The sequence below is a fragment of the Notamacropus eugenii genome, chromosome X (assembly GCF_028372415.1).
Source record: "Notamacropus eugenii isolate mMacEug1 chromosome X, mMacEug1.pri_v2, whole genome shotgun sequence".
Classification (NCBI taxonomy): domain Eukaryota; kingdom Metazoa; phylum Chordata; class Mammalia; order Diprotodontia; family Macropodidae; genus Notamacropus; species Notamacropus eugenii.
This window is the reverse complement of record NC_092879.1, coordinates 51599938-51671770: the sequence shown is the minus strand read 5'-3', so window position 1 is coordinate 51671770 and position 71833 is coordinate 51599938. Positions and strand designations below refer to the sequence as shown.

The 71833-nt window shown below is 43.7% G+C and overlaps 1 protein-coding gene across 3 annotated transcripts; it reads right to left on the bottom strand.

Moving 5' to 3' along the window:
- Positions 1-40603: 40603 nt before the first annotated feature.
- Positions 40604-60408, bottom strand: UTP14A (UTP14A small subunit processome component). 3 transcript variants are annotated; one of them, XM_072626754.1, is made up of 15 exons: positions 60083-60408; positions 58531-58609; positions 57265-57335; positions 56646-56710; positions 55318-55460; positions 54170-54325; positions 49980-50099; positions 49742-49836; positions 48666-48789; positions 48505-48582; positions 47451-47817; positions 45069-45481; positions 43009-43202; positions 42637-42736; positions 40604-40974 (listed from the first exon to the last, which is right to left on the bottom strand). In XM_072626754.1, the coding sequence occupies exons 1-15, from the start codon at positions 60106-60108 to the stop codon at positions 40708-40710; spliced, it is 2298 nt and encodes a 765-aa protein (XP_072482855.1). In that variant the 5' UTR covers positions 60109-60408; the 3' UTR covers positions 40604-40707. The 3 variants fall into 3 exon arrangements, with proteins under 3 accessions (XP_072482855.1, XP_072482856.1, XP_072482857.1); XM_072626755.1 differs by having other exon boundaries at positions 58531-58606; positions 60083-60399; XM_072626756.1 differs by lacking the exon at positions 42637-42736 and having other exon boundaries at positions 60083-60402.
- Positions 60409-71833: the final 11425 nt, after the last annotated feature.

The window sequence follows — 71833 nt, the reverse complement described above, 5'->3', positions numbered from 1 at the left end:
CCACCTTGGTGTCATCATTGACTTAGTACTCTCCCTCACTCTAAATATCTACTCTATTGCCAAATTTTATTTTGACCTTCACATCATCTCTGTAATCTGTGTCCTTTTCTCCATGTACACAGTAACCACCTTTGTTCCGGCTCCCGTCTTGCTTAGATTATTGTAATGGCTTCCTAATTGGTATCTGCCTCAAACCTTTCTTTGTTCCACTCCATCTTCCACTTAGTTGCCAAAATGATTTTCTTAGAACCTAGCTTTGCCCATGTCCCCTCTTGCTTACTAAACTCCACTGACTCACTGTTATCTCTGGGATCAAACTGAAATTCCTCTGTTCGGCTCTTCAGAAGCCGGCTCCTAGTTTCTACTTTTCCCATCTGACAAAATGGAGCTCAAGTCCTCCCTTCTGCAGAAGACATCCCCTTCTAAAGTTACCTTGTATGTTTTCCATATATATCTTGTATGTGCCTATATATATATGTTATCTCCCCGTTAAAATGTAAACTCCTGAGGGCAAGGATTGTTTTTTATTTTTGTCTTTTTATCCTTAGCATAGTACATAGCACATAGTAAGTCATTTATAAATGCCTTCAGTTGATGGATTTTTTTTAAAGATATCGATCAAAAGATTAATTTTAAGAATCAAGTGCTCGGATATATCTGATCTTAGATAAATTCAGAGTTAGAAGCCATCTTAAGATTCACTGAGATCAACCTCCAAATTTTCCACATGAAGAAACTGAAGGCCAGAGAAAGAAAGGGACCTGGTCAAGGTCACAGAGATAGTTAGCAGGGTCAGAACACCATGGTTTGGAGGGCCGTTAGAACATAGAACAGATAATGTCAGCAGGCAGATCTTGTTTCTTTTTTAGTCCAGTTATGTGATTTGATCTTTGTAGGGAACTCCAACTCAGGTAATTCCCTTACCAGTGAGCTGGAACTAGTCTCAAAGACTTGCCTGTGACCTTGAATGGTTATGTGACTTGCCCAGAGTCACATAGTTTATGTTGGGGGTGGGGGATAGGCCTTTGTGATTGTGGGGCTGTCTCTTAATCCTCTATCTCAGGGGGCCCTTTAGGACTGATTAGAACGGAGGATGTCAGAGATGGAAGGGCCCTTACAACACTGGCTTTCAGAGCTGGGAGGGACCTTAGCACCCAGCAAAGGGAACGTCAGAGCTGGAAAGGCCCACAATAATAGCTGACCTGTATGTATGCAGCATCTTACATATATGATCTCATTTGATTTTTCAACCATCCTATGACTGCAGGCTATGGCCATTTTACAAATAAGGAAACAGATCTAAAGAGAGTCAGTGGTAGAAGTGACAACGGGAGCCCGTGGTCTTGACCCCTCACCCCCACCCCCTTTGCTTTACACAATGCTGTCCCAGGTCCTACCTCCCTGGTCTTTGGAAAGAATGGCACATGGTGAGGGGCCGTGGGGGGGCAGAGAGGAACGGAATGTACCTGAGCCGGGTCTGGGCTCCTTTCCAAATCTGATATTATTTGTGAGATTGTCGCAAGTCCCTTCCCCTCCTCGGACCTCGGTTTCCCTATATCTAGAAAATTAGGTGCCTCTGAGGTCCTTTCCAGCTTTAGCTCTAGGATCTTATATGGGTCCCTGGACTAGCCACTTTTCCACCCTGAGTCTCAGTTTCCTCCGCGGTAAAACGAGGGGTTGGATGAGATGGCCTCGGCCAGCTCTAAATAGTTGATTGTGTGAGGTTCTTGTGGGGCTGCGGCTCCCAGTCTCCAAAGGCATGCTGGGGGCATAGGAGGAAGGAGACAGCTGCGGCCCCCCAGAGGCTAGGACAGAGTCACCAAAAAGCTCCCGGGAGGGGGGGGGATCAGAGCAGGGGAAGGAAGGAAAAACAAACCCATCCTGTCCCCATCAGCGAGGAGCTCCAGTTACCAACTGAAGGTGCCGCCTCAGGAAGAGGCGAACGAACAGAACGGAGCCGTTGAAGGCTGGCGATCACGTGGACCGGGGAGAGCAGGCGAGAGAGAGGACAGGCTGGAGGGCGAACGAGACTGAGCTGGAGTCGGGCGGGGGACAGGGGAGGGAAGGAGAAGGGAGGGGAGGCCTAGCTCCGCCCCCTCCCCACCCCCCACATCGGTTCCTCTCTCTCCATTCCGCGCTTTCTCTCGGCGCAGGTGCCACATAGGATCGTGGCATATCAGGCTGGGAGAGAGCTCCGAGACTATCTGGCCCAGTCGCTTCATTCATTGTCTGGCTACAGGGGGGACGCCGAGACTCCCGGAGGAGAAGGGACTTGGCCAAGGTCACCCAGCTGGCGGAGCTGCCATCGGAACCCACAGTTTCCGACTCCGAATCCAATGCTCCCTGGACTCACTAGGCCAGAGCTCGGGGATATGAAGGGGGTCGGGGTGGGTGGCTAACAAACTTTCACCAGCCAGAAAATGTGAGCCCTGGCCGACACTACTCAGGTACCTTACCCTTGATTTTAGCCCCTGCTGATGCCAGCACGCAGCCTGAGGCACCCTTCTCCCCAAACTGTCAAAGCTGAGCAGCCGAGGAAAGGCAGAAGCCCAGCTGTTCATTCGCTGGCCAAAGGAGATAGGCATAGCGTTCCTCATTTGAGCTTTCCACCTTCTAAAGGTCCAATGGACTCACAAATATTATCTCACTTGGTTCTTGAAACCAGTTGCCACACATTTTGCCCACTTTACAAATGAGGAAACTGAGACCCAGAGACCGATATGTCTGTTCAGAGCTAAAAGGGGCCCTAGAGGCCATCCAGTTCAAACCCCTTATTTTACAGATAAGGAAACTGAGGCAAACAGAGGTGAAATGACTTGCATAGGGTTACATAGCTACCAGCTATGAGGTGAAATTCAAACCCAGGTATTACTGATTCTATCTCTGGGTACTATCCACTACACCACACTGACTTGCCCAAGATAACAGAGACAGTAAGCCAGGTGTTCTGGCCCTAAGTCCAGCATCTTTGGCCCTACACAATCCTTCCTCACCAAAATTCCACTCTCCTAGCCTTTGGGTCCCTAGCTTTTCTCTTCAAGGTTACTTCCTGTTACTCCCAACTCAGTGGAAAGTTCCTTGAGGGCAAGGATGTTCTTTCTTCACTGTCCTCACACAGCCAGCCCCTTTTCAGGCAGCTCTAGGTGGTGCAGTGGATAGAGCACCGGTGCAGGGAGTTCAAATCTCACCTCAGACACTTGACTTGACACTCAGTAGCTGTGTGACCTTGGGCAAGTCACTTAAACCCAATTGCCTCATCCTGGGTCATCTCCAGTCATCCTGATGAATATCTGGTCACTGGATTCAGATGGTTCTGGAGGAGAAGTGAGGCTGGTGACCTGCACAGCCCTCCCTCACTTAAAACAAGGTCAAGTGCAACTCATGTCATCATTTCTCTGATGGCATGGTCTTCTTCGACAACGAAGGACGAATACACATGCACACACAGCCCCTTTTATAAGTCTGGGGACACACCAAGAATGTTAGTTCCCATTTCTTTGACCCTTTGAGGTTTACCACACATTTTCTCACAACTCCATAAAGGAGACAGTGAAAAATATTATCCTCTCCTTTCTAGAGAAGGAAGAAACTGAGGCTCTGAGAGGAAAGTGACTTGTCCAAGGTCTCACAACTCAGAAACAGCCGCAGAGTCCCACCCAGTGCTCTTTCAATCTGATTGAAAGAATAGACTAATTAATCTTACCTTAGATCCTCAATCATCATATAATGTCAGAGGGAGTGGAGCATTCAGAGGCCATGAAGCCAACCCCTGCCTGAACAAGTCACATTCCTAATAAGTGGTCAATTAGCTATTGCATGACTGGTGATGGGGAACTCACTACTTCCACAGACAACCAGTCCCACTAGTCTCACTTTTGGACAGCTCTCGCTGACATGGACTAAGCACTAATTCTACTATCTCAGGCCCCAGAGAACAAAGCTGATCCCTTTTGCCCATGACAACCTTTCAAATCTTTGAAGACAGTTATCATGCACCCCTGAATCTTCTTTTCAGGCTAACTGTCTCCAATTCCTCTGATTGTCATAGGCAATGGATACAAATATCCTTCCTAAAATATGGTGCCTAGAATGGAACCTATTGTTCTTCATGCAACCTCTCTAGGACACCTTTGCTAAAGTGGTCACCTTTGCTGGTCCTCTATACTCAAATACTCAAATGAGGCTGTGATCACACAAGGCAAACATTCACATAGTGTTCAGTTCGCAAGGTCTCTCAAGAACTTTGGAATTGATTTTGTGACATGGGACACACTGGCACAGGACCACCCATCAGGGTGTGTCCTCCTCATTAGAGAACGTGCTGTGTTTTAGAAGCAAAGCAGAATTGAAGTAGCTCAAAAGAAACACAAGATGTGCTAATTTAGAGAATCCACTCCAAATGTTCACGTGGACTATTTGTGCCTGACCTGTGGTAGGGCTTTGTGAGTTTGGGTCAGCCACAGTCGGAGGCATTGTAACTTGACTCTAACATAGTGATATCATTTTAGTTCTCTGAGATTGAAGAACAACAACCAACCAACCAACTTAAATGAATCTATGTTGGCAATTTTGATGACTGTCAGCCCACCCTTCCCTGCTCATCACGTGTGACTCCTGCCAATGTCTTCCCCTTCCTTCACTGTAGGGTGTCCACTGTGGGGCATACTAGTGGCCTTCCCTTCTTTCTCCTGATACCTCAAGAATTCCACAGAGCAAGCAGGCCATCTATCTGGGACCCCTTGATGCTATATCTTCCTCAGGTCACCAGAACTTATTTACGGTCATATGGACTTTGCAGTTCACTAAGAATGACCCAGCAACTTGATCTAGTGATGCTAGAGCAAAAGATTTCCCCTTCTGAGGCTGACCAAAACCCACAGGATTGCTGTGAAGAGGGCATCCCACATGTGCTCGGAGCACTCATTTCCCTTCCTAAGGTACCATTCCCTCACCTCTGTATCCCTTACTGGGCTCCCTATTATCCTCACTGAGTTCCCATTGACTGAAACCCCATTTCTCTCTCTGAGGTTCTCATCGAGCCTCTGTTCCCCTAACTCCTCTCACTGAGGCCTTTTCATTGAACTCCCATCCTCTTGCTAAGTCCCCATGCCTTTCCTGAGGCCCTTGTCCCTCTCACTGAGCCTCTTGTCCCTCTATCCATACCCCCATCCCTTTGCTGAGACTCCTTCCATCCCTCCCATTGAGCCCATGTTCTGTCACGGAACCCACCCTCATGACCCATCTTCCTCACTGAGTTCTAGACTAGGCATATCTTCAACTGCCTTCTAGTGACTGTTGGAGAATATAGAAGCAACTTAATTTCCTCTTACTATTTCTTTTAAATTACTTAATTTTTTGCTACATTTTAAATTCTGAACTGTCTCCTTTCCCACTGTACACTAGAGAAGGCCACCTTCTCACACACACATATACATACATACATATATATGTGAAACCACACTAGGCATCCTTTTATTTATCAGTTCTTTCTCTGGATGTGGATAGCACCTTTTTTCCTAGGTCCCTTGTAGTTGGTTTGAATATTTATAATACCCAGAATAGTTTAGTTGTTCAGTTATTCTTTGAATAATATTGCTGTTACGGTATACAACATTCTCTTGGTTCTGCCCATTTCACTTTTTATTATTTCATGCAAGTCTTTCCATGTTTCTCTAAAATCTGCTGGCTCATCATTTCTTCCATTGCAATAGTATTCCATCATGATCATATACTACAACTTGTTTAGCCATTCCTTAATTGATGGGCATCCCATCTTCTTCTTACTCTTTAACAGGGGCAGCTGGGTGGTGCAGTGGATAGAGCACCAGTGCAGGAGTCAGGAGGACCTGAGTTCTAATCTCACCTCAGACACTTGACACTCACTAGCTGTGTGACCTTGGGCAAGTCACAACCCCAGTTGCCTCATCCTGGGTCATCTCCAGTCATCCTGATGAATATTTGGTCACTGGATTCAGGTGGTTCTGGAGGAGAAGTGAGGCTGGTGACCTGCACAGAACCTCCCTCACTCAAAACAAAGTCAAGTGCAAGTCATGTCATCAATTCCCTGATGACATGGTCTTCTTTGGCAACAAAGGACGAACACACACTCTTTAACAATTCCAGATGTGGCCTCACCAGGGCCAAGTTCATCAGACCCCTTTAGTCTCTGACTGAAATATTCACATGGATCTGTGACCATCTCCATTTGGATGATTCTTCCAACAATTCAAATCAAAGCCATCCGTGCCTGCTCAAGAATAGTCCCTTTCCCTTCCTTCCACCTTTTCTATTCATGGCCTAAGATACCACACCTTTTAGAAGGGCTGAGATGCAGATTCTTCTCACAAAACTAATCTTCCATTGCTTTGAATATGGTGGGACTCCAGAAACCACCCTGCCACCTTGCCCACATGGTCTATAGAGCCTGTAACTCTTCTCCAGGCACTGTGCTATCAGGAAAAGCAGCAGGATATTTTGGAGAATGGGTGGGATTAACCCAGGAGACCTGGGTTCAAATCCTAGCTGTCTCACTTGCTAGCTGTATGACCTGGGACAATTCATAGCTCTATTTAGAGCCCTAAGGTCTTCATGTGCAAATGAGGTTAATAACATTTAATTTCAAAAGGGCGTTATAAGGAAAGTAGTATTTGGCATTTAATGTAAGTGTGACTGGCTGGAAGATCCAGTCCCATTAGGATTCAGCACTATAGAAATATGAATGAGAACATAATTCCCTGCCTGAACTCTTTCAGGAGGGCAGCTCAGAATTGACTTTATTCTGTCTCTTCTGCACACTTTAGTGAACAGCAGACTTTCCTAGACCTAGAGCTCCTAAACTTTCAAGGCTATGGAGTTCAACCCACTTATCCATGAGGAAAATGAGGTCAAGCAAAGTTAAGGACTTGACCAGGATCACACAATTAGTAAGCAGAATTTGAAACTTGATGCCTCCATGACCCTCTAAATAATGCTTTGCAAACGTGTATAGACATCTTAGCCAATATATATATCCTGTTATTTGCTACCTGTGTGACCTTGGGTAAGTCCTGTTCGCTCTCTTGGTCTCAGTTTTCTTCTTTAGAACTGAGCAGGTTGGGCTCCGCGATCTCTGGGGAATGTCTGGCTCTCTTTTTCTCAAACTTCTCACAGCTTCTGGGATATCTGCACCCCTCCCCCACTGCCTCCCCCAGGGAATGTGCAGGGGTCCCTAGCCTTCTCCCCTTGTAGCCAGGGATAGGGCCTCTTCCACTCTGCAAACCCAGTTTTACTGTGGCCAGGAAAGTAGGCCAGGAAGCAGCCAGTTGCCGGCCCCAGGAGGGCTGCGTGCGCCCGTATGTCTGGAGGAAGGCGGGTGCATTAATAGATCTTTTTCTCTCTGGAGTATTGCCACATGTGAGTTGAGAATTACATAATCAGGAGGACCGGTGCTGGCGGCCGGGGCAGGAGTCCGCTTTCCTGGGGCTATTTTGCCTGAACAAACGAAAGTCCTTTAGCCCGGGTGAACAGCGGCTCCTGAGCTCGGATGCAGGTTATCTGGCCAGCTAACAGAATGGGCTTCTGCCCTGCCAATGTCAATGTGGGAGCTTTGAGGCACCTACAGGAGGGAACCGAGGCGTCATCCACTGTGGGATTTGGGGAGTGGGGGCGGGGGCATGGAGAGTGGAGAATGAAACGATCCATGATCCAGACTCGGGGAAGAAGACGCTTGGCCCGGGGAACGGGATTCCAGACTGGACAGGATTCCCCAGAGAGCAAAGCAGAATGCGCTCTCTCAATACAGATATAATAATGCCAACGTGTTTGGGGGCTCCCCTTTCCCTTACATAAGCTCATTTTTAACCCTCTGTGGTGAAGTCCCATGAACTTACCCACCCACAAAGGCAGCTCGATGTAGTGAAAAGTGCGTTACTTTTAAAATCCAGGCACCTGGGTGGAAATCCTGCTTCGGAGACCCTTCATTTCTCTCTCTTAGTTTTCTCCTTTGTAAGATGGGGATGGTAAACCTTGCACTACTGACCTCACCGACCAAGCAAGGAACTAAACATTTATTTATTAGCTGCTTACAAAGTGTCAGCTCCTGTGTTAAGCTATTGGGAAGAAAATGCTCCCTCAATAAAATGCTTTCCCTGCATTATTTTTTTAAATAGTACTTTTTTTCCCAATTACATGTAAAGATAGTTTTCAACATTTATTTTTTATAAGATTTTGAATTTCAGTTTTTTCTCCCTCCTTCCCTCCCCCACCCCACCCCCAAGATAGAAAGTAATCTAATATGGGTCATATATGTGAATTATTTAATTTGAAACTTACAACAGGCCTGGGGTTATTATTATCATCCCCATTTTACAGATGAGCAAAGTGAGGCTCAGGGAGAGGAAGTGACTTATCCAGGGTCTTGCAGCAAGAAAAGGTCCAAGGCAGGATTTGAATATTATACTACCTTGCCTCTCAACCTTAAAGCCTTAGAGGAACCTGAGTCCCTATTACAAGCCATAGATGATTAGAATTAGAAGGGGCCTTAGAACATAAACTATCCAAGCTGGAACAGGCCTGAGCAATCATCTCTTCTGAGCCCATTGTTTTAGAGAAGAGAATGAGGGAGCTCCAGGAAGCAGGACCTCTTGTCCAGTCAGTGGCAGAACAAGTATTATGCTTGAATACTCAAATGGATTTGGAATCTGGTCCGTGGGGTCACTCTTATGGTGCAGAGCATGATCTGGCCATGCTTTCCCATCCTGTGTGTCTCTTGTGCATGGCCTTTCACCAGTCGCCAATGCTCTGGAGGCCTTCTGAGTCTTTGTACTTTATTCCTTTCTCTTTATGACTGGCTCACCTCCATTTTTGGTCCTATGTTGTACATTTTCTGGATGGCATCTTTTCTACCATTTCTTGTCTACATGCTGTTTAGTTGAAACTTCCTTCTGTCTTCTGGTTTCATTTACAGTGAAAATGTCACTATAATATGGATGCAGCTCTGTTTTTTTTAGGGTAGAGTACATCAGATAAGTTGGTCATTGGACAAGGATCTCACATGGGTTGTGGTAGCCAAAAATGCTCATTGCCCAGAAGCTGGGTAACTGATGATGAGCCTTTCCATCCTTCAAAGGTCTGGGCCTCTGAGAGCAGGCCAGATCTGTTGTTGAGATGGCTCTCAAAGTCTTTTCAGCTTGGACTCCATAAAGCAGATCCTTTGGGACTCAGAGGCATCTCCATGCTATTACAAGGGATTTTGTGGACTGAACCCCATTTTACAGATGGGGAAACCAAGATCCAGAGCGCCTCATTGTATAGAGGAGAAAGATCTTAGATCCACAACTGGAAGGCACCTTAGAGGCCATCTAAACTACTTTCATTTGTTTGGTTTAGTTTAATTAGTTAAATTACTTGCCTAAAGTCAGAGTAAAAGCAAAACTAGAACCTCTAACTCCTGACACGCAATTCAATTCACTTCGATTCATCAGACATTTTTTTAGGTTCCTTCCATGTGCAAGGCACTATGCTAGGTTCTAGGGATTTTTTTGGGGGGGGGGGGCGGGGAACAAATCCAGACCTCTAATTTAGTTGATGTAGACACCGGGCATACAAAAACAAACCACTGCCTATCCTGAAGAGGCTTGTAAGCATTCTACTCATGGTCTTTCAAACAGACCAGAATATTTTAAAAATATTTTATAAATGTTCTTTTTTTCTTTTCACATCAATGTGGCTTCCCAAGGATACCTCTCTCCCTCAACAGAGCCCTCCATTGTAACAATAAAGTACAGTTAAGAAAAAAAAAATGAACATATTGGCCAGCTCTGAAAATGTGCGCCCTGTTCTACATCTCCAAGTAGTTCATAGATCGAGAACTAGAAGGGACCTCAGAGGTCTAACTCCTTTATTTTACAGAGGAGGAAACTGAGGCCCCCAGAGGGAGTATAACTTGCTTCATTGTCAGTTTTTTGAATTCATGACCCAACAGAAACCTCTTTCAATACTGTTTTCCTTCACACTATTAGTCATCCTGTAAATTGCTCTTCTGGTTCTGTTCTTGTGGACAGGATACTTTTTTTTTGAGGCAGTGGGGTTATGTGATTTGCCCAGGGGTCACACAGCTAATAGTGTCTGAGTTTGGATTGGAACTCAGATCCTCCAGACTCAAGGGTCATTGCTCTATCCACTGTCACCTAGCTGCCCGCAGGCTACTTCTTAAAAGGAGGGATCCCTCTCAAACCTGTTGTAGAGCAGAGACCCCCAGCTCTTTACTCCTCCTCCAGATCCAGCAAGAGAAACCAACCGTATCCGCAATTAGCTGGATTCTCTTCCTTAGTCCAGCCAAAGGCTTTTCTGATGGTGAGTGAGGTGCTTCAGGAGACAAGTCCAGCTCTAGGGCTTAGGTTCCGATGACTTCCAGCTGAGGAGAAGAGTAACTGACTTCTAACTGTCCCTCCTCCCCAAGCCACATGGAGCCCCCGAGCAGACAGACTTCTCACAAGTTCACGCCATGGTTCACAAGGAATTCAGGTGAGAGAGTGTGGATGAGTCAGTGCAAACCCATTTCCACCTTAGTGTATTCCAAGATCCTAGGCTCTGTGCTCTTAAGCTGGAAGGAGCTTCAAAAGCCATCTGGTTCAACTTTCTCATTGTTTAGAAGAGAAACTGAGGGGCCCCAGAAGGGAAGTGATTTGACTAAGATCATGGAGTAGTAGGTGGGATTTGAACCCAGGCCCTCTTGAGTACAAATTACAAAGCACCAGTTTTTTCTATTGTCTCAAGTTGATCGAATCAGATTAGGTCTGTAAAGCACTTTGCAATCCTTAAAGTGCTAACAAATGCTCTCCCCCATTATTCTCATAAAAGGCTATTCTAGTTTTTAGGGAGATGCTGGCAACTAAATGAGAGAGGTTTGGAAGAGGCGAGAGAGCCGTTAAGGATCATGGAATCCAACCCCTTCATTTGACAAGGGAGGAGAATCAGACTCAGAGAAGGGAGGGGTCTTGCTCAGAGTCTCTCAGGTCTTCTTACTGGAAATCCAAGGAGTGTGCCACCACAGCACAACTGGGACTCCATTTGCTTTCTAGCCTCCTAGAATGAAATGTCGATCCCCTGCCCTGAACTTTCAGCAGAGCCCCCAAGTCAGTGCTGTGAGCCAAAGAGCTCACAGAAAAAAAATGAACATATTGGCCAGCTCTGAAAATGTGTGCCCTATTCTACATTTCCATGTAGTTCATAGATAGAGAACTAGAAGGGACTTCAGAATTCTAACTCCTTTATTTTACAGAGGAGGAAACTGAGGCCCACAGAGGAAATATAACTTGCTTCATTGTCATTTGAGCATTTGAGACTCAGGCTGGAATTTCAGGACCCCCAGGAAACAGGACTTGGGACTGAAGGGCAGTGGGGGAGAGGCAGAGGAGAGAGAGAGGAGAGGAAGATAAAGTTTTGTAGCTGTGGAGTTCCATTTAAAGGAGGGGAGAGGGAGGTGGTACCTTGCTGTGCACCTTTGTGATCACGAGGTCTCAGTGTCTCCCCTGCCCCAGACCAGAGGTTTGCTGAGCCTCTCAGAGCTTCTCCCCTTCAAACCTAAGATACCCTGAAGGTTGGGACCCATGTCTCCCCTCTGACACAAAGAATTTCCTTGGGATTCCTAAAGGACAGGAACTGTATCTACCCTTGATCTCCTGACAATTTTTTAGGGTCAATTCTAACCCTAAAAGACATTGATGTTCTTGTGTGAAATTTGGATGAGTGATATCAGTTCTTTGCTCCTTAGTTTCCCCATCTGTAAAAGGGGAAAGCAATAATCTTCTGTGACTCTCCCTCCCTGGGAGATGTGTGACAGTGCTTAAGACCATATCGTATGTACCAAGTGCTTAAAGCTCCCCATACCAGGAGTCTCTAGGTTCTGCCTCATTAGAGGGAAAAGGTCTGTAGCCCGCCATTACTAATCATAATCATAGTAAAGACAATGAGCACAGCTCCCATCTCTGCAGCATTTTAAGACTCACTACACCCTGCTTTCCATGCAACTATTCTCATACCCATCTTCCAGCTGGGGTAACTGAGGTCCATGGAAGCTTAAACAACTTGACCAAGGTCACAGGTAGTAAATTATCCTATTTCAACCCAGGATGTAAACCCCAGCCCCAAACCCATGAACTCATTCCTTCCTCTCCAGCGGCCTCAGAAAATAATCACAGTTTCCCAGAGAACAAATAATAAAACATGGTATGCTTCCTCCTCTGGCCCGGAGCAGCATGGGTGATGGAGAGCAGAATGTTGCACATTGTGGTGACTTTGGGCTTTTCTTTGTCACCAGAGCGTCTGGTTTCAAGGTAGGATAGGGAAGGGCTATTTCCAAAAATGACCAAACCCCCGCCACTTTGTTGGCTCTCTGTGTTATCCTACTCTATGAGGATGTAAGCTCCCTGGGGGCAAGGACTGTCTTTATTTATTTATTTGTTTGTTTGTTTGCCAGTTAATTTTAAGCCTCTTCATTTTTCTTTTTTAATTAATTTGTGTCAGTTTTCTGCAATCACTTCCATAAATCTTAGATTTTTCTCCCCCTCCCTTTCCTCTCCCTCCCCGAGATGGTGTGCAATCTTACATGGGTTCTACACATACATTTTTACTAAATACATCTTCACCTTAGTCATGTTGCATAAAAGAATTAAAGTGAATGGGAGAAACCATGAAAAAAACAAACCAAAACAAAACGGAACACAAGAGAAAATAGTCTGCTTCATTCTGCGATCAAATTCCATAGTTCCTTCTCTGGATGTGGAAGGCATTTTGCCTCAAGAATCCATTGGGAATGTTTTAGGTCCTTGCATTGCTGTGAAGGGTAAGTCTACCAGAAAAATTCCTCTTGCACTGTGGTTGTTACTGTGTACAAAGTTCTCCTGGTTCTGCTCCTTTCACTCAGCGTCAGTTCATATAAGTCTTTCCGGGCCTCTCTGAAGTCTTCCTGTTCATCATTTCTTATAGCACAATAGTATTCCATTACATTCATATACCACAACTTGTTCAACCATTCCCCACTGGATGGGCATCCCCTTGATTTCCAGTTCTTGGCCACCACAAAGAGAGCTGCTATAAATAAAAGAGAGCTGCTATAAATAAAGAGAGCTGTGAGATTCTTTCCCATTTTTATGATCTCTTTGGGATACAGTCCTAGAAGTGATATTGCTAGGTCAAAGGGTACGCAGATTTTTGTAGCCCTTTGGGCATAGTTCCAAATGGCTCTCCAGAATGGTTGGATCAGCTCACAGCTCCACCAACAATGAATTAGTGTTCCAACTCTCCCACATCTTCTCCAACATTTATCATCTTCCTGTTTTGTCATGTCAGCCAATCTGAGAGGTGTGATATGGTACCTCAGAGTTGTTTTGATTTGCATCTCTCTAATCAATAGTGATTTAGAGCATTTTTTCACATGATGATAGCTTTAATTTCTTCCTCTGGAAACTGCCTGTTCATATCCTTTGACCATTTATTAATTGGGGAATGACTTGTATTCTTGTACATTTGACTCAGTTCTCTATATATTTTAGAAATGAGGCCTTTATCACAGACACCAGTTGCAAAAATTCTTTCCCAGTTTTCTGCTTCCCTCCTAATCTTGGTTGCATTGGTTTTGTTTGTGCAAAAACTTTTCAATTTAATATAATCAAAATTATCCATTTTGCACTTCCTAATGTTCTCTACCTCTTGTTTGGTCAAAAATTTCACCATTCTCCATAAATCTGACAAATACACTATTCTCTGCTCCCTATTTGAACTTTATTCTTGTGTATGGTGTCAGGTATGGGTCTATGCCCAGTTTCCGCCACACTGTTATCCTATTTTCCCAGCAGTTTTTGTCAAACGGTGAGTCCTTATCCCAGAACCTTGGGTTTATCAAATGATAGATTGCTATATTCATTGACTACTGTGTCTTGAGTATCTAACCTATTCCATTGATCTACCCCTCTATTTCTTAGCCAGTACCAAGTGGTTTTGATGATTGCTCCTTTGTAATACAATCTGAGATCTGGTAGAGTTGGGCCACCTTCCCTAGCATTTCTTTTCATTAGTTTCCTTGATATTCTTCTGGACTTTTTGTTCTTCCAGATTAATTTTGATATTATTTTTTCTAGCTCTAGAAAATAATTATCTGGTAGTTTGATTGGTATGGCAATGAATAAGTAAATTAATTTAGGTAGAATTTTCATTTTTATTACATTAGCTTGGCCTACCCACGAAAACCGGTGTTTTTCCACTTACTTAGATTTGACTTTATTTGTGTGAAAAGTGTTTTGTAATTGTATTCATATAGTCCCTGGGTTTGTTTCGGCAGGTACAATAATTACAATTATTTTTACCTTATTTAAAATATTTAAAATTGCTGCTTCTATATTTATTAGAGAAATTGGTCTGTGATTTTCTTTCTTTGTTTTGGCTCTTCCTGGTTTACGTATCAGAATCATATTTGTATCATAAAAAGAATTTGGTAGGACTTCTTCTTCACCAATTTTCCCAAGTAGTCTATACAGTATTAGAATTAACTGTTCTTTAAATGTTTAATAGATTCACTTGTAAATCCATCTGGCCTCAGAGATTTTTTCAAGGACAGTCTTGCTCTTGTATTTTTAGGAACCCCACCCCAGACCCATAGTAAGGTGGCGCAGTGGACAGAGGGCCTGGCCCCGAGTCAGGAAGACTCATCTTCCTGAGTTCAAATCCAGCCTCAGACGCTAGCTATGTGACCCTGGGCAAATCACTTCATCCTGTTTGCCTCAGTTTCCTCATCTGTCAAATGAGTTGGAGAAGGAAATAGCAAATTTGCCACTCTGGTATCTCTGCCAAGAAAATCTCAAATGGGGTGAGGAATCATATCCTACTGTACAATAACAAGAGTTTAACAGTTGCTTTTTTATCCATCCATTCGGTCAGGTTAAAACAGATGTGTTAATCTCATTTATTTACATTTTAAAGATAGTAACTCATATTTATATATTGCCTTTTAAAGGGAAAGGCATTGCTTTAGAGTGAGGTACAAGGTTAGCGAGGGAAACTTGGGTTCAAATCCTGTTTGAGACACAAACTGGCTGAGCATCCTCAGACAAGTGATTATTTGCATTGGTAAAGGGAGTTTCCTGTACCTCCCCTCAAATCACCCCAAATCGCAGATCCAGCCCCTACCATTATAAGACAGGAATTCTCAACTTTTTTCTGTGTCCTGGACCCCTTTGGCCTTCTGGCTGGTGAAGCCTCTGGCTGTCTTCTCAGAATAAAGTTTTTAAATGCATAAAATACAATTTATAGGGTTACAAAGAAAATCAATTATGTTGAAATATAATGATCAAATATTTTTTAAAAGTCCAAGCATGGACTCCATGTTAAGAACCCCTGTTTAAGGTTTACAAAGTGCTTTCCCCCAAGGTAGTTCCATGAGGTAGGAAGTTCAAATATTAGGCGATGAAGGTGTCCAGGTTGAGTAAAGGAAGTAAAGTTGTTTACAGTCACACCGTCAGTGGCAGAGCAAAGACCCAAACCCACCTGTCTCCCACTCTTTCCCCTACCCATAATTCCCTGTGAAAAATCCTTTAGTACCTTCCTAATTGGCAATTCCATTGTTGAAAAGACCATGGAGGGATCCTTTAGAGATCATTTAGTCCAAGATGCTTACTTTAAGGATGGGGAAACCGAGGCCCAGTAAGGGAAAGGAGCTCGACCAGAGCTTGTCACCAGGGAACAGGGCACCAGATTCTGCCCTTGATACTAACTCTGTAGTAAGACCCTCTTCTCCTCCTAATGCTTCCCAAATTGGGGTGGTTCTCCAAGGCTCAGCCTTTTTTGACAAATAGGAAGAATTTCTCTGGTGGCTTAAGGTGGCTGATCCCATTTTAGGCTGGGAGGAAGGAACATTGACTTCCTGGCTTCTCTCCAAGGGAGCCTGTTTCCTTCTTTTTTAATGGAGTAGGGGGCTAGAGAAGAAGGTCAGGAAGAACTTGGCTGTCCAGAAGGGCCTAGATGTGTCTGTCCAATGGCTTTCTTTTCCTTCTATGAACTCTTGGTTCAGGTCCCCAGAAGAGAAAGCCACAGAGCCAAAGAGAAATTGTTTAGAGATTAGTTGCTGTTTGGGTTAATCCAAGCCTCTAACAGCTTGGCTAAGTAATTGGGGCAGTTCCCATTTTTGTAGAATGGTACAGTTTACAGAGCACTTTTCTCCTAAACTTGAGGTAGGGGCAGAGAGACAGAGACAGAGAGAAACAAAGACAGAAACAGAAAGACACAGACAGAGACAGAATCAGAGACAGAGAAACAGAGACAGACTGATAGAGAGACAGAGACAGAGAAACAGAGAGACAGAATGACAGAAACAGACACAGAGAGACAGAAACAGAAACAGAGACACAAAGAGAAAGAGACAGAGACAGAGAATGACTCTGTGTGTGTGTGTGTGTGTGTGTGTGTGTGTGTGTGTGTGTGTGTGAGAGAGAGAGAGAGAGAGAGAGAGAGAGAGAGAGAGAGAGAGAGAGAGAGAGAGAGAGAGAAACTAGCATTATTACTCTTTTTTTTACAAAGGAGAAAGAAGACCTGTGAGTACTCAGTGATACCCAATGGATCACTGCCCAAGTCAGAATGAGAACCAAGGGTCTCTGCCTCCCTTCAATGCTCCTTTCACTCACTATTCCTCACAACCTCAGTTTTAGACCCCAAAAGGGCCTAAGAGATTCCCCAGTCTGATCTCCTATTAAAAAGAGGGAAACTGGGCCCTGTGGGAGAAAGTGCCTTACCCTCTATCACCCAGTAGCAGAGCCTTGGCTCAGCCATTCAGTAAACATTTTTTACTAAGTGTCTCCATAAGATCCTAGACCTAAAGCTGGAAGGAACCACAGAGGTGACCTAGTGCAACCTGCTCATTTTACAGATGAGAAAACTGAGGCCCAGAGAGGTTAAGTACTTTGTCCCAGACCACATATAGGACCACAGATCTGAAGCTAGCAGGAACTTCAGAAGCCATCTAACCTGACCTCTTAAAAATATCAATATTATTTTATTTCCACTTCCTAATTTTCTCCATCCCACCTTCATCTCTTCCCATTGAGAAAAACAAAACTAGTTGCAATCATTGCAAATTTCCACATTGGCTATGTCCTCTCTGTCCTCCCCTGAAAAGCCTCAGTCTTCTCCCTGAGTCCATCAGCTCTCTATTCCAAGGTGGATGGCATGTTTCATCATGAGTCCTCTAGAATTTCCCAAATCCCAATTTTTAAAATAGTATTTTATGTTTTCCAATTATACGTAAAGATAATTTTTAACATGCACTTTAAAAAACTTTTGAGTTCCAAATTTTTCTCCCTCCCTCCATTTCTTCCCCCTCCCTAAAACAGCAAGCAATTTGATATACCAACCCCAAATTTTAAACAGGAGTAAACTGAGGTCCAGAGAGGGGCAGCTGACTTGCCTAAGGTCCTGGAAGTATCAGGAAGTATACAAGGCTTTGTGCTTAAAGATACTTATCTCTGCCCTAGTAAGATTTTTTCAAAGTGCTTTTGATGACCACAATCCTGCAAAGTAGGTAACACAAGTATTATTACCCTCATTGTTCAGATGATGAAATTGGACAATTTCATCAGAGGACAAGTGACTTGACTAAGGGTCACACAGTTAGAAAAGGGCAGAGCCAGGATTTGAATCAGGGCTCCAAACACCAAAACCAGTACGTCTTCTGCTCTGCCATGCTGCCTCAGAGAGAAGAGGAACATTGCACAGTGCTTTAAGATAACTAGACCCTGACAAATGGCGTAGGGTGGAGAGTGGGGAGCAATGGAGAGAGACCAAAGACACCAACAAGATCTTTCAAGAAATGATAACAAAGGCAAACAGCTACTACTACTACCACCACCACCACCACTACTACTACTACTACTTCCATTTCTATAGTTATGTAAAATTCATAGGATCTGAGATCTAGAGCTGGAGGGATCTTCAGACCATTTAGTTCAACCTTTTCATTTTATAGATGAGGCATTGAGAAGAGTGTATAGAGAAGACAGTGAGGTCCAAAGTGATCCAGTGACTAGGATCACAGGATCAGAGATTTCAAGGTGGAGAGGTCCTCAGAGGTCATCTAGTCCAATTACCTCATTTTCCAGAAAGCGAAACATAAAAAATGGTGGTTAAGTGACTCATTCAAGGGCAGACAGGTATTTTGCAAAGCATTTTGCACACATTATTTCATTGAGCCTCAAAACAACCCTATGAGGCAGTTATTATGAATACTATTATCTCCACTTTACAGATGAGGAAACTGAGACTCAGAGAAGTGACATGACTTATCTATAGTTATATAGCCCTCTCAGAGGTGAGATTCAAACCCAGCACCACTTGTCTTGAGGAGATAACAAAACCAATTAGGGAAGGAGCCTCTCCATCAGCCCATCAGTCCATCGATCTCTCTGAGCCTCCCCAGCTCCCAGAGGCCCACTGAGGACAACAGGCTCTGCTCCTAGGATGCTTGCTTACTGGCTAAATTCATGTGCTTGGGTCCATCCGGATTGTTGTAAGGGGAGAGAGAAAGACTTGTTCTGCTTGGCCCTAGAGGGCAGAACTGAGAAGAAGGAGTGGAAGGTTCTGAGAGACAAATTTAGGCTTGAGGTCAGGAAAAGAAAAAAAAACCTCAACTTTTCACCAATGAGAACTCTCCCAAGCTAGATTGGTCTGCCTTAGAATGAGCAAGTTTCCTCTCACTGGAGATCTTCCAGAAAGGCTGATTCTGTTGAGAAGATTCTTAGTCAGGTATGATGGCCCCGAGGTACTGTCTAATTTGGAATTTGGACATTCTGTGATCCTGTGAGTGATACAAAAGACACAGGAACCTTCAAAGAATTTACCATGGTGGGGGGGGGGGCGGGAGAGACTGATTCACAAGATTTAGAGATGGAAGGGCCCTTAGGGAGGACCTACTCCAAACCCCTCATTTTGCCAAGGAAGATACTGAAGCCCAGAAAGGGAAAGATAGATACTTGTCTAAGGTCACATGGACAGCACCACCAACATCTCCCACTACATTCTGTGTCCTTGTCCCAAGACCTACAAATATGAAAGATACTATATAAAAACTATATGGAATCAAGTGTTAGATTGTAGGGGACAGACTGTTCATGCCATGGGTGATCAGAGAAGGCTTGGGTAAAGTTTCTTATGGGAGATAGGACTTATTTAAAAGGTGGAAGGAACAATTAGAGTTGAACTCCCCAAGAAAAGTAGGGATCAGAAAGAGGAGGGGATTTGCCCAAGATGATACAAGGAGTTAATGGCAAATACAGTTTCTTTCTTCCTTCCTTTCTTCCTTCCTTCCTTTCTTTCTTTCTTTTAAAATAAATACTTAAAGGTCAATTGGGGAAAAAAAATCTTTGTGTCAAATTTCTCTGATAAGGTTTTGCTATCCAAGAGATATAGACAGTAAAAATATATAACACTAAAAACCATCCCTCAATAGATATACCAAAGGATATGAACAAAGAGTTCTCAAAAGAAAACAAACTATTAACAACCATATGAAAGAACATTCTAAGTCACGGATGTTAAGATATATGAAAATTAAAACAACGTTGAGTTTTACACCCAGCAAATTGACAAGATAACACAAGATAGGGATAGTCAATGTTGGAGGCACTGTGGAAAGATAGGCACACTATTATATTGTTGGTGGAGCTATGCATTAGTTAAAACCATTCTGGAAAGCAAATTACAACTATTGTAGGTAAAATGGCTAGAATGTCCATACCCTTTGATCCAGAGATTCCCCTGCTACATACCCCCAAAGTGGTCATTGATGAGAGAAAGCCTTCCTATAGACCAAAATATTTATAGCTGCACTTTCTCATGGTAGCAAAGAACTGGAAACCAAATAGATGCCCACTGATTAGAAAATGGTTGAATAAGTTGCAATAAGAAATGACAAATATGGATACAGAAAAACATGGAGAGACTTACATGAAATGATGCAAAGTGAAGTAAGCAGAGCCAATAAAAGAATGTATACAATGACTACAATGGTGTAAATGGAAAGATAAAAACTACAAAATAATCAAAAAAGAACATAAAATTGCCAAAAACAAGCATGGCCACCAAGAAGAGATGAGAAGACACCTCCTTTTATTCCTTTACAGAGGTGGAAGATTCATGGGCATGGAACATGTGTTGCTAAATTATGTTGTTAGATTTTTTTTTTGATATATTGATCAGTTTTGGTGATTTTCCCCCTCTTCTTCCTCTTTTCTTTTCTCAAAATATTCTTTGTTATATAAAATGGCTCTCTGGGAGGGGAGGGAAATGGGGATATTTAGCCTATGTAAAAACAAAAGTTATCACTGAAAGTTCAATATAAGAAAAAGAAAATGAATATTGCAGAGTTAGAAAGAATAAGAGTAGTCTCAAAGAAGAGGTATGAGAAAATATCTCCCCCAACTTCTTTGTAGAGGTAAAAGGGCCATGGGTGGCAAACATTGCATACAGTGTCAGATTTTTTTTTTGATGTGTTGATCAGATTTGGTGATTTTTCCTTTTCTTTTTTCTTAAAAAAAGTTTGTTTCTTTTTTATGATAAAAGATGGCTCTATGGGAAGGAGAGGAGAAGGAATATAGGAGAAAATTTAGGTGATGTCAAAAATTCATTTGTTAAAAAAATGCTTAGTAATTTTACCATCACTTCACAATGACATGCCCTTCCTTTCCCAGTCCCCAAGGACTTTCCCTTGGAACAAAGTATAAGTTTAACAAAATAAATCAACATTTGGCCATATCCAACAGAGTATGCCTCATACCAACACCTTATGTCCCCCATCTTTTTGCCAAGGGGCAGGAGATCTATGCTTCACCATCACTGAAGTCATGACCAGTCAATCCAATGATCTATAACCCCCCCATCTCCCTCTCTCTTCTTTCTTCTTTCCTTTTCTCTCTTTTCCTTCTTTCCTGTCTCTTTTTTTAATCTCTTTGTTCTCTCTCTCTCTGAGTTTCTTTCTTCCATTCTTTCTTTCTGTATGTTTTTCTCTCTTTGTCTCTGTATCTCTTCTTTCCTTCCTTCCTGGCTTTGTTCTCATTGTCTTTATCTTCCTCTCTCTGCCTGATTCCTCTGTGTTTCTCTCTGTCTCAGTGTGCCTCTTTCTTTCTTTCAAAAAGAGGTGGGGTAATCCCCCTGGGTCACTAGGTTTTAGGGATGCCTTTTGTTTTCTCATCATATTAGGGTCATTTCTGCATCAGTTCCCTACCTTTCCCACAACTCTCTAAGCTTGCACTTGAGCCTCCCTTGTTACAAAGAAAAACAACAGATCCATGTACATTTGTCTGCTAACAAATGCAACATTTTGCCCTTGTAGTCCCTTGTCTCTCTCTCAAGAGGAAGGAGTGCTTGCCTCTTTTCTCCTGGACCTCCTCCACATACCCCTGGAATGTCCTTCCCCCAGGCCCTCCCTGAGAGAGAGGGAAGGAGCCAGGGCAGTCTGGGTAGGGGGAAGAGACCTAAGGGTGGCTGAGGAGGACCAGTGCCAGGCCTGGTTCTTTGTTAAGAGCCTTCCCCCCGATGGTGTTTCATATTTAGTCTCCCCTCAAAACAAGAGCTTTGTGATTTGGAGGGGCCTTACTTCTTCAGCAGATTGTCTCTGCTCTAGACATACTCTTTCCTCCCTACTCCATGACTTGCCCTTTGCTGGAAGCTTCCATACTGGACACTTCATTCCAGAAGTTTCCATGCCTCATTCCTGGTGGCCAGACGCCTTGCTGACTGACTTGCCAGCGCCTCCCTCCCTGCTTAATCAGAGGAAGGAAACTGATCACAAGATCAGAGAACATTGGAGCTAGAAGGGCCTTTCTTTGGGGGGGGGGGGTGTACCTAGTCTCCCATTTTACAGATTAAGGTAGCAAAGAGTAGCTCTTCTCCACCCCCCCCATCCCCCCAATATGATACTCTCCCCTCTGTTTCTTGTCATTGCTGTCTCCTGGTTCTCCTCCTACCTGTCAGACTGCTTGTCAATCTTCTTTGCTGAATCTTGCTCCAGGGTCACACCCACTAACTCTGGGTGTTTCCCAAGGCTCTGCCCTGGGCCTTCTTCCCTTCTTCCTCTCTAACCTCTCCCTCGGGAATCTCCTCAGCTCTCATGAATTTCATGCTCATCTCTTTGTCGGTGATACCCAGATATATTTATCCAGCCCTAACCTCTCTCCTGACCGCTAACGAACTGCCTATTGGATATCTTGAACTAGACACTCTGCTGATGTTTTAAACTTGCTTTGTCCCAAACTGAACTCATTTTCTTTTCCCCAAAGCCTGTCTCTCTTTTTAATGCTGAGACCACCTCTATCTTCCCAGCTGCCCAGGAGTCACCCTCAGCTCCTTTATCCCTCCCACCCCATCCCCATCTCCAATATGTTGCAAGGAACTATTAATTCTCTCTTCCTAACAGCTTTCCCATTTGAGATTGCCTCCCATTTACATTGCAGATCTCTTACACTGTACAGAACTATACATGTATATAGTAGCTTGCCTGTTGTCTCTTCCTTTGAAACAGGAGTTCCTTGAGGTGAGGAGTTCATTTTTGCCTCTTTTTTTTTGGCCTAGCATATGGCCATGGCACATAATTAAGCCCTTAATAAATGCTTCTTGACTGATTGCCTGGTGGAAGCCCAGTGAGGTGATGTGATCTGCTTAAGACCATACCCATAGGAAGTGGCAAAGCTGGGATTTGAACCCAGGACCTCTGACCCAGCCCTCTATCCAAGGTCAGCCTCTGCTTGGACTACCACTCACCACCTTCCCCCTCCTTGAAGATCCTTTTTCTGGAGGTCCTGGCAACTTTCTGGCTTACAGCCTGGGTAGGGATGCCCAGGAGAATCTTAGATGAGACCTTATACTTTTTCTTATGTGTATTAAAATGTACCAGAAAAGTAGCCTATTACTTTAGTCATTCATTGGCCAGTCTGACTCTTGTGAAAACCTCCCTAGGTCTCCAACAGGATAGAACAGCTTGGGGTAATCCCTAGCCAGCCAGCCACAATGACTGAAATTCCACCATTAAAGCTTACATATAGCCTGGGTGGAGACAGCACATTAAGCCCTTGTCAGTTAACACATGGAGGGTGGAGCTGGCGTGTCACACTGTCAGATACTTTCCAACCCAGGAAAACTAGCAAAGCAGCAATGGACTCACATGTTCAAATGGGGTTCATGTGAAGAAACACTGAAGTCAGTGATACTAAAGGTGTGTGAGAGGGGACTACAAGTGGAGGGAGAAGGGCACTACAGATAATTTGGCCTGTATCTCTGACGAGCCAGCATCTTCTAAATCCTCCTGCCAAGATCATCACCCCTAGACTTTTTGCTTCTACCCTTCAAAAGCAAAGAGGGAAAGTCAGAGCAGGGATATGGTGGGGAAAGAGCACTGGATTTGGACTCAGAGAACATGAGTTCAAATCTTAAGTTAGTTACTAGCTGGAAGACCTTGAGTAAGTAACTTTCCCTCTCTGAGCCTCTGTTTCCTCAAATGTAAAATGAGGACCTATATGATTTATAAATATAAATAAATTTGTAAATAACATGAATAAATAGATTTATAAATAATTTATGAATATATGTTTATAAGTAAAATAAACCTATGTGATTTATAAACTAAATTTATATATTTAATAAGTAGATTTATAAATACATCTATACGATTTATAAACTAAAGTTATATCTTTTATACCTTATTTACATATTAAAATATGTATTATATAGAATTATTAATAAAATAAAACTATGTGATTTATAAAGTTATTTCAAGCTCTAAATCCAGACTCCTATGATCCTACCTCCCAAGGCAGGTTATGTTACTTTCAAGATCATGTAGGTGTGTGTTAGTAAATGTTTAGCAACCAGCTGGGGAGGGGGTGGCAAGGGAGAGGGAATGTCCCCAGGAATACTTTTAAGTTTAATTTGCATTTTTAACTTTTTCTTTATCAGTTTCTTAAGTCTACATAGTCAACAAAACAACTTTTTGCCAATTTCTGGGGTATAATTGTTCACATCCAAAATTCTACCATTGACTCTCCAGCCATTTCAAATTAACTCCCCTATACTCCTGGGGCCATGCTACTTTCAGACAGGTCTAGCTGTTAGGAAATTTTACTTGCTATCAAGACTACATTTGTATCTTTGCCCTTATCATCGCTGCTAGTTTTACCAGCTGGGATCAAGCACAAAAAGTCAAAATCTTATTCCCTTGAAAATTCCCTAGCTCTTGAAAGACTTGAAGACAGTCGTGCACGCACCCCTTCCCAGGTCTGATCCATCAGGACCTTTCCATACCCTGACTCTGGTCCAGTGCGTCAGCTCTCCCTCCCAGCAGATTTGGTGAGTATATCATCTGCTATTTCATCAAAATAACTGAGAAAAATAGTAAGGAGACATCTAAGTTGCTATTAGTTTAGTGCCAAGTTCACTCAACAGCATCATAATTTAGATCACATCTCTCCATAATGTCTGTATGAATACAAAGACATTGGAAATCCTTCAGGTGGAGTCATATAGTGAGGGAGATTCTACTGCAGGACTGAGTTCAGTTCTCTGACCTTTGAGATCTCTTCCAATTCTGACAATCTGTGAATGAAGGAATGCATGATTATGGGCTTCTGGGCTGGGCAAGGAGGATGCATGACTGATTGAAACGTGGTTGGAATATCTCCCAAATTTTGTGAAGCTGAGTACTAAGGCAGAATCTTAAAAGAAAGCATGAGAGTCGATATTCAGTTCCCAGTAAACTGAGTCACAGGAAGGTTTATGGGATATGTCTGAAGAGCTGTCCCAGTAGGGATGGAGCTAGAAAGTTTTACTATGACACTAGAATGCACAGTCAATAGTTCTGTTTCAGAAAAGCTTCCAAGGCAGTGAAAGACTATTAGGTCTCTTACAACTTAGAAAGAAATCACATTTTCTCAGGTAACTATAGTAAGAGAGGTGCTTCATTTTGTTTTGGTTTCGTTTGATTTGGGGCTATTTATTGAAGTCTTCAAAAAATTTATTTTTTATTTTAGTTTTCAACATTTACTTTTATAAGATTTTGAGTTCCAAGTTTTTCTCCCTTTCTCCCCTTCCTCCCCCCTTTCCCAAGATGGCATGCAATCTGATATAGGCTATACATACACAATCATATTAAACATATTTCCACATTAGTCATGTTGTAAAAGAAGAATCAGAACAAAAGGAAAAAACCATGAGAAAGAAAAAACAACAAAAAAAGAGAAAATAGTCTGCTTCGATCTTCATTTCAGACTCCATAGTTCTTTCTCTGGATTTGGATAGCATTTTCCATCATGAACCTTGTGGAATTGTCTTAGACCATTGTATTGCTGAGTTCAGCCTATCAAAGTTGATCATTGAACAATGTTGCTCTTACTGTGTACAGTATTTTCCTGGTTCTGTTCAATTCATTTGAAGTGCACCATTTTGAAGGGAAAATCTCAAATAAATAAAATCGACAAATGTGAAATTATAAAAGAAAAAAATTGAAGGAAAAAGAATAGTCTAAGACACTTTGTCAAATGCTTTGCTGAAGTCCAGGGATAGTAAGTATTAACCTGATGTACCAGGCTAGTAACCCTGTCAAAAAGGGAAATGAGGTTAGAGTGAAATAGATTTTGAAGAAACCCCACTAGCTTTTCTTGATCACTGCATTGGTAACCATAATTTTAATAATATGTTCTGCAATTTTTTTCCAGAAATCCAAGTCAAGCTTACTGACCTATGGTTTCAAAGTTCTATTTTCTTTCCTTTAAAAACAAATGTGAACCAGTGTTCAGCTTTCTCCAGCCCTGTGGTGTCCCTCCTGTTCTCCCCAGGCTTTCAAAGATCGCTGGCACAACGACTCATCATCCCACTGACAGTGGTCTCATCTGCTACTTCTTTCAGAGTGGATATTTACATGTGCCTGGTGACTTGGACTCAAGGACAGCTGAGTACTCTCTTACATTCTGCCTGTTTGTCTTGGTCTTCAACTCTGCATTAGCTATTTTGTCCTGTTCTTTCCATTCCAAAGATCATTATCTTTGGCAGAGAAAAGAGAAACAAAATAAGAGAGGGAAAACTTGTACCTTCCTTCCATTATCTTTCATCATGCCATCCACCCCATGCAGAGATCTTATCCTTTCTATGCTCATCAATGTTCCCTAAACCCTTTGAGGAGCCCTTAGCGTTCCCAGCTAACCTCAGTCCATTATGACATTATTCTTACAGAACCACTTTTATATTCATCTCCTGATACCAGCCCTTCCATCAATGCCTTTTAAAACCTATTTTTACATGTCACTTCCACTGTTCCCCTTCACTTTGAACAAAACAAAAACAAAGAGAGAAAAAGAAAATCCTCATCATAAACATTCCTAGATCAGCAAAAAAATTCCTACATTGCCCATACTAGAAAATGTATGTCTCCCTCTTTACAATTTAAGTTCATTGCCTCTCTGGAAGGAGGTAAGTAGTGTGGTTTATCTTCTGTTTTTTGGAGTCATGGTTTAAAATTGCCTTGATTAGAGTTTGAAAGATTTTCCAAGTTGTTGTTTTTTCTATAACGTAGCTGTCATTATATAAAATTATTCTAGTTTTGCTCACTTTGCTCCATATCAGTTCAAAAAGGTCAACCTAATTTCCACTTCATCTTTTCTTATGGCACAATAATATTCCATTATAGTCACATACCATAATTTGTTTGGCCATTCCCTAATAGGAAGACAGCTCCTTAATTTTCGATTTTTGGCTACAATGAAAAGAGATAATGTAAAAAATTGTTTTGTGTTCCTATAGGTCCTTTTCTTCTCTCTTTGATCTCCGGGGTATAGACCTATTAGTGGGTGTGTGACTTTGGGGGCGTGGTTCCAGATTGCTTTTCAGAGTGTCTAGACCAGAAATAAATGCACCAGTGCAGTATTTCTTAAACTGTGGGTTGATGATTCCATATAGGGTCGCAACTCAAAGTATAAGAAGCACTGAAGAGGTCATGACTAGAAAAGGCTTAAGAAGCCTTGCTAGTGTACCAATTTCCCCATAGCTTCTCCAACATCTGTCATTTTCTCCCTTTGTCATCTTTGCCACTCTGACAGGTGTGAGGGGGAACCTCAAAATACTTTGATTTGCATTTATCTAATTATTAATGTTTTGGAGCATTTTTTAATATGGGTGTTGATAGCTTGGATTTCTTTCTTTGAAAATGTCTTGTTTATATCCTTTGACAGTTAATCTATTGGGGAATTGCTCTTAGTTCTTTACGTTTGAATTGGTTCTTTATATATCTTGAACATTGTTGTTCCTGTTCAGTCATTTCAGTCCTATCCACCTCTTCGTGACCCCATTTGAGTTTTTTTTTTTTTTTGGACAAAAATGCTGAAGTGGTTTGCCACTTCCTTCTCCAGCTCATATTACAGGTGAGAAACTGAGGCAAACAGCATGAAGTGACTTGCTCAGGGTCATGCAGCTAGTGTCTGAGGTCAGATTTGAGCTTAGGAAGATGAGTCTTCTTAACTCTAGGCCCAACAATCTACCCACTGAGCCACCTAGCTGGATAGGAGAACTTTATCACATTTGCTGCAATCAATAGCATAAAAATTTCATTTTATATAATTAAAATAATCAGTTTTAGCTCATGTGATCCTCTCTTGCTTGTTTAGTCATGAACTCTTTCTTCATCCACAGATTTGAAAGGCAATTAATTCCTTCCTTGTTCCTGTAATTTATGATGTGAGCTTTTATATCTAGGTCATGTATTCGTTTGGAGCTTATCTTCAAAGTTTTGATCTGTACCTAATTTTTGTCAGACTGCCCAATGTTCTCCAGAAGGTTGTGTCACATAGGACACATAGGGAGTTCTGCCCCCAGTAACTAGGGTGTTTGGTTTTATTGAACACTATGCTACTGTGTTTATTTGCTCCACTGATGGACCATTTCATTTTTTCAATCGGTACTAAATAATTTTAATGATTATTGCTTTGTAGTACAGTTTTAGATTGGGTACTGTTAGAACTCTTTTCTTTCTGCCTTTTTTCATTACTTACTCTTGGGAGTCTTGACATTTTGTTCCTCCATATAAATTTTGCTATTTCTTTTTCTAGCTCTATAAAGCAGTCCTTTGATAGCTTCATTGGTATAGCAATTAATTTACATAGTACTGTCCTTTTTATTCCACTGTCTTGATCTACCCACAAGCAATTAACGTGTCTCCATTTATTTAGGTCTGTCTTTATTTCCGCAGAGTTCTTTAGAGTTGGATTCACACAGTTTCTGGAGCATCTTGGTAGATATACCCCAAATACTTTTACAGTTTCTGCAGTAATTTTGAATGGAATTTCTCTTTCTAGCTCTTCCTCTTGGGTTTTTGTTGGCAACATAGAAATGTTGTTGATTTATGTGGCTTTATCCTGTAAATCTGCTGACTTTATTAATTGTTTCAATTAATTTCCTGGCTGACTCTGGTTTTCTCTAAGCAAATCATCATGTCATCTGGAGAAAGTGATAATTTTGTTTCCTTTTTGCTTATACCATTCCCTCCATCCCTCTTTCTTGTCTGATTGCTATAGCTAGTATTTCTAGCACTTTGTTAAATAGTAGTAGTGGTAATAATGAGCTTCCTTTCTTTACCCCTGATTTTACTGGAAAAGCCTCTAGCTTTTACTCATTACATATAATGTTTGCTCTTGGATTTGAATAGGTATTATTTACTATTTAATTAAGGGAAGGCCCATTTATTTCTTTGCTTTCTATAGTTTTGCATGGAAATAGATACTGGATTTTGTCAAAAGCCTTTTCAGGATCTATTGATATTGTTTTATTATTTATATTATTAATATAATCTATTACATTAATAGTTTTCCTTATGTTGAACCAACCCTTGATTCCTTATGTTAACATATCATAGCATATAATCTTTTATTGTTGTGAAAATTTTCGTATATTTTCCTCAAAAATTACATGTAAGAACAGTTTTTAACTTCTGTTATTTAAAATTTCAAGTTCAAATTTTGAGTTCAAATTCTCTTCCTTTCTTCTCGCCCTCCCTTAGACAGCAAGAAATTTGATATAAATTAGTGTTATAATCTTTCTAATATTGTTGTAGCCTATATGGTAATATTTTATTTAAAATTTTTATATAAATGTTTAGTAGGGAACTCAGTCTGTCGTTTTCTCTTTCTGCTTTGTTTCTACCAGGTTTAGATATAAATACCATAATTGTATTATAGAAAGAAATTGGAAGGTTGCTTTCTTTTCTTATTATTGCGAATAGTTTATATAATATTGGTGTTTATGTCCTTTTGAAATCAAAATTAGTTGATAAATCCTTTGTGTATCTAGACAAGTCTCTTTCCATCTTGTCTGAATTGTTTTTCTTGTACAATGAAAATTTCACTGAGAACTTCATAATTTTATGAGAGCTTCCAAGCCTTCCTGGACTGATTTCCACCATAGAATTTTAGGCCTGTGAGATCATACTTTGCATGATCCTGGCTCTGCAAGCAAGTGTTATTTTGAGGTGCTCAGAGGGGAACTGACTTGACTAAGGTCACACTGCTAGTAAATATCAGATCTGGGATTCAACCTTGAGTCCTCTAACTTTAAGGCGTTAAGTTTTTTTTGTTTGTTGGTGTACCATTTACACATTTTATTTTTGCCATTTTATTACTTTGATTCTTCCACAGATTGGGAGTATCACTGGTAGGGGTACTCCCTTCAAAAGTGCAAATCAAAAGCCTTCTACTCCCTTTCATCCTGTGTACCTCTTGACAATGTTCTGAAAATCTTCCGCAGGGGACACATCCAATGTGGGGTGGTGCTAAGAGTTCTTAATCTAGGGTCTGTGAACTTGTTTTGAAAATATTTTGATAACTGTATTTCAACATAAATGATTTCCTTTCTAATCCTATGTATTTTATGTATGTTGCAACGTTATTCTGAGAAGGGTCTGTAATTTGTCCTTCCTTCATCTTTGATTTCAGTGAGACAGAGATGCACAAAGTTGCCAGCCTCACTCTCTCTTCTGGAGTCACTTCAGTCCGGTGGCAAGGCAGAAGTCAGGATGACTGGCAATGGCCTAGGATATAGTGGATGACCTTGGCGTCTTCCATGCCTGACCAAGTTCTAAGCATTCCACAGTGCCTGCTTTAGCTGCCTTCATAGCCATTGGAACAAATTGTTCTCATCCACCCATTCTGCTAGGGGATGTCTTCACATCCTTGTGGTAGATATTCCCCTAACTCACTGATGGGTTTGAGGCCTGTTGGTTACCCCTCAACATAGTTTAGCCCATCTGCTGGAACAGTTTTACTAGGGTGTGGCTACTACGTATGCTATAGCTTCTTGGAGCCAAAGGTGAGATCTGGGTGACTGGTTGGCTACCAAAGGTGTATAAGCCACTCTGAAAATGACTCAGCAAACTCTCACACCAGAGGAACTCATGCCAAGGGGTCCATCACACAAACACAGAGATAGATCTACATCTATCTATGTGTATGACATATACACTTTTACATATATACATACATACACACAATATATGCTCTGGCCCTCCTGATAGCATATGGATACCAGTGAAATATATGAGCTTCCAATTAGTCATTTTTATTATAAACTTAATAAAACTCCATTAAGAAAAATATCTGAATAAACGTAGGAAACAAGGAACGAAATCTCCCATACAGAATCGTAAGTATGAATCCTTGAGGTTGGGGCAAATTCAGATGAGGGGGATAAAGCTCCAAGGTGGTGATACAGATGACAGCTTGTCCTGAGCACAGTATTATTGGGAGAGGAGGTACCCCTTGCCCCAGAGAATGTGCTTAAGGGAAAGTATGACTGACATCTATGGACTCTCAAGCCCTAGAAGGAGAAATGGGAAGCTTCACCTCTTTGGGCTTTAATTTTTAGAAAAATTATAGGGTTGGACTAACAGATCTCTGAGGTCCCTTCCAGCTTGAAACTACAATTGTTGGAAGTTGCAAGTACTAGCAAGAAATGAGCTCTTCTGGCACCTGTACCACTGGATGGGAGATCTGGTGGTGACTAAAGGGATACCATGGTAATGGAACCCTGGGGGTGACAGCCTAGGGAGTAGGAAGGGCTGCTGGGGTGACTTTTGCAGGGAGGAAGGATATGTGACACATCTCTACCCTCCTCCCATCATGTTGGTTCCCTGGGACAAAGGCCCATGTACCCCATGCTAGTTATGCTTCTGCTTACATAAACCCTTGGCATTTAACGGAGCAGAACCAAAGAATTAACAAGATAGTAAACAAACCTGAAATGTGTTTGCTCTCTGTCCTTTTTTGAGTCTGAAGTTCTGATACCTTTGGCTTAGTTTTTAAAAATATGTACTTCCAGTCAATGTGTATACAAGTCCAGTTTTGCTGACCTCTCTTTTCATATTTAATTCAATCACTTCCCCTTTCTGGGCTTTGGTATGTCCTCCTGTAAAATGAATGAGTTGGACTGGTTGGTCTCCAAATTTCCAAACTCTGCAAATGGACCCTGCAAGCTGGGCCCAGAATTGAACAAAAAGAAGAAAGGGGGCTGCACTGCCTTGGGGTCATTGCAAAGTTCTCTTATCTATTCTAAGTTTCTCCCTGAAAAAATAAAGGACCAGTTTCTTCTGGATTTCTGATATTCTATAGCTGTGAATCATGGAACATTATAGCCTCTGAAGAACTGAAGTCGAGGATTACCCAAAAGACAAAGGAGAGGCAAAGGGTGGCCACAAATAGATTGCAACACATTAGAAACCAGGACTAATGCAAGAGAAGTGTTGTAAAGGGTCATTAAAGAAATACCTGAACCAAAGCAATGCCCCTAGGATAAGAAAAGAAACCTTTGGTTGGAAAAATGACCCAACCAAATAGCTCAGATACAGGCCTAGTATTCAAGATACATACATGCATACTTGTATGTATGTGTATAAACGTGTATACACACACATATACGGAATCCACAAATACATAAAACCAGAAGTCATTCCCCAATGGTCAAGGGGTCAAAAGACATGAACAAATATTTCTCAAAAAAGGACTCGACAAACTCTTTAACAATCAAAAGGAGATTTGCAAACTATTAATAACAATGATTGCTTCAATGACAGAAGTGCAAATTAAGTCAACTGAGATTTCACCTCACACCCAGAAAACTGGCAAAGATGACAAAAGGAAATACTGAAGGGGTTGCAAGAAGACAGGCACTTGGTGGAGCTGTAAAGTTATTGGTCCAACTATTATGGAAAGCCATTTGGAATTATGCTTTTTAAAAAAGTGAGTAAAATGTCCGTATCTTTTGACTTAGGGATCGCACTGCTAGGTATATATCCCAAATGGGTTAACGTGAGAAAGAAAGGTCCTATAGACACCAAAAATGGTCTAGAAACAAAATAGGTGGCCAACAGTTGACAGATGGCTAAAGAAATTGTGGTGGATGAATGAGATGGAATATGAGTGCTCCATAAGAAACAATGAAGATCGAGAGAAGTATGGGAAGACATAGGAAATGATGCAAAGTGAAGGAAGTGGCTAGAACCAAAGATACAATGACCACAAAAATGTAACCAGAAGGACCAATAAAATGAAAAAAATTCCAGAGAAGAGTTGAGAATTCTTTTTTCTTTCATTGCAGAGATGGCAGAAGATGGGTGTGAGAGAGTGCACGTACTTTTTGACACGGTTAACATACCGGTTAGTTTTGTTTAGTTTTGTTAAGTTGTATTTTGTTTTTCCTTTTCAAATTTTTGTTAGAAGGGATAAAGCTTTGGGGAGGAGAAGGAATATATTTGGAAATGAGTGTGACGTAAAACCGAAATGTAGAAATAAAAATCAGGTTAAAAATGAAAATAATTAACAAATAACTTATCAGCACCTGTTCTCCAACTGAGTCTTTGAGAGTTAACTGAGACACAGAGGAGTTAAATGACTTATCCACAGGAAAATCTTGTGTGTCAGAGGCAGATCTTGTACCCAGGTCTTGACTCCAAAGTCAACCTGATATCTAATAAGCCACATTGTTGTTGTCACTGAATTGTTACCATAGAATGCCAGAGATGGAAAGGATCATAATAGTCATCCAAAGTCATCTAACTCCCTCATTTTAAAGATGAGAAAACTGAGGCCCAGAGCAGTTGCCCAAAGTTATGAGTAGTAAGAAGCAGATCTGGGATTCAGACTCATATCCCCTAGTTCTGGCTTCCTTATCTGTAAAATGGGAATAATATTTTTACTACTTACCTTACAACGCTGTCTCAAGGAAAATGCAATAGAAATGTGAGTTATTCTCTATATGTCTCCTTTTGATCCGCTAACAGTCCCTAAAGATGTGTTAACTGTCCCCACTGATTCAAAGAACCAAAGTCTGGAAGGGTTTTCCAGACTCCCATTTGAAAAGATTACCTCATTGCAGAGGCTGTATTCTGAAATGACATATGTAAAAAACAAATGACATCAATAAAACTTTTACAAATAAATAAATGAAGCCTCCTCCTTTTGATATGCTAACAAGCCCCTAAATGGGGGCTCTAGAGACATGGCATCACCAAAGGAAAGGGCTTCTCAGAGAGACAGGATTTCCAAGCCCTGGATTTGGAATAGGCATGTTTAGGATCCTGGTCACACCCATTGTGTGATGGCCTTGGCCAAATATTTCCCCTGTCAGGTTAACCTGTTAAGCAATATGTGTGTGTGTATGTAAATATACATACATATACATACATATTGGGGGTGGTTAATGTATTCTACTCCATGAGGGGAAAAAAAAGACTCACTGAGGCAAACCATGGATGGGGAAGAGAAGGAAGTAAGAAAATGAGGCAGAAGGAATCCCAGAGAGGGAAATCAGTGGGTGCAGAGGTACAGTCTGACTTATTTCTTACATGACTAGGCTCCAAAGCTCCCCCTTCTCTTCACCTCTCCACAGTCACTGAGGGAATTAACTTCATCTTTCCAGGACAATGAGAAAATCTGTGCCAGGGGCAGAGGAGGCTGGAACCTAGGGGCATGTTTGCCCTGGCAAGTCCCTGACACTGTCTGATTGTTACCTTTTCACTTTTTCTTTTCTCTTTTTTTGTTTTTGGTATTGTTGAACATACCCATTTAGAGCAGAGGACTAGGTGGGATCCAGGGGTCCTGTCCCCTTTCCGGATCCAGTCCTCTCACTGAAGGGGGAAATGGAGTCACTCAAATCAATTAAGCTGTTGATGTGCCAGCCCAGAGGAGTCTGGGTGTCCCCTCTACTCTTTACCAGTTGGCATCTCATTGAAGTTCAAGCACAATTTAAGAAGGATCAAAGGGAGAGAGAACACAGTGTCATGGAGGGGAAAGGTCACAGGCATGATTCCTCCCCAAGGGCTGATAAGCTAGAGGTACTGTTCCCTGGCCCCAGACTGAGTCCTAACCTCAGCCTGCTCTCTCACCAAACACCTGTCCTGGGTCACAAGAGAGAACGGTGGTGGCTCAGTGGGGAATCTTCTCTCCTCCTAGCAGCACAACTCAGACTCAATGTCCTGGGGGCGGGTGTCAAGAGCACCATGTCTTTCTTTGTACACATAGTAAAGGCAAAACATCGATCTGTTTTTACCGGGGGCATTTTCCATTGGGGACAAGTCAAGGCAAGCCCACAGAGCATCCTCAGTCTACCTTGGTAGCCCTAGAAGTGGGAGGGTGCTCCCTGTGTCTTAAGAAGGCAGCTGTGGTGCAGTGGTTAGAGCCACAGACTTAGGGTCAGGAAGGTCTGGATTTGAACCTTGCCTCTGACACTTAACTAGATGTATGACTCTGGGAAAATCATTCTCCTCTTGGTCACTGTTTCTCCCTCACCTGTGAGAGTTTTTAATTCTTCTAGTAAAAAAAAAAATCAATTAAAAATGGAGGGGTACTAGTTTCAAGAGCTGGGCTGATACAACAATCAATTAAGAAGCATTTGTTGAGCTTGGGGTGAGATACAAGACAATAGTGAGATAGTTCCTGCCCTCATGGATTTTATATTCTCATATATCAGATTTGGTCATTTCCTACCCTTCAGGCCTCCCTCTTCCCCCCCCCTTGCCCCCCAAACAGGCCCATGGGAAGGAATAGCCCACCAGTGACTTGCTCTAAATGGGAACTTGATGAAGTGGGCTGATGGAAGGCCTTCTTCCAGTGCTTGATCTCCAGGCACCAACCAGTGCTTCACTTTCCCTGGAGGACCAGCCTAGCCCTTACACTTCTCCCAGAGCTGGTAACATGAGGATTCCTCTTTGCAGCCATGTGCGGCTTTGCATTTGCCCATAGAATTGATAAGACTGTTGGTTGGTCTTGGGGTAGGGAAAACAGCAGCATTTGTATTCATTGGCTGAGTACTGGATGGAGGTTTTTAGACAGAGAAAGGCTGGGCATCAGGAGCTAGGGATTTGGAGGACACCTGGGGCTGAGCCCTGGCCTCCATGCCTCCTCCCTGGCCTACCCGATGACCAAGTGTTCTCCGGGAAGTCACCTAATTTCTTTTCTCAGTCTCTATTTCCTTTTCTGTGTCACCCCGAAGTGATTTCGCTCTAGAATGAGGATAAGAATTCTTTCATTCCCTACGTACTGTCTGGTCTGGAGGGAAGAAAGTACTTCGGAAATCTTTTAGGTACTAAACTAAAGGAATGTTCACTCTAAGGGCTTGTAACCATTGAATGACAATGACAATTAGAGAAAGTTGGTCCGTGGCAGGGTGGAGACACAGCTGGGCAAAGGTTTGGGGCCCGCGAACGCTCAGAAAACACGGGTCCTGGCCCTACCATTTACTGGCAGGGTTACCCTTGGTCAACTTATCTTTCCCTCTCTGAACCTCGGTTTCCTCGTCTGTAAAATGAGGAACACAATGTCAGAGCTGTAATGTTAGGTCATAGTCTAAGTCTATCCTTTCGGAGGAGGAAACTGAGGCTGGAGCAGCTAATTATCGAGGTCTTTTTCCAGTTTTTTGCTTTGACCTCTGTTACCCGGCTACTGACCGATCAACCTTTCCCAAATTCTCGTAGGCACGCTGGGGACCGGGGCAAATGCCCTAGGCTAACCGTCCCGATCCTGAGAGAAACCGCCCAAGCAGCTTAAGACACTGTACACTTCTCCGATGTCCGGACTGGGTTGGGGTTGGGGGAGCGGGGATGCGGAGCGCAGTGGAAGGCTGCCCCCCAAGACACTTCCGACGGATTTCTGGGGTGTCCCTTGCTTCAGGTTTAGGGAGGAGGGCCGGGCTTTGCACGTTTCCTGATGGGGGCCGCAAGGAAAGAGAGGGGAGGGAAGCTGAGAGAAGTCGGGATCGCTGAGGGAGGGAACAAGGGGGGGAAGCCGGGCCGGGTGGCCGGAGGAGGGGTTTCGGGAGGGAGGGGGACGGTGGGGTACGGCTGGGGGAGGGGGCGGGTCGCGGAGATCGAAGTGAGACGAGAGGGGAAGGGAGGACTTAGAGACCAAGGAAGAGACAAAAGGACGGGATGGGGGGGAAAGCGCATGGAGATGGGGGCGGGGCCTGGAGGCTCACCGGGGTACACCGGGGGGTGGGGCCTGGAGGACACGGGGGTGACCCCTGGGGGGAGGGGCGTGGATGGGGAGGCAAGGAGTGTTAGCCAACTGAGGCTTTAGGGAATGGAGACGCCAGAAGTGGGGACCCCACGTGGGTAGGAACTGTCCGCCCGCAGCAAGGCCTGCGGCGCCGGGGTGCGCGCGAGGGGTCAGGCGTAGAGCACTAAGCAGGGTCCCGGCCCAGGGGGCAAGAGAGGCTGCAGGAGATCAGATGGATTCGCGGGGAGGGACTTGGAGCTGCGCGTGGGTGGGGAATCCAAAGGCCACAGAAGGGGGAATCTGATGGGGCAGCCCACGACGGGGCGGGCCGGGCCCAGCTGGGGCCGGCTGGGTGACAGCGAGGGCAGGAAGCAAGCAGTTCACGGGTGGAGGGGCGCCGGGACCCTTGGAGGAAGAGGAGGACCAGCTGGGGCCGTCCCAGCTCAGCAGGAAGGCGCCACCACCATCGCCCTCCCCTCGTCCCTAGCGCGCCCCGCCCCGCCCCGTCCGGGGGCCCTAAGGGCAGCGGTCTGGGCCGTAGGGGAGCAGAGCTCGGACGGTACCATTCAGAGCAAGGAGGGGGGGCAGAGAAGGGAGGAGTCAGGGGTCAGAGCCCTGTTGGGGGCGGGCGGGAGGGGATGGGGGGGAGAGCCACACCCTGGGAAAAGGGCTTGGGCACATCCAGAACGGACCAATCAGCGAGCAAGGCCAGGGTGGCGTCAAGGGGCAGCTGCGGCCAATGGGAAGGAAGAACACTTCGGAGGTTCGGAGGAAGAAAAGAAAAAAAAACCATACATCGAAAAAAAAAAGGACAACAAAAAACCCACCTAATCCCCCCCGAACCCATGAAGGACTCTGATCGGGAGCTGGGAAGTGTAGGTGTCCGTATCTCGTATAACGAGGCTCGCCCGCCCCTTTAGAGCACGGGGTCATCGGCATCCCTCCGTGACCGCAGGGAGCCCCGGGAGCCGAGGAGGGTCCCGGGAAAGTCGATGGGATTGGCCACTCGCTGGGGGCCCTGGATTGGGCGCGTCGATAGGGTGCAGGGTGGGAGGGGGCCTGGCCGGGTCGGTCCGGGCCGGAGGAGTGAGGCCGGCGCAGCCCGCGTACTGGAGGGACTGCGGCGTAGGGCACCAGACGGAACGAGACAGCGACGGACCCCGCCCCAAACGGGCTCTAGTCCCTTTTCGGTTATCTGCTACGTCCAAGCCCGGGGCAGCGGCCCAGTAGGGGAGACTTTTTTAAAATCACTAAACCTCGGAAGCTTTGGAATGCAGCCCCATATCTTCACCCCCACCTCCCCACCCCTACTTTCGGTGCTTGACCCCAAACTCTTTCCCTTTGCCCATTCTAGCTTGTTTCCAGGGTGTACTGCCAAGCCTGGTGAAAGTAGATGCCCCTGGTACTTTCTAATATCGTATGGTTTTTTCGGAGGATACAGAAAATAATCCACCCATCCTAAGCGACTCCTCTCTACGTGCTCCCATAAATCCCCCTGAGGGGGTCTACCCAACGTGCCAAGGGCCTTCCTCCGGCTTTCCTGAGCTTTGAAAGGGCTGTCCATTATTTTTCCCTCACTCTCTTTTCCATCACCAGTTCATTTCACTTTCTGATCGTGCATTTCTGATAACTTTTCTGTAGCTTCTCCTTTCGCATTTCATTGGTAGTGTTTTGCAACCTGTTCTGGTCCCCCCCACTGGGTGCCTCTCCATTATTATCCAGGTGATCCACAAAAAACAAACGAATGAAAAATGCCTATTGTCTAGGCTACGATATGCAGATGAGTAAAGTCCATATTGCACATGGACAGGATGGGCCCGGAGCTAAATAAAAAGTGTAGATTGAATTGCTTTTGGGAAATTGCAGTGTGTTTTAATGCTCTCCATCTCCATGCCTCCTACCCTGATATCGTGAATTAATTCACAGCGCCGATTACAGGATGTGAGAGCTCGAAAGGACCTTAGAACATGAAGACTGTCAAGAGCTGGGAAAGCCCTTAAAACAGAAAAACGCCAACTAGAAGGAAAGCTTCAAGCACAGTGGAGAGAACGCCAGAGCAGAAAAGTACCTTAGAGAGCATTTATTTCAATCTCTTCATTCTACAAATCGGGAAACGAAGGTTTAAAGTTGGAAAGTGATTTGCCCAAGGTCACACAAGTAGTAAGTACCAGAAATGTGATTAGAATCTGAGATCCCGACTTCAAATAGTTTCCTTTTCACTACCCTAGGTGGTTAATTCATTCAGGGACAATTGGTCCAGCATCACACACGCAGAGCAGACTATTAAGTCACAACTGGATAAATGGAGATGCTGAATTGCTTACTGGAGGACAGAGCCAGACTTAAGCATCAGGAAAAGCTGGATTCAAGTCCTGTCTCTGACAATACTGTGTGATCCCGGGAAACTTATTTACCTCAGTGTACTAAGCAACCCTCAAACCACAACTTCCAGAAGGGCTGCCAATCGGCATCAGAGGAGTGGGGTTTCCACACTATGAATTCTTCATACTGACAGAATCACAGATCTAGACCAAATAAAAAATTAGACATCACCACCCACTGGTTGGTTGGTTGGTTGGTTTTTATTGGGGGAGACCAGATTGGTGGAAGGGACCAGCAGAGGGAGTTGGAATGAATGACAGAGACTAGGCTGACTACAAAGTTTAGGGCTGAATTTGCTGTTTTGTGCCTGGCACACAGTAAGTGTTTAATTAATGTTGATGAATGAGGGGTAGGTACTCAGTAGTAAATGCCTTTTGATGGATATTAAATATAGTGATAATCTGTCCCTCACCCTCTGGAAACATAGTCGGTTTTGCTATCTGCTTGAAATTGGCACCAGAAACTGTTTTCTCTGGTTCGGAGCATGTTTCACCTAGCTGACGTTGTGAAATATTGTGTAATATAGGGACCTGTCCCTACCTCCCTTACTCGTGCATGGGGGTCCATTATGTGGGAGTCTTTTTATTTGCAGGAGGTATAGATCCTCTTCAGCAAAAGGCCTATGTGTACCCTTCAAGGCCATCCCTCTGTGGCCATTCATAAAAGAACACTTAATGATAAGAAGACATGAATCTGCCTGGAAAGCAGGCAGCTCAGGTCTTCACAATGGCCAATCCCAAAGCCAACTACAGAAGCATCTAAGGAAGGTAAGAGGGAGAGGAGAGCTTCCTAATTGAGGGTGACTCCCCAAGGGCAGAGTAGTATAGGATTGAGTGCTCCTCCTAGGGGCAAGGAAAGGGATCTGTAGAGTGTTCTGTGCCTGGCCAAAGTGGTCCCCGCAAAAAGGCAGGTTTCCCTTTGCTAGCTCTGGAGAGAATGTTCCCGGATCACACAATTCCAGGAATAGCCTCATCCTTTGGGGGCAGTCACTTCACACATTTCCATGAGTGTGGAAGAACAATTGGACAAGAAAACCCCAAATTCCTCTAAAATCAGACTAAAAACTTTAGTGGAATGGGAGGAATCGGTGCCAAGTATCTGATCCTGAGTCTAGCCCTCACTGTCTCACTTGGGGCAGAGTCCTAGAACATTAGGGCTCAAAGTCCTTATGGATCATCTGATCAGGGGATGACTTGTTTTTTGGGTGTTATGGGCCCCTTTAGCATTCTGGTGAAGCCCATGGATCCCTTCTCAAAATGTTTACAAAACGTGCCAGATCTATAGGAAACCAGTCATACTGAAGTACATTTTCCCCCATCCATATTCACAAAGACCCCAGTTAGGAACCCCTGATGCAATTGGACCCTCTCATTTTCCAATGGATTGCCTGAAATCCAAGGGGGAAGAGAACTGTCCAAAATTAGTTAATGGCAGAGAAGCCATCTATCCTACAGGGATGCTTTTTCTCCTCCTTTTCCCCCTCCCCCAGTAAGAGTTACAGAGAATGGTTGTGAAAATGCTGTCCAGATGGATGGGAAGTATTAAATCTGTTTTGCACTCTGGATTTTTCTTGCCCAACTTGATCCCCATTAGGCCACCAGTACATGAGCAGGAGTTGGGAGACCTTTGGCAGGTCTGTTTGATGGTAAAGGGAGAAGGGAGGAGCCTGGAGAATGACCCAGTACACTGAGTTCCATTATATGGAAGGTTTATTTTACTTCCAGGAGTCACAATGACCACCCCAGGCATGTTTCCCAGAACCAAGTTCTCCTGGACCTGGGGCCATCCAAAGGACTTAAAGGGCTTCCTTTGGCCTTCTCCTCCTATGGTGGGCATGCTGTTGTTGTCCTGTCTTCTGCAGGGTTGGAGGGCCCAAGTGGGAAGGGGAGAACTCAACATCCTTCTCCTTTATGGGCTCAATGATGTGACCAGGCTTGGTCACCACTCGGGGAGCGGTCAGCTTCTGGAAGGCCCTCTGTGTGTTCCATGTGGTGCCCACTGGCGTCTTGATGGTCTCTTCAAACTGATATTGGTGGGTGAATGGGAATGGAAGCACATTTACCTGCAGGAAAGGGGAAAGGACCTGAGGCATGGGGCCCATGGCTCTAGGTTGTGTCAACAGGGTGTGAAGCTGGAGAGGGAACAGTTGCCATGTGGCATTTTGGCAACACTGTGGGTCATGCGAGGTATGAGATACAGGGAAAGGCCCCACATCAGGATTCTATAGCAGAGAGGCAGTGTGGTGTAACGGAAAGGGCCTTGGATTTGGGGGCAAAGGACCTGCATTCAAATCCCAGTTTTCTTGCTAATTTGCCTGCGCAGTCTGGACAAGCCCTTTTTTTTGGACTCAGTTTCTTCATCTGTAAAATGAGGTGTTGGATTTTCAATCTATGATCTTGTGAGTGGCTGGCAGACAGAACACTTGATTCAAAGCTAGGAGACCTGGGTTTCAATCTTGGCTCTGACACTAGGTATGGGCCCTTGAGAATACCCAACTCCAATCTAACCTCTTTTCAGAAGCCTTCTTGGGTGCCCTTGACAGGACTTCCCCGTCTTAGTCCTGACATAGCACTTTGCTTATGCTTCTCTAAAGTGTGCCCAAGGAAAACCGAACAAGAGAGAGGGGAGAGGGGAGAGAGGAGAGGGAAGGAAGGGGGGAGAAAGAGAGGGGGAGAAAGGTAGAAGGGGAAAGAGAGAGGAGCCCAATCTATACTTTTTATCCAGGTCAAGATATAAGACCCAATCCCAAAGTACACATGTACTTTCATACTCAAGGAATCTGCAGGGTCTTTTCACCTTGAAAAATAATTGATTGCTTTGAGGAGTGTGCATGTCTGGCTTATGAAAAAATGAAAACGATTTTCTCATTCTACTGATCAGCTACAATCCTTGGGCTCAGGCTAACTCCTGCCATAAAGCACAGTTTGTAGAGATTATTCTTCCATGAATTCTCTCCATTGGGTCTGTGAACAACTCCTGTGTCTGGGATTCCTAGATTTAGAGCTGGAAGGGCCTTTAGAGGTTATCTAGTGACCCTGCCCTCCCCCACCCCATTCAATCCTCAGCATGGCCATCGAAGCCTCTCTCGGATTTTCCCATCCCTCACCTGCTCACCCCTTTCCATCTAGCCGCTCTGTGAACAAGACTGAATATTTTCCCTGGTTGGTCCCCTGTGCCAGGAATGTCCTCCCTCTTCATCTCACCTCCTGGCTTCCTTCAAGTCCCAGCTAAAATTTCACCTTCCTAGCCTTCCTTAACCTTGGGGCCTTCCCTCTGAGATTATCTCCTCTGTTTCTTGTCTGTGTATATCTGTACGCAGATGCTGGCACACTGTTTCCTCCATTAGACTCTGAGTTCCTTGGTGTTTCTTTTTATCCTCAGCACTTAGCATAGTGCCTGGCATGGACACACCCAGATACTCTGATCACAACCCCTGAGAGGTAGGTATTGTACAAAATGTTGGGGCTGAGAGAGCTTAAGTCGATCTGCTTCAGGTCACACGGCTACTATGTGCAGGATCTGAAGTCAGATCTCTGCTCACTCTGTGCCCTGTTCTCCTGACTGCATGCTGCTGGCCAGTGTACTGTCTATGGCACTGGGCCACCTCTTTATGATCTAGGCCCTACGGTGGGGGTAGAAACATTGGAGCCTACTTGTCTGAGAGGCAGCCAAGGTTTCTGTGACAGGTACAAGTCAGCAGCCTGTCCTGAAGTCACTTCCCTACCTGGTGGGCTGCTGCCTGGACATTCCGTTTCTCACTGATCACCACATTTGGCAAGCGCTTGTCTTTCCTTGGAGCAGCCTTAGGGGCTTTGATGAGAAACCTGAGCAGCAGAAAACAAGATGGCTGGTGTAAGCACCTGAACCAGCCCAGTTTAAGTATGGCCCAGAGGCTCCTGAAAGGCCCAGAGAGGGAAGAGAGGATTTGGGTCCTTCTGGCTAGTGAACCCTCTCCCTTGAGCCTCAGTATCCTTACCTGGAAAATGGTCAGAACAATGAACTGTATTTATTCCCTTCCTCCCACAGCTGCTGTGAGGAAGACACTTTGCAGACTTCAAAGGGCTCTAGAAATGTACATAAATCAGCTGGGGCTTACCGGCGTCTCTTCCTGGCACTGATCACCAGGCCCGGACCACCCCATTGTCCCCAGCCTGGCAGGCTCAGGTCAATATCTTTTGGCTTGCTTGCTTTCTCAGCCTCGCGTTTCTCCTTCTGGAAGTCGGCAATGACATCGTCCCCAGCGAAGGCCTCTTTAATTATCTGCTTTTGGGTTACCTCTTCGTCACAGTCCTGGGAGGAGACAAGAGCAAGAAGCAGATGGGAGTGCAGGTTGCCAACTGCTAAGCAGCATGGACCGCCTGGGTTCCAGGTTGTGACACTGCAGCGCCCCCTGGGGGAAGCACTGAACCACTGTCCTGTGTGCAAACTGGGTGGAGGATGGAGGAAAGGCCTGGTTCACCAGATCTGGCCTCAGTAGAGGCTACCTCCTTCCCCTCTTTCTTCTCTCTGGGAGGCTAAGGAGAGGTTAGGTGAGGGCCCAAGGGAGTCTTCCTGGTGGGAATCCGCTCCACCTCCTCTCCTTGAGCAGAACCAAAACCGTAGAGCTGGCCAGAGGTTTGCAACACTAATCCACACACCCTGGAGTCCTCAGGCCCAGGCTGGTCCTCCATTTCACTCTGCACTGGAGTCACTCCATTATCTAAAGGAAGCTTTGGCAATACACTAGCTCAGCCCAGAAACCAGAGGAGTCCTAGCTTCCTATGGATAGTGCTGTCCATGCTTCTGAGCCTCTGGCCACACTCAAACATCACACAGAACTGTCCAGGCCAAACTCTTCCTTTGACACCCAGGCAAATCCTAGGGTCACACAGTAGGCAGTAGGCAGTGGTGAAGATACAAAGGTGGGAGGGTTTATTTGGCCAATGCTGGATGACAGGATTCCAGAAGATCTTGACAGGCTGGAACACTGGGCTGACTAGAGCCTACCTTTTCAGACTTACAAACCAATCAAGTGGGCCTATTGGCTGTTTTCTAACTTCAGCTTCCCATTTCCTACCTCCATGCCTTTGCATTGGTTGCCCTCTAAGCCAGGAATGCCTTTTGATCACCTCTGCCTCTTCGAATCCCTAGCTTCCTGCAGGGGGAAGTTCAAGTACCACCCCACTTCCTCTTCCTCAAAGGATTCCACACACTTAGCTTTTGATGTTTCATCCCCCTAGGCTGAGGTTCTTAACCTTTTCCTTGTTAGGGACCCCTTGGACAGTTTGGTGAAGCCTACGGATGGGCCCCTACTCAGAATCATGTTTTTAAAGGCATAAAATAAAATAGAGAAGATTACAAAGGAAAACCATGACAATGAAAGCTACCAACATAGGAGAAAAAACTAAACAAGTTCCAGTGTCCAGGTTAAAAGCTCTTGCCCCTAGTATGCTTTCTGATGATCACTTCCTGAAGATCACTTTTTCCATATTGTCTTTAGATTCTCAACACTTAGCACAGAGGAGGAGGCACTTGGTAAATGTCTGATGGACTGGATTAGCAGAGCTCACATTTCAAGCCAGGTTTTAGAATTCTAGGGAATTGGGCAGCAGACACTGCCTCAGCCCCCTCATCCTGTAGCTGAGAGAAGTGTTCTGCTTGGCCAGTCTGGCCTCCGACTGCTGCTGCTGGTACTGTAGGTTCTGCTTGAGAGGATCTGGAGATTGGCCAGGCCTCTAAATACCCCCGCTGCCCAGCCCCCCCAGCAGTCTGGATAGTAATGCTAGGGACATAGTAACAAGACACTAGATTTCAGGTCAGAGTACCCAGAACAGAATCATAGCTGTTACCTACACTGATGACCTGGGGAACCACGGGCAAGTCACTACTTGGCTTCTCTGAAAAAGGACATTGCACTAGCTTCAGTTCTGGGGTCCCTTCCAATACCAAATCTGATTCAATAATCAGCTTGGATTAGAGGGTATCTGTGAAGCCATGGACCCACTGAATTTGAGTGAGGGGTTTGGTTTGGGATACCGCAGTTTCTCTTCCCCCCCCCCCCAAAGCCTTCATAAAGTCTCTGCCATCCCTGAACCTTAGATGAGGCCAGAACAGCCAGCAGGGCCTTTTGGCCAGCAGTGTTCTCCCCACAAGGGCCCTGGGCCCAGCCCTACTCACCTCCTCATCTACAATGGTGGGGACTGACAAAGAGGAGTTTGCCTTGTGGGTCTTCACAGCGATGACCGAGTGCAGACCAATCATGGACTCCTGTTCCATCTTGGGAGGACTCCTTTGCTTACCCTGACTACGCTGCTGCTGCCTTTCCACTCCAGGCCTAAGCTGTTTCTGCTCTTGGCTAACTTCTGCCATGCCCAGGCTCTCTAGGTCCTCCATGGTCTGTACTCTGTATGGCTTCTCATCTAGCAAGCACTGCTCCTCTCTCTGGATACTTGGTTCACTGGGGGCAGCTGGAGCTGAGCTCACAAGCTCTTTTATATCCTGTCTCATTTTCTTGGCCTTCTGGTTGATATGCTTAGAGAGGGTCCTCAGCTCAGCTAACACCTCCTCATCCTCCTCTGTCCTCGTGGGTGCTGGAAAAAGAAAATCAGCTATTAGGGAATGGAGACACAAAGGTGCCTCATCATTGAACAACAGCTAACCACCCAGGGGTGATGGGGCTTTGGTGAAACACTCTCAGAATGATTGGGGGAGTCTCCCTATGCTGGACTTCTGGGACAGTTTGCAAACCACTGCCTTGCTGTCAAGTGGTGGGCTGAGGGGCTTAGTAGTAAAATCACTTGTAGCTTTCCCCTGGATTCTATCCTCAGCCTCACCAATGACTCACTGGATAATTAGGTAGGAAAACCTACTACCATGGAGGACCCAGGGGTCAAAAAATAGGGGGTCGCTGAACAGTAGGTCATTTTAATTGATGCTCTACTGTTTACAAAGGCCAACAGAACAGATACTGTTCACTTTGAAATTGGAATCATTCCAGATTATCAAGCGGCACTTTATCATCCATTGGCTCATTCATGGAACTAGAGGCAGAATTTCCCATGATGGAGGCTGACAGCTTACTCTGTCTACTTACCAATGACATCCTAGTTTCAGAGCTTTAAGAGCTTAGAAGGGACTCCAGAGGCCATCTACCCAAAGCCTCCTATTAGAGAAAATGGAAAGTGAGGGAAAGGGGTTTGCCCAAGATCCCCCAGGAGGGATGCAAAGTGAGAGCTGGAAGGGACCATCTAGCTCAACTCTCGATTCTGGACATGAGGAAACTGGGAGCTGTTAGGCCTTGTCTTTTGGACATCTATCTATCTATCCATGGTTCACTTTGATCAGAAGGAACAATTACTTTTAGCAGGTAATAATAATAGTGAGCATTTATATAGTATTGAGGCTTGCAAAGTAAGTGTTTGTTATGTTATGTATGTCATGTGATCTTCACAACAACCTTGGGAGGTGGGTGCTATCATTATCCCCATTTTACCCATGAGGAAACTGAGGCTATAAAAGTGACTTGTGCAGGGTCACAGAACTGGGAAGTATCTGAGGCAGGATTTCCAGACCCCAAGTCCAAATAATCTACCTACAAGGCCACCTTGCTGCCTCACAGCTGGAAGGAACTCAGAGACCACATAGTGCGTGAATGAGAATTCTTTCTCCAACATCTGGACAAGCAGTTCCCCAGCCACTGCTTTCAGCACACTGGTGAAATGTGCCCCCACTTCCTCAGGTAGGCAGTTCCTTCTGCTCCGGATAGTTCTCACTGCCAGGAAGTGAGCAGGTACCTGCTTGCAGAAGGCTCGCCCTCAGAGTTCGATCTAGTTTTTTTGTTGGAGACAATTCAGCAATCCCACCCAAGCCTCCATCTCAGAAGCCAAGACTCACGTTCAGTTTGAGGAGAATGTTTTTTAAATCAAGTTCTACAGATGCCTTTCAGCATCATAATCATGTCTGGATTAAATACAATCCATCATCACCACCACAAGCCTTCCCTTGCAATAAGGAAACACAGGTAAGTGAAACCAACTGATAAAGTATCGGTGTCTCAGAGCCAAGGAAACATTCTGTGCCCATAATGTCTCATACCCTGGGAGGAACAGGGTTGAAGAAGTGCTTTTTCTCCTCTGCCTTGGGGCCAAGACCAGCCATTAGAGCAACATCGTGTTCTAGGGGAGTAATTTTAAAGCACCAGCAGTCAGATCTATCCCACTTGGAAGGGCAGGACACAGGACACAGCAGGTTTCTCCTCCTGGGAGGGCTAAAAAGCAAAGGCTGGGGTGGGTGGGAGGGGGCAGCCCATGGGAGGGGCTGTTTGGGTGATACAACCCATCCCATAAAGTTAGCACAGAGCCCACTTCTAAAGGGCTCTCTCTAGGATTTTTTACGTTGCTGCTCCTTGTGATATAAATGATGTGAGGTAAGCTTTATTGCCCCCATTTTACAGAAGAGGATACTGAGCTTGTTCTTCAGGAAATGAAGGCTTTCTCCCCCACAGGAGAGACCACTCAGAAATGATTCTTATGGCGCCAGAGAATTCTCAGGGCAGCTTACCTTTTGTTCTGTATCCCTGCTTCCGTGACCCCTGGTCAACCTTTGACCCTTTCCGAAGGGACCGCCTCTCTTCCACTTCCTGCAGCAGAGTGTCCTCCTCGGCCCCGGCCTTTTCTTCCTCCTCAGGCTCCGACTCTTCACTGGCAACAGGCTTCCTTTGGATGGGAGAGGCCTTGGGGTTGACCCCACGATTCTTCTGCATCCAGGGGTTTGGTCCGTCGATGCTGGTCTGCACATCATTCACGATGTCAGGGATGAGGTCACCATCTTCTTCAGCATCTTCATTGTGCTCACTGTCAGAGGGCACCTGAAGTTTCTGGGTCAGTTCTTTGTTCTTTGTCAACTGTTCCTGCATTGCTTTACGGGCCTGCAGGAAACACAGCAAGAGAGAGAGCCTCAATCTTAGGGTTCCCTGACCTGTTTGGACCCTTGCTCATCTCACCAGCCTCAGAAACCCAATTGTGCTAAGATATCATAGACCTGGAGTCAGGAAGCTCTGGGTTCCACTTCTGCCCCAGACTATAAGCTGTATGACCCTGGGCAAGTCACTTCACCTCTGTCAGCTTTGTTTCCTCACCTATAAATTGGGGATAATAATGCCTTAGCACCTACTTCCTGGGAAAGCTCAAATCAATGAGTTTATGTAAAGCACTCTGCAAACTCTAAAGAGCTTAGAGAAACACCAGTTATTAGAGAGCTACAAAAGTAGCAGCAGAAATGGTCTCTGCCAGTAACACAGTCACAGCTTCAGGGCTGGAAAGGACCTCATTCTTTCAGAGGAGGACAGACTTCAAGAGATAGTGGAAGATAGAAGGGCTATGGCCCATGGGATCACAATGACGACTGGGAAGGGACATGATTCAAATCCTAACTCCCAACCTCCTCCACTGGAGTTTCCAAGTGAAATGAGCTGCCTCATCTACTCCAACTGATGATACCTTGGCAGCCACCATCCCTACCCCACTAGACTCTGCTCTTATCAGTACCCTTGTACTCCCTCCCCTCCCCGACAAGTGCCCCCAACAGCTTCCTGGGCATCCTGATGCTTACTTACCTCCAGGTCATACTTGGCCATGATAGCCTTTGACTTGGCCCATTTCCCCTTGTTCTGGTGCTTGAGGCTCATTCGCTCCTGAGGGAAAGTACAGAGAGTGATGTTGATGTGGTTTGGGCTAAGTGTGCTGGGGCCCAAGAGCAGGAGGAAGAGAAGCCTACCTCCATCCTGGCCTTTTCCATTTTTTCCAGCGCTTCTAAGGCCGCAGTAGGATTGACCTTCCGCAATTCTTCAAACTGCTTGAGAACCTCCTTAGCCTTTCTTTTCTTTAGCACTTTATGAAACCTGGGGGAGAATGGTCACAAAAGGGAGGAGTCACTGTGATGGTGAAGTGAGACAGCATCCCAAGAGTCAGCTTTGGGTCCTGCCTCCCCTTCTCAAGGGGACTGTGGTCACTTTATCCCACTGCTGACAGGCCTCCAAGCCCTTACCATTGTCCTGTGGGAGGGTGTGGTGGGGGGATCAAATGAAGGGTAGCCTACTGCTTCTAGAAGACTGAGAAAGAGCCAGCCCCTAGAGAGCTTCAAGGTGGGGTGCAGAGGAGGGTGGGCTGAGGAATTCCACTAGTCTATGATACAAGGCTGGCCTCTCCTTGGGATCTGGGCAAGAGACGGTCGTTAGGCCAGGGCTACCGAGCAATGTTTTTTTCCTTTGACAAAGTAGGGAAGGCACTATCCAAATAAAACCAGAGAAGGTGCTTTTTGAGCAAAAATAAAATAAAATAAAATAAAATAATGGTAGTATTTGGTCTGGGCAGTTCAAGCGGAGTATTACCTGGCTGCAGAATCCCCTGCCCATCCACATGGCCCCTTCTACCACAGGCTTAGGTTTGGGGCTAGAGAATCTTGGTATTACTTACAAACTACTGGCCAAGTGCTTTCCCTCTCTGGACTCTCTGGAAAGTGAGTGGGGTTATATTAAAATGATTCCCAAGGTTCTTTCTAGCTCTAAATACTGAGATTCAAAAAATCACAGTCCAACTCCCTCATTTTCCAGATTTATAGAAAGGTTTATAGAAAGGAAATGATGTGCCCACATACACATATGCAGGTAAGAGACAGCAGAAGTTAGGATTGAACCCAGATCCCCTGCCTCCAAAGTCAGTGCTTCTGCTGCTGTATGGCGCTGCCTTCTGGCCAGTGGTAGCACTTTCCCTTAGGGGTTCACAGCATGGCATAAACCAGGCTGTTTCTCTCTAATGGAAAAACTCTGGCTGGGGCGCCCCAGGAGTTCTTACTTTTTGCTTTTGATTTTCTTCTCTCTTCGAGCCCTGGCCTCATAGTAGGACTGCAAGGCCCTGGCTTTCTGGAGCTCTGCTCGGCGCTGCTTGGCCTACAATGAACAACAGGGGTGGTAAGCCCAGGGCTGCTGGGCACCTCAGGGGAGAATGCGCATGCTGGAGATGCTTACCAAGGAGAGGGGAGGAAGTACGGGGAAAGGGGGGACAAAGGGGGTCATGGTAGTCAGGCACTTACCTCCTCCAGGCTCATAGCTTTCAGAGAGGCCTTTTCCACAGGTGTCAATAAAGGGTCAGTCAGAGGCTGCTTGTTCTTGTGGAGGAGGTTAAAAATTTCCCTTTCCAGGGGAGTTCTTGCCTTCATAATAGAATAGGACACAGCAAATCTGAGCAAAGTGCCCAACCTTTCCTTCCTACCTCCACCTGCTCCATGCCACTGGAGATGAGCTAGGAAGCTGGCCAAGGCTGGTTGCCCTAGGCCAAAGGTGAGCAGCAGAAGCTGGAAAACAGCCTGCTTTCTTGCTCTTCAATGCCCTGGGGGGGGGGGGGGTCCTCCTCATTCCAATTTTCAGCTACAGGAAACCATAGAGCCACCATCAAGGAGTGAATTTGGCCAACTTCCTCCAAGATCACACATGCCTCACAGATCTAGAGGGCTTTAAGGCTTAGCAAAAAGCTTTCCTCAAAGCACTTAAAAAGGGAAAGGGGGCCTGAATTCAGAGGCAAGAACATCTGGGTTTAAATCCTGACTCTGGGCAAGTCTTTGTCCTCTCAGCTTCCCTAGCTTTTCTGCTCTGTAAAACAAATGGGTTGGACTAACCAGTCTCCAAGGGTCCTCCCCAGCTTTAAAATGGATGCTCTGGAGAGATTTTTCACAACGATGAAAACTGAGGTCCACAGAGGCTCATGGCTAGTTAAGTGTCAGAGGTGAAATAGAGGTCTCCGATCACCCAAACTGGGCTCATGCTACAGCTTCTCTCCTGCCTCTTGCTCTAACGGGGATGATTCCCCTCAACACTCCAGATGACTATAAACTCGCTGCAAAATGTTCTCCATGGCCCAGAGCAAGATCCTCTCCCGCTCGCGGCCCTCCCGCCCCCTCCCCTCCCCCCATTGTTCTCCAAGCTTCAGATCAGATCTTTCCCTTTAAATTTACTTTCTAGAGAGATGTTAAGGTTAGATTTTAAGATCAGCATTCTTTACAGCTGATGGTAAAGCAGGGAAGAAAATCTGGCTAACAGCTTCCAGGCAAAACCCATTAACAAAACTTCAGAACAGCCAGCTGCTACCAATCATGTGGACGTATGTGTATGTGGTATGTGTATGTGCTGTGATGGGCTATTGTCACTCCCCAGCTCTGTATTGTTCACTTGTGATGGGATCAAACAAGAAAAACAAGGCATTTTTAGGCACACTCTCCAACTGCTGTGTTCTAGTGGGTTGTTTTTTCTTTTTTAAATTTCCTGAGCAGAAAAGGACGTTGTCTGAACAAAAATATGACCTTCATGTAATTAGCCTGTTTCCTGACAGTTCAAATTTAACCCCAGTCATTTCCTCACTCTGCCTGCAATTCCCTAAACTCCACAGTGCATTTCCCAACATGACTTGGTTCTGTATGTAGGAAACATATGGGGCTGTAATACCAGGAGCTGGACTGGAAGATCTCGAAGGTCCTTTTCAGTTTAAACTCCTAGAACTATCAGAGTCAATCCATCTGTTTTCTCTTGCAGCAGCAGCTAGGAAAGATGGCCATTGATTCACCAGGCTCAATGGACTGGCTGCAGTCTCCAATCCTCAGATATACACCGCCCTCCCCCCTTTCAATCATACACAACTTTTCTTAGTGGGAAGAGCTGATCATAATCATGATCGAAATGATAAATACCTAGGCAAATTTGGAAACAAGGCTTTTTCATCATCTACCTACAAAATGTAATTTTCTGCAGAGTAAAGGTACATGGATGGATGGCAGGGCTGAATCTTCACTGTCAAAGCTCTACAAATGGAACCTTTCCTGACACAGCTCACAATCTGCCACCTCTGTCTACCTGAGGACGGCCTTTATGAATTACTGGGACCCAAATAATTCAGCTCTGGGCTAACCTAGCTCTTGTGCACTTAGCTAGGCTGGGCCTCACTTCATTACACACAGTTCACCTATGAACCCATGCTTTTAGCATGGGAGGATTTGTCAGGGCTTGTGTTGTGCTGGCAAGGCCAAAAACACATTTCTTAAATACACCAGTGGGGTATGGAGGGAAAAGAGGCCAGATTTTGAGTGAGACAACCTGGGCTTCCATCCCACCCATCACTTACTATCTGTGTGATCTCAGTCAACACACTTTACCCCCCTAGCCTCAGGTCGTCGGAGGCAAAGATTATAAAGACAAGGGTTTCTTCCTCTGTAAAATGAGTTGGATTAGATGGCCTCTGAGAGCCTTTCCAACCTTATGACTCAAGGACCCCTCAATAGCGTGGTTCTGGAGTCATGACAAATGAAAAACTACAAAATGGTTTCTACTTATCATCTCCTTATCTTTTCAGCTTAAAAGAAAGTTAACTAAAATTCTAGAAAATAGGACCAAAGCCATAGCGCACAACTTGAAAGATTCACTACCCTTGGAGAACCGTTTGGTGTCAGTCTTTTGTCTGAACAGCTACAATGAAGAGATCAAGAGTCATCACTCCCTATTAAAGGGTCTAAGAAAGAAAGCTTGGAGGTCACCCTGGTGGCCTAAACCAGTGATGTCAAACTCAAATAGAAACAGGCGCCACAAATCTGTCCAGAAAGACCCATGTATTGGGGTCATGTATTGACTTAGTTTTAAAATGTCATCTTATTTATGTTTAACTGGATCTTTATTTATTTTGTTGAGTATTTCCCCATTACATTTTAATCTAGTTTGGCAGCACTAGCACGTGTGTGTTTGATGCCTCTGGCCTAAACCATCCTGTAGGTACTCTAAGTTTAAAATAAAAAATAACAAAACCAAACCCACAAAACCTCCAAGCTCAATGTGAATGCCTGTTATTATTTTCTTTTGTCTAATGTGTCACAATTTCCCTTCCTGAAAATGGATTTGAAGGCATAAATGCTTCCATGGTTTGTGTGGGCCATGTCTAGTACCCAGGCCCCATGTAAGTTTCTGGGGCCCATGTTATGCTCAGAGTAAGTATGGCAGCCTGCATGTTCTGTAAATAGCCACCTTTCTCTGTTGTGTAATATCCTCATTCCCTTACCAAGGGAGCATTGCAAAATGGTGATTTGTTGATTATTCCCCTTTGGCTGCAACACAAACCAACAAGAAAATTATTGCAATGAGCTGTTTTATGTTTTCTTCTCTATGCTAGCCATTCATTTGCAGATGCTCTAGAACTAGTCCCACCTTCCATCCCATGCCTCTGATAGACTAAGGACTGGCTGCTCTGCAGTTCACTGTGGTCTAGTCTTAGAGCTACCATGTCAATTTCAGTCATTTTCACTGGGTGTTCCATTGGAGATCACTTCTTTCTTTCGTTAGAGACAGGCAGCGTATTGCCTCTAACACTCTCTAGAAGAGGATACTTAACCTGTCTGAGTCTCAGTTTCTTTCTCAGTAAGATGGGAACAACAATGTCTCTGGTACGTGCCTCCTGGGGTCATTATGAGACTTGAAAGAGATAATACGTGTAGTGTTTTGCAAACTAAAACCTGCTATTTCTTGGCTGTTTTGTGAGCAAGCTTTGGGTTCTGATATGGACATGTCCCAGAGGCAGAATTCAGAATAAGGAATTCCTGCTTCCTAAGATTGCTCTGAATGTGCCTGAATTTCTCTGCCCTTGCAATACCAGAATCATAAAAAGAAAATCATATCCCTACTGCTGGGATTGGAGTAGACCAGAGAAGTCAAATTTGTCACCCAAACTACTGGGATCAGATTAAAATATCATTGGGAAATGTTTAACAAAACAGATAAGAATAAGATGCAAAATAAGTAATGTTAATTTGTGGTTTTTGAAGGCAACTGTCTGCAGAGCACCTGGAAAAATGATGGTGTGTGCAAAGAGAGAATGGAAAGGCCAGCACTAAACCTTTCCCTGACCTAGTCCCAGCATCTGTAATATGAAGAGGACAGACTTAGACTCTTGCAGCTCTAAAAAATCTCTCAAAGTTATCTTGCTTGGCTGCTGTATTAGTGATAGAATAGAGATGACCAGCACAATTCAATGCAATAGAGCACTGAGCTCACAGGGAGGGCAGTTGGAAGGACTGGATGAGATAATGGGTACAAAGCACTCTGCACCTACTGGAACACTAGAGAAATGGTAGCTATTACTGCTACTTCTCTACAATGGGATTTTGGCCAGAAGGCACCTACCATAGCCATCTTGGGCCCTGGCATCTCCCTCCCCTGATGGAAGCTTGGCTTCTCCTTGTGCCAAACATACCTTCCAGCCCCCGAGCACCTCCTCAAGAGGGGCATCTAGTACTTGCTCCTGCTCCAGAGGAAAAACTAGCTGTGCTGCTCTCCGGTTCTTCAAGACTACTGGGTCCCACTTGTCCATGTCTTGGGAGGTTTTGTTGTAGGCTGCTTCCCTGTGGATCTGAAAGACACAAGGCAGCCAAGGCCCAGAGCTCAATGTCAAAAGCCCTTCTGGATCTCATCAGACTCAGAAGGGCAGGAGTTGGCTTTTATCATGTTACCAGGACTCCAACTTCCCTTGATGTCCTGAATGTCCAGCATCTTGCCCAAAAGCCAGACAACTGAGCTCTAGAGCACGTTTTTCCTTTTGACTTAAATAGCCAGACTGTCCATGTGTTGCACTGATGTCCACAAAATCCTCTAAGACCCAGAAGAAGGGTTCTAAGGGCCCTAGATGGTTCATTCCTGAAGGATTTATGGAAATCACAGGACAAGATGTACACAGAATAAGGGGCCATAGATGAGCTGTGATCTGAACTGGCAGAATATCCACACCAATGAGATCACCAATCCACTGAGTTACTATTGGCCACCTGAAGTTTGGGGCTAGGGGGACCAGGTTCTCTGGGTAATGTCTGATTCAGGTTGGCTCTATGAAAGTATCTTCCTCCTAATGAAACTGCTGAAGCAGATGCTGAGAGCCACCACGCCCAGATAGAGAAATAGAAATGGAGCTGAAATTGAGATGGACCCTAAGTCTACCCTAGTTGGCGAGAGGCACCCAGACTGTTTGGTAACAGAATTCCCAATGATTCCATCAAAATTGATCCATCTTTACTACAAGGCCTCTAACCGTACACTTTGGTAAGGATCAAGTTAATGAAACAGGCTTCTTTAAACTGCTTCTTAGTGGCCAACCTTCCTATCTGTCAGTGGTTAAACTATACTTCACCCTGTTAGTAATATAAAATTTAGGCAAACCTGCATGCAGAAAGGTTTCTGTTCACATGGCCCATTTGATATGGAAAACACTGGGATGGCCCTGATCTGGATTCTTCTTAGTCTTTTTTACTGCCAGGGGATTTAAGATTTAGGGTTAGGGCCCTTTCTAGTTCTATCAAATTAGCCCATCTTGCTACCCCAATTCTTTCCCCTCTCTTTCAGATCACTCACCCGTTCATTCTCTTCTTTGCTAAGGGGCAACTCCACCGTCTTCTTATTTTTGATCCTCTTTAGTTGCTTCTTCACAGTGCCCAGTGCAGAGGAAGGCTTGATGGATGCCAGCAGCTCTGCGAGTTCCAGCTTCTCTTCTATCCCTGTACAAGCACCAAATTTCTTAGGAAGGAGGAAGCAGGGGGTGAAGGAGACTGCTCTTGGGATAGTGCAGTTGGGGAGGCTGGGGTAAACCCGCTCACCCGAAAGAGGCGATCAGATGAGATCGCACATGTGGAAAGCGCTTAGCACAGCACCTAGCATATAGCAGGCACTCCTTCCCATTCTTTTCACCTTAAGCCCTCGCCAGACTGAAAGCATTGCTTTTCCAAACACAGTGAACAAACTGATAGAAAACATGTTCCCATTTTAACACCTAATAAAATGCCCGTAGGCATTAGGCTTGCCCCTAATGAGGAAACAAAAACAATATTAGCTATTACTCACCTGGCCCAAACTGTTATTTGCTCTGGGTAAATAAATATATAGCTATTGAAGAGGCAGGTGCAGCCACATAGCCTAGGGTGAGATATGGTTGGGGGGGGGGGGAAGTCCAACACGAACCCCAAATCCATCCATTTTAACTTAGAAGGCATTGATTGATGGGTGGCTGTCCAAGGTGGGAGAATCTGAAAGGTGGTGGGGGTGGGGTGGAGGGGAAATATTAGTGAACTACAGATCTGAGGCAGCTAGGTGGCGCAGTGCACAGAGGGCTGAGCCGCGAGTCAGGAAGACTTGAGTTCAAACCTGGTTGCAGACACTTACTAACCGTGTGACCTTGGGCAAATCACTTCACCTATCTGCCTCAGTTTCCTCATCTGTAAGATATGGATAATAATAGCACCTACCTCCTAGGGTTGTTCTTATGAGGATCAAATGAGATAACGTATGCAAAGTGCTAGGCAAACCTGATAGTGCTACATAAATACCACCTATTATTACTGTTAGCAGTGGCCATCTCATCTCCCTACAGTTACTCTGTCCCTCAATCTCCACACGTCCTTTCAAGGCTTCTCATCTTGCTGTCTGCCCCTTCCCTCCTCCTGAAGGAAACCTCTGAAGGTTTCCTCTGAAAGGTCAAACCTCGGAAGGAAACCTTGTCCTTGGCACAAGGTAGCTGTTGAAGAAGCAAGAATGTGGAAGTGTTTGCTGTCTACCTACACGCTCTCAAGTGAGAGTTAACAGTGAGTCAACAACCAGGGTTGCAAATGATGAGTCTGGGCAGCCTGGGCTGCTGTATGTCCATGATTGCAGAGGCAGACACACCTCTGGCTCTCCTGCTGACTTACCTTCGATGCTGAAATTGAACTCTGACACCTGCAGACTGGCCTCTGACCGCTCAGCCAGTCTCTGCCTGAAATGATACAGAAGATGAATGGGAATAGGAAAATGGATTCACAATGCCAACTAGAGGCTCACTGAGTAATAAAGCAATCGGGAATTTTTGACTTTTAGACCTCCAATCCTTGTAAGCTTTGCATTTAGCCTGATATCCTAAGAAGGACTGGAGGAAGCCCGGAGCCTAGGCCCACTGTTATATCTGAAGAATGACTGGAGGAGTCTTAAGGAAGTGAGGTGCAGTGGAAAGAGTACTGAATTTGTAGTAGGAGGCCCTGGGTCCAAATTGTGGCACCATTACCTGCCTAAACACAAGGACCATCTTGGTTAAGTCAATGACCCCCTCTGGTTTTCAGATTGCTTCTTCAGAAACTGACAGATCAGACTAAAGCAGTGCTTCTTTAACTGTAGGCCTTGACCCTGTATGGGGTAGAAGAAGCACTAAAGGGGTCACAGGTGGAAAAATTTTAAGAAGCCTTGGACTAGATGACTTTGAGGGTCCCTTAAAAGCTCTCAACGAAGGCCCTTATCAACTTAACTCAAGTTCATCTAGTAACACGTGCACGTTACCTGTTCTTTCCATCCAGGCCACCAATGGTCTCCAGGAGCTTTTGATGTTTCCTCTCTCCATCACTGTCCTCCTTCAGACAGAAAAAGACACAAAGAGTTACTACTCAGTCCAGAGGGAAGTGATGCTTGAGCTAATATGGGAACAGGGTATGTATGAGTGAGCCCTCAATCTGTGTAATGATTGCAAGGCATGGGTAAGCAGATGGGGAATGATGTGTAGGTATCTCAACATAAACAAAAAGGTCAGTTTTTAAGACTGCACAAAGAGAGATCAATGAGTAAGGTTGGTAGGAATTACTGCCAAGTTACCCATCCAAAGGAAGGACCATGAAACTCTAATATCTGCTGGGATGTTCCACGTCTCTGTCTTACCTCTGCTTTGGGAGGAAAGGTGATATGTGACTATAAGGCATCATTACGTAACAACATGTACTGGCATGTACCACAACTCACATAGCTCTTGGGGTTAACTTCCAGCTGTGCTACTTACTAAGGGTATGACCGTGGGCAAGTCCTCTCCCCTCTGGGACCCCCAGATTCCTCATCCGTCAAATTAGGGTGATAGCCTACATGACCTCTAAGGTCCCTTCCAATTCTAAATCCTATGGTCCAAGATGGCCTGTCCTAGGAAAAAAAAACTCCATATCACCAATATAGTGTTCTGTGACATTTCAGTTTTCCTGGAAGAAATGATTATTTTAATCATCTGCTTCAAAGTTAAGGATGGTAAGGGATTTGGAAATGATTACATTTGTTAGGGATCCAGCAAGCACCTTTTAGTCAGAGGATCATGGCAGACTGCAGAAACTGAAGTTGAGGGAATAGGGAAATTCCGTAATGAGCAGGAATATGAATCTTGCTTCGCTTCCCTGACCCCGACTCAACTTCAAGTTCTTGAGGGCAGGAAGGAAGTCTTATGCTTCTTTATACTCTACATAATGCCCAAACCATATTAGGTCCTCCATAAATATTTACTGATTTGATTTGATAGACAGGGGAAAAGTCCAATTACTTACTGGTTCTTTGCTTGACTGTTTCAGGAATTTATTACTCAACTTTAGGGAGGAATGCAGAGGCACCTCTGGGGATTGGGTCCATAAGGTGGGAGGATGGGTGACTTACCAGTGCCATGATTTCTACAAGGACAACTTGGCTTCACAAGGGCATAAAGAATAAGATGCAAGTCGGGACTCATAAGTAAGATTATCCCCACGGCACCTTTGCACTGGAGTTTTCTCAAGTCTTGATTTGGTAGTGGTCACTTACCTCATCTTCACTGGCACTTAGTGGGTAGTCTTTAAGTAAATCCACTACTTCTTCCTGTTGGCTCAATGCCAGAAGGCTGCTGGTAGAAGACAACAGAGAACTGTCACTACCTGTAACATCCCTCTTTCCTCAAACACATTCCAATTCAACAAAATTGCCTCCTCAAAAGAGTCTGGAAGACTGAACAAAACTTGGGAAATCTGTAAAAACCAAATACCACCTAGAAGAGCGGGGGAACAAGCAGGAGGATAATACAATTGTGTGACTACACTTTTGGGTTTTAGTTCCATCCCTCTGTCCTATACTTCCTAGTCCTTCCAGGACATTTTCTCAGGCTGCAGGCAAAAAAAATGGGGACAAGTAGTCAACATCATTAGGTATATTTATGGATATACCCTAACTTTACCAATAAACTAGGAACTCTTCAAGATTGGAAACCTCTTTTTCCATTGAACCTTTGGATAGCATGCTCTATGAACTGAGGTTATTCAAAATATTTTGGCAAGTGACTGGTATTTTATCAGCTATTCCAAGGGAAAGAAAGTAATGGTGTGGAAGAGAGGTGAGTAAGCCACAACTCACAGTGTCTGTCATGGCTAAGATATAGGCTGTATATATATAGTAACAAAGTATTGCTTTTTATAAGAAACAGTTTACTATTGCAGAAAAGGGCACTGGATCTGGAACCAGAAGACCTGGGCTGAATTGATGCCTCTGCCACTTACAAGCCCTGTGACTTTGGGCAAGTCATTTCACCTCTGTGGGCCTCAGTTTCCTCATTGGTAAAATGAGGGAGTTGAACCAAAAGATCTCTAAGGTTTCTTTCAGTTCTAGATCCTATGACCTCATGTATAATATGACATGTAAAGTGACATCATATAGACAACTGCAAAATAACATATATCATATAAAACAGGGATATTAAATGTTGAAGAGAGCCAGTGGGAAAAAAGGATTGTATGTGTATAGCATCTGGCACATAGTAGTTGCATAATAAATGTTTTCTAATGGCTGACTGAGGGAGGGACGATAACTTATTCAACAGACATTATTATTAGGTACCTACGATTGCAGAGCACTGTTGTGCTCACACTGGCAGAGTCGGGGGGAGGGGAGGAATACAAAGTTTAGATAAGACAGAACCCCTGGTCCCACTGAACTCACAGGCAAGCATGTGGTAAAGGCAAGAAGACAGAGAACGTTAGAAAGTGCTCGAGACAAGTAAAAACAAGCTGCTATACTAACGGAGGGAAGGAAGAGAGATCGGAAGCCTTCTGGAGGTGGGGAATAATTGGGCGGTTAGAACAGCACGGTAGAAAGGGAGCAGAGGGAAGGGGCCCAACCGTGGAAGAGAGGGAAACACGCGGGTTCAGAACCCCAGGGTGGAACAAGGGAAGAGCAACCGTGATCGGAACAAATGGCAGGAAGTGTGGGAGAAGGCCCCCGGAAGCTCCTGCACCCTCTCCGGAAGGGAAGCCCATTCCCCGATCGAGCGCACACTCGGCCCCCTCGACCCCTGCCCCGGGCAGCCTAAGCCCAGCCTCCGTCTCACCTCTTTTCAGGGACTTTCCTGTTCATGTCGGCAAGGAGCTGGTATCCTCACGTGGGCCCAAGTCGGAAGTCCAGGCAACGCTACTTCCGGGCCGGGGCAGCGAGCGCTTCCGCTTCCGGTCCCGCCTCTAAAGCGCGTCACTTCCGCTCCCGAGAGCGGGCGAAGGCTGGAGTAAAAAAGCCTGGCTGTCTCTGGGCGCGCTGCGGGTTCGGGGGCTTTGAGGCCTCCTGGACATTCCCTCTGACTCCCTCCTCTGACCCCTATTTTTCCTCTGTCAGTGTCGCTTCGAGATCCTCCCGCATCGTGGCTTCCGGCGAGCCGGAGGCGGGGCTAGCCGCGCTACTTACGCACTCACTGACGACAGAGCATCCCTTTTAGCTGCATTGACGTGTCGTGTTGACGTATGACCTACCACGACCGAGATCTTGGTAGTTCTTGGGAGAAACCGGGAGAGAGAGCTCATAGTCTAGGTAGGGATGCAAGGCACACCCCCGCAAGGCGGCCCCAGTTTTGATGCTGGAGTACGTGGTCAGTTTCCTCCTCTGAAGTCCCTTCCAATTCTAGATCTAGGACGCTACGTAGAACCTTGGACAAGTCCCTTCCCCTGCAAGGGCCTCAGTTTCCTCCTCTGTAAAATGAAGGAATTGAATTAGATAGCCCCTGAGGTCCTTTGCAGATAAAAATTTATAACCCTAGGAAAGTCACTTAACATACTCTACCTTAGGCCTCCTCTGTAAAATGAGTTGGACTCTAGATGGCCTCTGAGGGCCCTTTCAGCTCTATCTCTGATATTGTGTGTGACCCTACACAAATCACTTCACATACAGAACCTTTGGCCTCAGTTTCCTAATCTTTAAAATGTCATGGTTGGAATAAATGAGATCTGAATTTCTTTCCAGGTCAAGACCTATAATCCTATGTGTAACCTTAGGCAAGTGACTGTACCTTCTTGGACCTCAGTTTCCTTATATGTACAATTCGGGAATTGGACTAGATAGGTTCCTTTCCAGCTCTAGGAAGGGAGGTAGAGAACCTACTATGTGTCAGGCATTGTGCTAAACACTTTACAAATACTATCTCAGATTTAAACTTCTTTGTAACCCTGGCAAATCACTCCAATCCTTCTTGGGCCTCAGTTTCTTCCTCTGTAAAATAAAGGGGTTGGATGAGATGACCTTTGAGGTCCCTCCCAGCTTCAGGTCCATATTCCTGTGATCTTATTGGTGGAAGTGGGATTTCCTGGAAACATTCATTAAGCAATATGAAACTATGCCCTCAAAGTCACTAGATCGTATGTGCCCATTGATACAGCTCTCTGACTCCCTGTACTAGAACTATACATACTCTCAAAGGATCGAAGACAGAAGAAAAGGGCACATATATACAAAAATATTAATAGTAGCTCTTTTCGTAGTGACAAAAGTCTAAGAACTAAGGTCGTGCCCATCGCTAGGGGAATGACAATGAGCTATGGTATGTGAATGTAACAGAATACTATTGTGCCATAAGAAATGACTAAAGGGATGAGTTCAGAGAATCCTGGGAAGATTTGTATGAACTGATACAGAATGAAGTGAGAACCAGGAGAAAAATTTCTACAACAATATTGTAGAGACAGTTTTGTGAGACTTATAATATCTGACCAATGTAGCAACTCACCATGAGTTCAAAGGATTCACAATGAACTGCTACCTGACTCTTGACAGAGAAGTGATGAACTCAGAGTACAGAATGAATCATAAATTTTTAGACATGACCAGTGTGGGAATTTGTCTTGTTTGATTATGTATATTTCTTTCAAGGGTTTTTTTTTAAGTATGTGGGAGATGAGAGGTTGAGAAAGAACATGTGTAAACTTTAAAGTAAAATTAAAAGGAAGTCTTTAAGCTCCTTTTGAATGCAGAACCCTAAACTGGGCATGGGGTGATTAAAAAGTTAAGTAGGAAGGATGTAATTCCTGCCTTTATGTTGTTCACACCAGTGGGGTCAAACTAAAATAGAAACTAATTCCTGCCAGTCTCATGTTGATTTAGAAAACCACAAGTTAATATTTCTGTTTTACTGACATTTTAATTTATTTTGTTAAATATTTCCCAGTTACATTTTAATCTAGTTCAGGAAACAATGGGGAAGATCTGAGGTCAGCATGTTTGACACTTGTGGTTTGCACTCTAGCAAGGAGATGCTAACACATTAGGTATGGTATGAATATTCCAAAATAAGTATATTATAGAGGGGTAAAAAAAAGTTCTAAGTGAAGAGAAAATATTGGGGTACATGGGAAATAGGGAAGGTTTCTAGTTTAGGGAGGAAGGGACAGGGTATTTCAAGGGGCAAATAAGTGTGGAGGTTGGATTGAGCTTGGTGTGTCCAACAGACAGACCCTTAGAGCTGAAAGGGACCTCAGAGACCATCTAGTCCACCGCTCATATTTTTTAGATGAGGAAACTAGGGCCCAAACTTGTCCAAGTCTCACAGGTAAGTGGCAGAATCAGGACTCAAAACTCAGCTCAAGTGCATTTTACAGAGGGGGAAACTGAAGTTCATGGAGGTTACATGACTTGCCCAAGGTCATATCAAGTCACTGGTGGATCCTGGACAATAATGTAGGTCTTCTTGGGCAGCTTAGCACAGTAGCTAGAGTCCTGGACTTCGAGTTAGGAAGATCGGGTTTGAATTTAACTTCTTACTAAATACACTTACTAGATATACTAGATACCCACATAATTTTACTTCCTCAATTTGTGAGAATTTATATAAAGTGCTTTTCAAACCTTTAGATCAGTGTGTAGATGGCAAGTGTTGTTCTGAGCTCAGGTTCAGTGCCCTTTCCTCTAAACCTGTTGGCCAGAGATGAGACTAACAATCAACACACTAAAAACAAAGTTTAGATAGAAAGGGACTTTGATTCCAGGTTGAATGAGGAATTTGGATTTGCATTGATAGGCAGCCAGACATGAGTATAATGAACCAGGTTATTTTCCTGAAAACCTACAGAACCAAAACTGCTTTTTTGTGGGGGGGGGGGAGGAGGGAACAGGAAAAGATCCTTCAGCATGAACTAATATGAATCAGACCAAATCTCGATGTGCATATGTGTATTCAACATTTAGGTGCTTACTATGCACGTGCAAGGTACAGTACTATTGTACTTGGTGCTTGGAAGGCAAAGGTAAAATCAAAACATTGTCAACCCTTGAAGAGCTTGCTTTCTATTTGGAGGAAAGCAAGAACTTCACAGATAGTAAATACAAAGTCATTTGAAGAGGGAGAATACAGTAACAGCTGTAGAGATCAACGAGTAAATCAAGAAGTTGACTCCTTTTAATCAAGCAATTGATCACATCCCTCCTTTTATTTTGCCCATCTGTGTTTCAGTGTGCAAAAATGACACCATTGGAAGGAAGCTAAAAGACATTCCTAAAAATTATGAAGCCATGGACAAACAACCAAAGACCATAAGGGCAAAATCCTTTGTTCCCCTTGCTGTCAGACAGAGGCAAGGACTTCAGAAGACAAAGGTGGACGTGGGAAGTGAACAACTTGTTAAGAAAATGGCTTCTGTAATTGGGAGTTGTATTCCTGGACCATAGCTTAAAATACAGGAACAATGCACTTGTGGCCAGGGATAACATGCACCTAACAAGAGTTAGGAAAGGATTTGCCTAGAACCTTGAAATCCCAAGTAAAAAGGCATTGAGGTCTTAGTCACCCAAATTCACCCTTGAGTCCTCCTCTCCTCTTCACTGTCTTTGACCATCATTCGCTTCTATTCAATCATTTTCTAAGTCTTGTTGGTTTCTATACATCTCTCCTGTCCATTGTACTCTTTTTTCCTCTTGTACAACCATGACTAGGATGGTTGTCATCAAGCTATCATCACTGTCAGGACTATGGCAATAGCTTCCTCATTTTGTTACCAGCATCTCCTCTCCACAATCTACATTTCAATACAGTGCCAATATAAGATGAAAAAAAATCGTGCAGCATATGTCTTAGCAATTCAATGATTTAAAAATATAAATGTTGTCCACTTTAAATCCTATGTGCTTACCACATTATTTTTTCCAGTATATACTCCCCATTCATTACCAATAAAGATAATATCAATAGCAGTCCAACATAATCAAGGCAGTGCATTAAAATAGTGTTTTTGGAGCAAGACAATGCAGTGTATTCTCACCATTCCTCTTTGGCAGTATGGTTCAGTGCCTGAGTTTTAATTCAAAACACCACTATGCAGCCAAAAATTATATTGAAATAAATTGGTATATGGTAGCATAAATACCCTTTTAAAAAATAGAACTGTCCCTCCTTCTACCCCCACCTTGAACAGATTTTTTAAAAACCCCTCAAAATAAGGTCAATAAATATCTTCAGTCAGGCAGAACAAATTTTCAATTTGGCTATATCTAAAAAATACGTCTTTTTCTGCATTTTATGTTCATCAAAGCTCTAAAGCTTTTCAACGTTGTTATCATGTATAATGGTTCTTCTAGTGCTGCTCACTTTAATCTGCATCAGTTCTTAGAGGTCTTCTCTGTTTCCTCTGAAACTGTCTATTTCCTCATTTCTATTTATTCAGCCCTAACCTCACAATCTAGGTGTGTCCTCATCAACTCCTCACTCTCTCTTACATCCCTATCCTCAACACATATCCAATTGGTTGTCAAGTCCTGTTGCATCTATCTTCCCAATATCTCTCCTGTACACCTGCATCTCCTTTCTGACACTGCTACAACCTTGGCTCCGGGCCTCATCACCTCATGCCTGGGCTATTGCTATAGCCTGGTATTTGGTCTCTGGACTCTGTGCATTTTTCACTGGCTGCCCATCCCCCCATGCCTAGAACTAGCTCTGTCCTCATCTCTACCTCCTGGCTTCCATAGTTAACCTCAAATCTCAGCTAAAGTCCCACTTTCTTCAAGACTTGCCCAGTTCTCCTTAATGTTAGTGTCTTATCTCTAAGAAGATCTCCAATTTATCTAGTGGATATATTGTTTGTACATAGTTGTTTGTATGTTGTCTCCCTCATTAGACTAAGTACTTTTTCAGAGCAGGGATTTTTTTTTAACCTTCGTATTCCCAGGGCTTAATAAATGTAATGGCAAGCAAAATGAGATTCTTTTGCTATTTTTCTGGATTGAGTTTTAGCCAATCAAAGGCCTTTTATTGAGTCTTGCGTTTGATTGAATCAATCAAGAATCTTTGATTGGAAACAGTGTATCTATATATATACATACACTGTCTCCAAACCAACTATGTATGTGTGTGTGTGTGTGTGTGTGTGTGTGTGTGTGTATACATACATACATACATATATAGTATTGCTTAGAGAAAGAAGCAGAGCTGAGAGAGAAGTGACCATGAATGGGCTAGGGGAATTTGCTTGCGGGGAAGGCTAACAGAAGGAATGTGATGTCAGGAACGCTGTCTGTTGATCTGTATTGATTTCTCAGACAGAAGTCCTGTCTCTTGATCTGTGTCAGTTTCTTAGATAGAAGTCCTTTCTGTTGATCTGTGTTAATTTCTCACACAGAAGCCCTGTCTGTTGGTCTTTATGAGTGAATTGAGATGATGGAGCTGGTAATGTGTATAAATATTGTTATAGCCCTGTTAAGCTTTGTTTTCCTAGAAACAGAAGTTGCAGGTCGGAGTCCCTGAAGTCAGCTATTAGGCAGAAGCAGGAAGAGTTTGGAGTGGAACAGTCCCCATGAGCTGAGACAAGGAGCAGGAGCAGAGAGCTGCCTGAGTGAGAACCTAGGCAAGAACTAGGAATGGTTGGCCCATGGAGGAGGAGTCGTGGGATTTGGAAGTCACCCTCAAGTCAGGATGAGAGAGGACTTTACTTGGACACTGTGTATTGATTAAAGAGATTATTCTTACAGTGATCTAGGGGTGGGTGGTGTGGTATTTTCTGCTACCCCTTAAGGATGCATTGTGCTAGGGAAGACTCTAGCCTGGGATTCCCTTACTTTGGGGATGCAACGATGTATGCTATGTGCCTTATGACATACTGAGTATTATGAGATACATATATGTATTAGATGATATGTTTTGCTTAAGGATGTTGCTATGAATGTTATGCTTTACTTTATTGAACAATGTTTAGTTTATTGTTGAATAAAGAGTTCATTATACTATGTGATTAGACCCTTAAAATTATTCACACCAGCAGTCCTCAGGTGTGCTGCTGTGATTGGTGTTATAGCATAGTGCCTGGCACATTAAAGGCATGTAATAAATGCTTGTCTGATTGACTGATTTCTTTTGTTACAATAATATTCCCTTACATGCATATACCACAATTTGTTTCACCATTTCCCAGTAGGAGAAATTTTCTACTCTGAAAAAAGCTGCCATAAATGCAACTTTATACATATGGATCTCTTTGTACGTATGGGTCCTTTTCCTCTTTCTTTGATTCCTTTGGAGTATAGGCCTATTAGTAGTGTCACTGTGTCAGAGTATGCAGAGTTTAATAACTTTGGGGGCATAGTTCCAAATTGCTTTCCAGAATGACCAGTCCACTTCTTAGTTCCACCAATACTTTACTAGTATACCTGCTTTCCCACAGCCCCTCCAACGTTTGTCATTTTTTTCTTTTGTTATCTTTGCTAGTCTAATAAGTGTGATATGGAACCTCAAAATGCTTTAATTTGCATTTCTTTAATTATTAGTGATTTAGAGCACTTTTTCCATGTGGTTGTTGATAATTTTCATCTGTTCCTTATGTCTCTGATAGGAAGCCTTTATCAGAGAAAATTGCTGCAAAGATTTTCCCCATTGTTTCTCTTCTAATTTAAACTATATTAGATGTTTGTGCAAAAAGTTTTGAATTTTATATAGTCAAAATTGTCCAATTTATCTTGTATGATCCTCTCACTTGTTTAGTCCTATATAATCTTTCTAAGGTACAGGGCTGACTTCCTCTTCCTCTACTGAAGAATCTTCAATGGCTTTATATTACTTTCTAGGATAAAACAGACTTCTCAGTTTGGCATTTAAAACCCTTTACAATCTGGCTCCAGACAACCTTTTGAGATTTATTTTACATTACTTCTTTTCATGTGTTTTGTTTTCCATATCACCTGACTTATTTGCTGTTCCCCAAACTCAATTTTCCATTTCCTACTTCTGTGTGTACCTTTGCACAGGCTATCCTCATAGCTTCAAGGCATTCCCTCCAAATTTGTGCCTCTTTGTTGTTGTTGTTCAGTTGTTTCAGTCATGTCCTATTCTTTGTGACCCCATTTGGGATTTTCTTGGCAAAGATACTGGAGTGTTTTGCCATTTCCTTTGCTTGTTCATTTTATAGATGAGTAAACTGAGGCAAACAGTTAAGTGACTTGCCCAGGGTCAGACAGTTAGTAAGTGTCTGAGGCTGGATTTGAACTCAGGAAGAGGAGTCTTCCTGACTTCAGCCCCAATGCTCTGTCCACTGCCCTCAGATTCCTTAGCTTCTTTTAATGTTTGATTAAGGTTTCATCTCCCATGGGAAGCTTTTCCTTCATTCTCTGTAATTATTAGTGCTCCCCATCCTCAAATTCTCTTGTATTTACTTATCTGTGTGCTTCAATAGAATGTAAACTCATTGACAGTAGGGACTGGTTTTCTTTTTGTCTTTGGATCTTCATTCCCCATCCTTGTATAGATTAGGTGCTTAATAAATACTTATTAACTTGGATAGTATCCAAGTCTAGATAGGTGATGCGATTCAGGGTTGTCCTCTGCCCTGGTCAGACAATATCAGGAGTATGGCATCAAGAAGAGGGTAGTTGGCATGGTAAAGGTCTATGCTATGAGAAAATTTATTAAAAAACATGGGATGTTTAAGCCTGGAGTATTAAATGATACCTGTCTTTGAGACTTTGAAGGACTCTCGTGGGAATGGTATTAGACTTGCTGTCCTTGGTCTGAGAGGGCAGAATCAGAAAACAATGGTTGAGGGAATTGAAGAGGGAAACCTGGGCTTAGTATGAGGAAATTAGGTGGAACCAAGGAGGAGATGACCAGTAAGGAAGAACTTTATAAACAATTGGAGCTATCCCAGAATGGAATAGACTCTCTTGAGAAGCACAGAGCTCCTCCTACATGAAAGTCTTTAAGCAAAGGCTGGAGGACCATTGTCAGCTGTTTTGTAGAAAGGACTCTTTTTCAGCTATGGATTAGCCTTTAGTCAATGAATGCGTGAGTTGAACTCAGAGAAACTGAGACCTGGAAAAGATCTTAATTTTAAAAGGCCAAGGTCTCCTGCTCTTCCTGAGCCATTGCCAGTCATTTTGACTTTTGTCTTGCCACTGGACCCAGAGGAATCCTCAGGAGAAAGTGAGGCTGGTGTCTTTGCACAGTTCTGCTTCGCTTAAATCCAATTCACGCACAAGTCAAGACAACACCCCGTGATGCCACTGATCCTCTTTGAGAACGAAGTCCACACTATGATATTCTGGGGAATGTAGCAAGATTCATCAGGTTCTTCTCATATTTCCTTACATTAGCATATCTGAAGCCTGACTAATTTTCATATTAGCAAAATAGCTCTAGTACAATGTGAGCTTCAAAGATTTAGTACAAATATCCGGCTGTTGGTCAACAGGGGAAGAACAATTATTAAAATTATTCCTTAGGATTCTGTCTCTTCATCTGCTGTCAAGACCAGAGGTGCCAAACATGCATCAGTAACACCAGAGTGCTGCTCAAACCAAATTAAAATGTAAATGGGAAATATTTAACAAAATAAATAAAAATAAAATAAAACACAGATACCATGACATTTTGAAACTAAGTCAATTTGTATCATGCAAAGATCCTTGTGTATGAATCAGTGGCCTGTGTCTATTTGAATTTGACACTACTGGTTAAGACTAATCATTTAAGTACTCTCTGACTTGATTAAAGCTACTGATATTCACTAATAAATAATAATATGTTTGAATTCTCATATCTGTTATCTATATTTTACAGCAACAGCCTGGTCAACATTTCTTTTATTGTAGATTTTATTTTGTTTGATTGATATCATTTGTTTACATATCAGATTCATTACTGAATATGTCCTTCCTCTTCCCGTACCCAGTGAACCTTCTTTGTACTAAGCTTTTTTTAAAGTTTAGCAAAACCATCATATTGACTGTATTTATAGCATATTCAACCAATGTTTTAGTGTGCCATATCAACCAGAAGATCATTAAACCAACAAATGATTTCTTTCTTCTTTTTAGACATCTATTTTTTCCCAATTGCATGTAAAAACAGTTTTTAACATTCTTTTTTTTTAAATTTTGAGTTCCAAAGTCTCTCCCTCCCTTCCTCCATCCCCCAGATGGTAAGCAATTTAATATAGCTTATACATGTGTAATCATGGAAAACATATTTCCATATTAATCATGTTGTGAAAGAAAACACAGACAAAAAGAAACATTTAAAAAAGAGAAAAATAGTATGCTTTGATCTGCATTCAGACTCCATCAGTTCTTTCTCTGGAAATGAATGGCATTTTTCATTGTGAGTCCTTTGGAACTGTGTTAGATCACTGTATGCTGAGAATAGCTAAGTAATTCTCAGTTAATCATCATACAATATTGCTATTACTTTGTACAATCGTCTCCTGGTTCTACTTACTTCATTTTGCACCAATTCATGTAAGTCTTTCTAGATCTTTCCAGTCTTTTTTCTGAAACCATCCTGTCATTTCTTATAACACGAGAGTATTCCATTACAATCATATACTACAATTTGTTTAGCCATTCCTCAACGTATAGACATCCAATTCTTTGTCACCACCAAAAGAGCTACCAAGAATATTTTTGTACAAATAGGTCCTTTTCCCTTTTTAAAAAATTCATTTGGGATACAGACCTAATACTGATATTTCTGGGTCAAAGGGCATACACAGTTTGATAACCCCTTGGATATAGTTCCAAATTGTTCTCCAGAATGGTTGGATCAGTTCACAACTCCATCAGCAGTGCATTAGTATCCCAATTTTCCCACGTACCCTCCAACATTTGTCATTTTCCTTTTCTGTTGTATTAGACAATTCCATAGGTGGTACCTCAGAGTTGTTTTAATTTGCATTTCTTTAATCAATAGTGATTTGGAGCATTTTTTCATATGACTATGGATAGCTTTGATTTCTTCATCTCAAATCTTCTTGTTCATATCTTTTGACTGTTTATCAATTGGGGAGTGCCTTGTATTCTTTATACATTTGACTCAGTTCTCTATATATTTGAGAAAGGAGGCCTTTATCAGAGACATTTGCTATAAATTCGGCCCCCCCCCCCAGGTTTCTGTTTATCTTGTAATCGTGGCTGCATTGGTTTTGTTTGTGCAAAACCTTTTTTTGATTTAATATAATCAAAATTATCCATTTTGTATCTCGTAATGCTCTCTATCTCTAATTTGGTCACAGATTATTCCCTTATCCATAGATCTGACAGGTAAACTATTCCCTGCCCCCCTAACTTGCCCATGTTATCACTCTTTATGTCTGTCATGTATTTGTTTTGCTAAGATTTCTAGTACAATATTGAATAATGGACATCCTTACTTCATCCCATATCTTATTGGGAAGGCTCCTAGTTCATCTCCATTACAGATAATGCTTGCTCATGGCTTTAGATAAATGCTACTTATCATTTTATGGAAAGTTTCATCTACTCCTATGTTCTCTAATGTTTCTAAAAGGAATGGATAGTGTGTATTATCACAAGCTTTTTCCACATCAGTTGAGATAATCATATGATTTCTGTTGGCTCTGTCTTTGTTCTCTCTCTGTCTCTCTGTCTCTCTCTCTCCACCCTGTCCCTCCTCACAGGTGTTTTGCTTCTGACTACCAACTCCTCCAATTTGCCCTCCCTTCTATCAGTCTTTCCCCATTCTCTTCTCCCCTTCTCCTCCTACTTCCATATATGGTAAGATAGATTTCTATACCCAACTTATTGTGCACGTTATTCACTCTTTGAGCCAATTCCAATGAGAGCAAAGTTCAAGTATTGCCTATCACATCCCCCATCTTCCTTTTCATTGAAATAGCTCTTTCATGTATCTTTTATGTGAGATAATTTAACCAATTCTCCCTCTCCCTGCCCTCTTCTCCCAGTGCATCACTCTTTCTCACCCCCTAATTTTTTATACCATCCCTTCATAGTCAACTCTCACCAGCACCTTCTGTCTATTTACTTCTTCTAACAGCCCTAATAGTGATAAAATTCTTAAGATTTACAAGTATCATCTTCCCCTGTAGGAATGTAAATGGTTTAACCTTATTGAATATGTTTTCTCTTTTCTGTTTACCTTTTTGTACTTCTCTTGAGTCTTGTATTTGAAAATTGAATTTTCTGTTCAGTTCTGGTCTTTTCATCAGAAATGATTGAAAGTTCTCTATTTCATTAAATATCCATTTTGCCTCCTGAAAGATTACTGATGAACTTCTCTGGGCAACCAAATTTTGACATAATTTTCCACAAGCCCTCAAGACTAACAGTGTCAAAGGCCTTGTTCTACAAATGTTGTGTACAGAACTCTGCTCTGCTCCTGGCATTTCTTCTGGAGTTGTGGGGCAGCAAACACCATATTGACTGTTCCTTGGCTCTTTCTGAAGCCACACTGACTCTCAGGTATATGACCATTTCCAGGTTAAATGTTAACCTCAGAAAGGGCTGACATTAACAATTAATGAGAGAATGAATATTATAATGAAAGGTACACCTATTCTAAAGAGGGCCTGGGGGAAAACTGTGACTTTGA

Bases quoted from the DNA above. Each gene is read 5' to 3' on its own strand.
- UTP14A (XM_072626754.1), bottom strand. From the start codon at position 60,108: ATGAACAGGAAAGTCCCTGAAAAGAG. The intron at 56,711-57,264 runs GTAACGTGCACG...GTATCATTTCAG, and splicing joins GGCCTGGATGGAAAGAACAG to GCAGAGACTGGCTGAGCGGT. The intron at 55,461-56,645 runs GTAAGTCAGCAG...GTGCTTGTACAG, and splicing joins GTTCAATTTCAGCATCGAAG to GGATAGAAGAGAAGCTGGAA.